The sequence below is a fragment of the Trichomycterus rosablanca genome, chromosome 25, assembly GCF_030014385.1.
Source record: "Trichomycterus rosablanca isolate fTriRos1 chromosome 25, fTriRos1.hap1, whole genome shotgun sequence".
Classification (NCBI taxonomy): Eukaryota; Metazoa; Chordata; class Actinopteri; order Siluriformes; family Trichomycteridae; genus Trichomycterus; species Trichomycterus rosablanca.
In genome coordinates, this window is record NC_086012.1 from 3217808 (window position 1) to 3289896 (window position 72089).

Below are 72089 nucleotides of genomic sequence, written 5' to 3' on the forward strand. Positions count from 1 at the left end.
TTCTCATAATGACTGCTGCTAATGAGGAAGCCTCTGTAACTACGCGGGCCACGGCATCCAAATTCGCCTAATTATTTGAGTGTTACAGTAAACCATGACACTTTATTGGCATACGATCACATGATGGCACCGATCGATAGAAACTGGGAGGATTGTGTAGGACACACTGCATAAAATCTTTGTAAAAAAAAAATGAGGAGGTAGATGAGCAGGAATGGAAAAAAAGCTTTAAAGCAACCCACCTGTTTTCAGCCTTTTACACTCCATTATAGTCCAGCCATCTGAAGCACTAAATCACGTGACGTCAGAGTTTCATAATAAGTTATTACACAATAATGGTGGTGGTCCCCAGTACAGTGAAAACTCAGTTTTAGTCACCAAGAATGCTGGATAGAGAGCCACCTTGCTGCTGCAAAAGTGACCCCTGCTGTTCTGGGGTCAGTATAAAGGAGGGTGGCATGAGTGGTGAAGGAATACAGAGAGCATAGCAAACGTAAAACAGGGTGGAATTAAAAATGACTGATTTGGAAGAAAAAGGGAAAATGGGGAAACATGCCTAAATAAAAATAAATAAATGAATGAATAAATAAATAAAGAAAAAAAGAAATACACATGGAAATAAATAAATAAACAAATATGGAAATAAATAAATATGAGGATTAAATATGGGCCTGAATAAATAAATATAAAATTAAATATGGAAATAAAGAAAGAAAGAAACAAACAAACAAATAAATACATAAATAAATTAATTAAATATAGAATTTAATATGAAAATAAATAAATATGGAAATAAATAAATATGAGGAATAAATATGGGCTTGAATATGGAAATAAATATATAAATATGGAATTTAATATGAAAATAAATAAACAAATAAATAAATTAATAAATAAATATGGAATTAAATATGGGATTAAATATAGAAATAAATGAATATATATGGAAGTAAATAAATATGGGATTAAATATGGAAATAAATAAAATAAATAAATAAATACATACATAAATATGGAAATAAAAAAAATATATGACATTTGCATACATTATATTGCCAAAAGTATATGGACACTCTTCTTATTAGTTGCTTTGGCCACATTCATTACTGGCAGGTGTAAAAAAAATCAATATAATAAAATAAATTCCTTTCTTAGAACTTTGTGGCAGCAGTTTGAGGATGGAACTTTCTAGTTCCAGCATGTGTCCTTATTTACAAAGCCAGGTCCATAAAGATGTGGTTTGATAAGTTTGGCATTGAGGAAAAGCATTCGCTTGCTTAGAGGCCTGATGTTCACCCTGTCAAACATATTTGGGATGAAGTTAGCTCAGAAATACTCTTCACTGAATGGGTTGTAATTACCCAGAAACACTCAAATCTCGTGCACACATTTAGAAATGAATCATCACATGCTTTTCCACATGTTGGAAGTTGTGACAAGATCTTCCCTGGTTGTTTAGGTCTACGATCGGTAGCATTTTGGTGGTCGGTAATGAACCAAAGGTTGGTCGGCTGTTATATGGTTAACAGGTCTGCATTTCACCTCAATAAATCATCATATATAAAACTCGGAAATGGCTTTTCACAACCATTCTTGTTCTAAAGCGCATCCTGCAGATGGAGCCCGGATCAGAAGCACCAAATCAGTTCATCCACAGGTTTATGGGAGACGCAGGTGATCCAATTACAGCGGCTATTTGGCTTAAGTGTCTCTCCACATGGGAACACGAGCAAATAATCTTCAGATATGACACTATCAACATCACACACACACTATTTCGCTTGCTCAGGATTTAGGATCATCATGTACAAATGCCCAGAAGAAGTGAACAGACCTTTAGAGCTGAGGCTCAAACCCTCCACCTCTAACACCCTCACACTCACATGCTTCTGTGTACTGCAGGATTTCAGTGTCGGAAAATAATGTAAAGCCCCGAGGTTAGGTACAAGAGATAAAGGCCACATCACTGTGATGATCTCTATCGATCTGCAACCTTGGGCACGTAGCAGGGATGCAGCATCTGTCAAAGGATGGTGTGGACCAGTGACTGATCCCTGCACTCTCTGATGGATGCGCTTGTGTTCCCAGCTTCTGTAATTGATGACGTCCTCGGTTTAGGTCAATTGCCGTCTTGAGTATGTTCATTAATTTTTCCTGCTTTCTTTCCTTCCTACTGCCTTTATTTGTTCCACCAATCCATACATACATACATACATATACATTTTATTTTCTCTTTCTTCCTTTCTTCCTCCCTCCAGTTCTTTCTTCATTCCCTCAATATATCCACCCACCCACCCATCCATCCATTCTTTCATTCATACTGCCTTAGTTTCATCCATCCATCCATCCATCAGTTTGTCCATTCGTTCGTCCATCCATCTTTTCATTCATACTTTCTTAGTTTCATCCATCCATCCATCCGTTCGTCCATCTGTTTGTTCGTCCGTCCATCCATCCATCCTTTCATTCATACTTCCTTGGTTTAATCCATCCATCCAACCAACCATCCAACCATCCATCCATCTTGTCATTCATACTTCCTTAGTTTCATACATCCATCTGTCCTTCCATCCATTTATAATGTCATCTATCCATCCATCCATCCATCCATCCTGTCCATTACTGCTTTCTTTATCCCCTGGGCATGAATGATTTAATGCTTAATGGGGGGTTACTTCAATGTACTCACAAGAGTATTAGTGAGATCAGATAGATCAGTTTTAAGACCTGGCTTCTAAAGTTGTTGAATGGTGGAAGGGATGGAGGTCTGGGCTTTGTGTGGGCCTTCAAAACCAAACTATTGCTAGTGCAGCTTAAATGGCAACATTCATTTATTCATTCATTTATTCACCATCAGTCATTTAATTTAATTTAGTCAGCATACGTTGATACATGCTGATGATCCATCGCTTTAGGTCCACTAGGAAGGTGTCCAACCAGGGAAAACATTGGAGTTGATATTTGTCATTGCCATCTGATGTCACGCAGCCCTCAGAAATCCTGTAAACAAGATTTAAGATGCAGGAAACAAAGAAAACATTTTGGAATAAGTATGATCTGTGTATTTGCTCCTCAGATTTATTTATCTGTCATGAGAGCTTCACTGTACGCTTGTGTAAACACGTCTTATTACAACCGGTGCATTTAACTGCTGGAGCACTGGTGAATGACCTTTAAATGACCTTAACATTTTAGATAAAATTGTATAAATGTTTATATATGATTGGGAAAACATACAGATGTGAATTTCATTAGTCTTGAAGGAACGAAATTGAAGAATGCAGTTGTGTGAAGGTATTCTGGATTAGCTGTATGGATTAATATGACTAGAAGTATTACAGATCCTGAAGTTCTGTTTGTTTGGATCCTAATATTTCCAGCTGCTAATTTAGAATAATGTGTAATCCGCTTTACAATGAATGTGAAATTTATATCCAAAACAAAAGATTCACCGGCTCTTTGATGGCAAATAAAGGTTTGACTTGGCTGAGAGGCCCTTCACGGTGCACTCGGGACAGAATTTGAGAAGGTAAAGCCTCTATAGTTCGTTTTCAGGAGATCTGGAGTGCATAACTTTGTCATCTCGAGGGCCGCGCTGAAAAATAACACTTAGAAAATCAGTCAAGCGGATGAGCAAGCAGCACAAAGACTGCAGAGAGAAATTCCAGCTTGAAGAGCGTTCAGAGCTCCCAGGAGAGAAACAAAACCCAGAGCACATTTGATCACATTTATAAGCATGTATACATACACTATACGGACAAAAGTATTGGGACACACCTTCTAATTATTGGATTCATATGTTTCAGCCACAAACGTACACGTAAACTTACAGGTGTAAAAAAATCAGTTATATAAAATATATATATATATATATGTATATATATATATATATATATATATATATATATATATATATATATATATATATATATATAGATAGATAGATATATTATGCTTCCAGCTTTGCAGCAACAGTTAAGGGAAGGCCCTTTCCTGTGTTTAGCACAATGCAAGTTCTATAAAGACATAGAGACATTTGACCAACATGAGTGCCATACAGCTGTTCGACTGTTTTGGCTGAATCGCAATCAAATTCCCACAGTAGAGTGAGAAGCCTTCTGAGAAGAGAGGCAATCATTCTATTTTAATATCTGTTGTCTTAGAAATGTGATGTCCAGCAAGCTCGTGGTCAGATAGACAGACAGCGGATAGATAGATAGATGGATAGACGGATAGACGGATAGACGGATAGATAGACAGATAGATAGATAGATAGATAGATAGATAGATAGATAGATAGATAGATAGATAGATAGATAGATAGATAGACGGACGGACGGACGGACGGACAGATAGACAGACAGATAGATAGATAGATAGATAGATAGATAGACAGACAGATAGATAGATAGATAGATAGATAGATGGATAGATGGATAGATGGATAGACGGATAGACGGATAGACGGATAGATAGACAGATAGATAGACAGATAGATAGACAGATAGATAGATAGATAGATAGATAGATAGATAGATAGACAGATAGACAGATAGATAGATAGATAGATAGATAGATAGATAGATAGATAGATAGATAGACGGACGGACGGACGGACGGACGGACGGACGGACGGATAGATAAACAGACAGATGGATAGATAGACAGACAGATGGATGGATAGACAGACAGACAGACAGATACATAGATTTCAATTACATTTTTTTTATAATGTAGTAAAAAAAAAAAAAAAAAAAAAAAAAAAAAAAAAGGTTTATCCAAATGTAGAAATAATAGCATGTACATAACTATGTTGACTAGCCTGAATTAATATTTTTAACGATCAGCTACTTAAAAAAAAATGACATTGTTTTGAACACACTTCCTAAATTACCGTGAGTGGACACCTGGAGCATCTTTTACATCAAGGCCAGGGTAAATCAGCAAATCAATGCTGCACTCACATGACAGCTCAGAAATGGCCTCATAAAAACAAAGGTGTGAAACAAAAAAAATATAAAGAAAAAAAAACAGCAAGCTATTTCAATTTAAAGCACCTATCTAAGATCCAAGAGCCTTGAGAATAGGATTGGATTACTGTCGGGCAGATTTACTCCAGCGACCCGCTGCCTCTGCATCATCGTAGGGCCCCCTGCTCCTCGATCAATGGGAATATTTATAGCGTCCGTTTCGGGCAGCCTTTCACCACGCATGAAGCACTAAACAAACAGAAGGCAGTGCTTTTCCCAATCACACATCCACCCCAAACATCAAGCACATCTCACTGGTCAGTGACAAAGTGGGCTGTTAGACATTTATTTGGCTCTAGTACTAGTAAAACGGGTTGGAAACGTCGCCATGATCTGGGTAAAGTTAGCAGTATTTTTTTATAAGGGGATCAAATTTGAATCATCTTTTTAAGTGTTAGGGATCATAAAATATTTATGCTTAATAAAACGCTTCTTAGTTTCATTTGTTTTGTATCATTTTTTTCTCTTTCTAAAGGTGTTTATCCAGGGCCCTTCTGGCACCAGCATGACACTGATACTGGTCCCACATTTCCACAGCTCCAGCATGTTTCATGTTTTAAAATATTGATGCATACAAATGATATTTATGAATTTGTGCTTTAAACATGGGAGGTGGGGAGACATTATCACAGATTGGTGGTGGTGGGGCTCGAAGCTTGTACCTTCTGATTACTATTTCTAACTAAACCCTATAGGAAAAGTTTCAAGTGATCTAGTTCTTTTATCTTTATCTATCTTTTATCTTCTTCTAATATTAGATTCAGACTATAAAGGTCCTTTGTCCCCAGAGCCATTAGGTTCAACAACTCCAGCATTCGGGGACAGGACTGAGGGTCCTACATTTAGCCATGTATGTATGTGTATATACATGTATATACTTGGGATGTCTACATACTTTTGGCCATAAAGTGTATCAGTTTACATCTAATGTTAAACACAAGTGATTCTTTTTGCTAGAGATTTCTTTCCCAGCCCTGCGTTTGACTTTTTATATAATTACTGATCAATTTTTGGCTCTTATTAAATTATCTAATTGCAGGATCTGCATCTGTGTCATAATCAGCTGAGAACAGCGAGATGGTTTTAAATGAAATGAATGTGTCGGTTGTAATGTCAGTAATTGTTGGCTCCTCGACACAATTGACCTCTTTCTTAATTTCACAACACACAACAGCACGTCCCGTACGAAACGTCTGAGAATGAGATTCCCATAATCAGGTTTGTTCTGGGGTACATACAAAATCTCTGTTATATTAGACACTGTGGTGCGAGAAAAACCAACAAGGCCTCCCAATATTATAAAATAAGACTGTGGATTCTACTGGGTGTGCTGCACAGTCCTGGGGAACTGGGTTCAGACTGTATTTTCTGGGTAGCTTTCCTCCAGGTACTCAAGCTTCTTTACACTTCCAGAAATGTTGATACATATAAAATATCTTCTAATACAAACTAATACAGTTCCATCACAGGAACAGTTTCCATATTAAAGTAGAAATTAAATTAAGTATTTATTTTTATTTATTAATTTTCTCCCAATTTATCGTTGTCAATTTGTCTTCAGCTGCTGGTGGATCCCTGATTGCAGTCGAGGTGGGTATATTGCTGCTCACACTTCCTCCGACCCATGCACAACCCTTAGCGGAACCCTTTTTGGCGCCTCTATCTGCTAACACAGCGTTTAAAGACCTCACCCACATAGTCCGGTCATCCCGCCCTAGCAAAGACATGTCTGCTGCAGGCACTGCCAATTCTGCCCGCTAGAAGGTGCCCAGTTGACCGGTGGCCACCCCGTGTTTTGAACCGAGGAGTTCAGAACTTCGGTGCTGGTGTGCTAGCGGAATATCCCGCTGCGCCACCTGGGCCCCTAAATTATTAAATGCATATTTTGGCTAAAATAAAAAAAAATAAAAAAATTAATATATATATATATATATACAGTATATACAGTATATATGTAATACTCATAAATATCATGGCTGCAACTATAAAATGTATTTCATTTATATGCAAATCATGTATACAATAATATTAAGTACATTTAATGTAGCTGTGCGGGTGTGTGTGTGTGTGTGTGTGTGTGTGTGTATAGGTGCCGTATGGTTTTACTGTAGACAAAAAACAGGTTGTTGGAAATCCCATTCCAAAACAATGTGGCCAGCTATAAAAGCCACTATGCTAGAGAGATTAGATTTTGGAGTGTGTCTGTGTGGATTTGTGTCTGTTTAGACTAAAAGTAAATTTCTCAGGTCTGAAACTGATGTTAAAAGAGAAGATCTTTTTCGCAATAGACAGTATAATTAATTCCAGAAGTGTAATGTGTTTAAGGTTTAGGCTCTGTGCAGATTTTTGGATGGAGTTCCACTGTATTATATATAGGGTAATATTATGTAATATAATGATATTATGTAATGTAATGTAATGTTTCTGGTTTCATTCTGTTTTTATAACAGACTCTTGAGGAACAAACCATTTCATTTGGTTGCATGTCAACCACCCTGCGAGTTCTCTGCTCTGGAAAATGATTATGTATGTTGAATTTTTAAACACTGGTGTTTAAGGACTGAATCCGGCCTGTGAGCAGTTAAAGGAACAAACAAGTGCATTTAAGGCGGCTACAGGAACTAAATTTGGAAGCAATTACAACAATGGTAACTGTGGTCGTTTTGAAAGAATCCATTTGCTTGTGATCAAATAGAAGTGAAACATGTGTGTGTGTCTCTGTGAGATAGAGCGCCGCTGGAACATCCCGACCATTTCCATTACACGTTTAAAACGTCATGTGACGTGTGCAGAAATAAACTCTCTAACTGGCATGAACGGATTATGATTTATCCCAAACAGACACTAATTTAGCACAGCCAGAATCTTGCAGCTGTTTTTAAATGTTGTGGATTTAAGTGCTTTATTTTGCAAAGGCTCAGTTTATTTCTTTTTGGAGCAGGGTGTTAGAGGTACGTTTCTGAGCAGTAGCAGATTAAGGATTGTATTTTATATGTGGTTGGTGTGAATGTGAATGTATCAGGGTACGTCAGTATTACACCATCAATGCTGGCTTGAAATGACTCCTGGTATAATGTTCATTTAAATCTATTGTAGAGTCTAACACTGATGAGAGACTGAAGGAGGATTAATACAAGCAGTGCATTATTGTTATTATCATTATTATTATTATCATTATTATTATTATTATTATTATTGTTATTATTGTTGTTATTATTATTATTATTATTATTAGTAGTAGTAGTAGTATCATAATGTATCTTACTGTATAGTTTCCAGAAAGCTCTGACATTATAAATCATTTTAATTTATTAATTATTAAAAAGAAACCATCACTTTTAGGTACTACTTAACTTTTGTGAATTAAATTATTCATTATTATTGTTATTAATTTGTCACATAATAATTATTATATGCACATCACATAATATTTTTACCTTTTTTTCTTTGTTTACTGTAGTACTACTGAGATCTTAAAGAAGAACACTTAATTTGTACTAGTGGCTTTAATTTTATGTTTATTTGTTAGATAAACATGCATATATTTATGATTATATTAATAATTATAATAATGAATTGTTACATTTATTGTTTCTTATTTGCAATAAGTATTATCTTGTTATCTATCTATTGATATATTTAGCATTTACTTATTTTAATTACATTTTATTAAATTAGGATTAAAGTTCTTGACCTAGTCACCCTAAATTGCTTATTGGGCAGCCCGGTGGCTCGGTGGGTAGCACTGTCGCCTCACAGCAAGGTCCTGGGTTCGATCCCCAGGTGGGGTGGTCCAGGTCCTTTCTGTGTGGAGTTTGCATGTTCTCCCTGTGTCTGTGTGGGTTTCCTCCAGGAGCCCCGGTTTCCTCCCACAGTCCAGAAACATGCAAGTGGGTTGAATTGGAGATACAAAATTGTCCATGACTGTGTTTGACACTAAACTTGTGAACTGATGAAACTTCTGTAACCAGTAACTACCTGTTCTGTCATGAATGTAACCAAAATGTGTAAAACAGGACATTAAAATCCTAATAAATAATAAAAAAAATGGCTTATTAGACACTTTTAGATTTCAATGTCCCTTGTAAGAAGTGCTGTATAAATAAATTAACCTTTGATGATGATGATGATGATGATTTTAATAATAATACTACTAATAATAGTTTATTTATATTGTCTGTAACAAATCAACTGAAATGACCAAAATCCATTTTTATGCACATTTTAAAATAATAACAAAAAAATATATACATGATAATGTCTGTTTATATTAATATTAGTAGCACCACTGAACTGTCAAAATTTGGACATTTCTTTATATATTTATTCCTTTATATATAATTATAACAACGCTTTGCTTGAAATGTTGCCTCCCCGATTCTCTGCCCCATCTGTCCCTAATTCATCCCGGCGGTCTGAAAAAAAGCAGCTGAAAATCATCAGACAGCAATCAGACAAAAGTCATCAAAGCAGACACGGTGCGTTCTCACAATTTTATTGTTTGATGCGACTGAGGGGGGTGAGGATTTCAGTATCTGTCCCACTCTCACCCAGTGTCTTTTTTTTTTCTTTTTTTTTTCCTTTTTCGGAAGTTTCTTGAGGACTCACGTTTAAAAGAACCCCACGGGCAAAACAGAAACAGACAGGTCGGATCAGTCAGGTCAGATGGTTAATGATAACTCACAGACGAGACCGTTCCTCTAAAAAGTGCATTCACAAACATGACAAATCTCAAATCAGGATATCCTTTTTTTTATGATACAAAATATGCATACCAGTTTAGCTTGAACTCTATACATAATAAGTTTCTGAATATCTCTGTCTCAGCTTTACAAAGGTTAAAATCGAGTCTGTAAAGGCAGCAGCTTTTTAATATCCAAGCCTTCTCTCTTCTTGTACCAGGTCCATGATTCCTGCATGTGCTGGATATCCAAATAAAACAACATCACGACGTATCAACATCGGCGAGGTGAGGAGACGTTTTGTCTGCGTTGAAAGTAACAGAAGTCAGAATAACAGAAGTCTGACATTTAGAAAAGAAAGATCAAGAATAAAACACTGGGGCCATTAAATATATCTTCTTATACCCGCTTTTGTGAATATTATAAATACTAAAGACACCGGACATTAATATAAGACAATGCCAAGAGACTAAATGCAAAGATTAAAATAGTTCAAACTTTTTTCCATCAAGTATCTAGTTCATGAGTGAAAAAAAAAAAACACACAGTACAAAGACGTTTGTCCCGTGTCTTGTACCTTTAAACGTACACCGTAATCAGGTAAACATTAGTCAGTCTATTCACATAGATCGCTCTTTATTTATTTATTTTTTCTTTTTTTCTTCTTTTTACCATTTACAGACTTACCCATTTCAACTGAGTAAAGATATTTTTCTTTTATTACTTAATCCTTAAAAGCAGTCAAATGTACTGATAAGAACCAATAAAGTACCATGCAAATCTTGCAAGACGACAGATTCTCAACTTTATTTATTTTTTTATCTTCATAGGTGAATGAAGGATGGGAAATACTTCTACTCAATACTGAATACTAGAGATCCAAAACCAAACAGAATATCAAACTTCAGCTGTACATAATATAGTACATAAGGAACCAAACTCAACACTCGAACCCAGTCATTACTGCAGTCTTTCCCAAAACAGGCGCCTTAATTGATTCCTATCTCCTTGTTGTCCTCCATGAACCTAGAAAAAGGGCGTCCGCTTCCCACCCCCAGGCTGGTCTTTTCCAGTCCGCTCATGGGAGGACTGCTTCCCGTGCGTGCCCTCTCCATCCCCCCCGACATGCCACCTAGCGACGGGATGCTGCCCCCTCCCAGACTAACAGGCAGTGGAGGGATGCCGCCATTCTGAATGACCGAGATCTCGTTATTCTTCATGGCCAGGCCGTTCGTGATGGCCGCGGCGTACTGGTTCCAAAAGCCCGGGTCCACGTTCATCGCTCGTACCGCCAGGTCTTTCTGGAACATTTCGCTAAATTTCATAGCGTCGCCGCCCAGCAAAGCCATGGGGTTCTCCACCGACAGTCGGCGCCCCCGCCTGGCCGGAGCGTTGTTCCACATATGGGTTCCCATGTGAACCTGGCACCAGAGAACGTAAGGGAGGTTAGTTCATGCATATATAAATATTTATTCATTAAATACACTTATTTTGGGTTAAATCATTCATTGGGCAGTTAGTTTACTAAACATTTTAATATTTTTATACCTACTAAGGTTTTGTGTGTGTTTTCTAAAAATGCTAGCCAAATGACCTAATGTAACCCTACAGCCTTTGCTTCTTTGTTAGTGATTGGTTGACCATAATTTCAAGAACTATTGATTCTCTGTGCCCATTTAAATAGGCCTTATTGACTGCACTTATTAAAAATACATCCAACAATGGTCACATGCTAAGGCCAGAAAGGAAGCCCAAACTCTATCCATATTAGTCTTAGATGGTCAGATATAATCCAAGTATCCAACCACCTAATAGGTCTACTAATTTCATCCTGTTCTTTTAATTGTTTAGATTTAAATAATTTTTAACAATATTCTATAAGAGAAAAAATAATAATAGTCACAGCTATAAAGCTAAAAATAATTATTTAACTATTGTACAGCTATAAATGCTAACCAGCTTTACATTTAGGTTTATTTGACAGACTAAAAAAGTTACAAAATTATATAAATAAAAAGCCATATTTAAATGTTTATAAAGTTACTATTTTTATACATTAAAATCATAACCTGTTTCATCAGTATTATATAATTACATTGATTATTATTTTTCTATATAATTATATTTATAATATGCTATACCTTCAGGTTGCCCTTTGTGGTGAAGGCTCTTCCACAGATGGAGCAGGCGAAAGGTTTCTCTCCTGTGTGTGTCCGCTCGTGGATCTGCAGGGCGCTGGCCGAGGAGAAGTTTTTTCCACAGCAATGGCAGTTGTGCTGCTTGGGGGTCCGGCGTGGCGGAGGTGGCGCCAGCATCGGGTTAAGACCGGGACTCATTGTCGTCTGAGGCGTAGCAGCAGGTACCTGAAGACTCATGGGAAAATGAGAACCCTCGCTTAGGGACAGTGGCTTGCTGTGGCCATTCATCTCTAGTTTGATCAGGCTTGGCGCTGAGGTCATCAAGTTTGGAGCACTTAGGACTAAACCAGAGAAAACAGGATGTATTATAAATGTTATGTTTCTTATCTTTTATTCTTATCATTGCTGTGGTGGCTTTAAAGAAATAATAATAAAAAAACGATGCCTACCTCGGTCTCTTCCCAGGAACAGCATGCTGAACTGATTCTCCTCTTTAAAATAAGGTCTGGGTGGCTGGCCAGCAGTCAGGTCTAGCACTCCAACATGCTCGGTTGGTACAGAGCCAGGAGATGGCGTTTCAGACTTTTCCGACTTCACAGTCGCTGGTGGTGCATTGGAGTCCTGGGCATCTTCAGCTGCAGTGCCATTGATGTTGTTGATCAGACCCTGAGACCTGGAGCAATGGATTTCAGGCTGACTAGGAGCAGGAGAGAGAGCCTGCATGGAGTCTGAAGATTCGGACAGACCTGGACTTCCAACACTCTGATTCTCTAAATCTTCCATAGCAGAGGAGGCGTCATTGGTAAACACGTCTACACTTTCTCCAATGAGTCCACTCCCATTCTCGGAGGGCTTCAAGCTGAAGACGCGGGTCATATTAATCGTCGAGTCTATCGACTTCATTTGGTTTTCTAAAGCAGCGATGCTGGAGATGACTGGGATAGGGGGAGACGTGCTTGGAGACATGCCTCCATACGAAAGCGGTGGTTTGGATGGATCCACATCATCTTTGATATCTGGTTCATCCTCAAGGGCCTTCTCCATCTCATCAATTAATTCATCATCATAGTTGCTCATGTTGTCTATGCTCTTACCATCGAAGGAAAAATCCGTGTCCATGTCTTGAAAACTTTCAGGCAGGGGCGTGTTCGGAATCTGACCCCCCATGTGCATGCGGATGTGCTGCTGCAACACCACAGCGTTAGTAAACTTCTTTTGACAAATAGGACACGAGTGCTGTACACGTAAAGGGGGCTTGGACCTGTGGACCCCAAAATGCGTTTTTAGGTTGCCTTTAGTGGTGAAAGCGCGGCCGCATATTTTACATTTGAAGGGTCTCTCGCCGGTGTGGATACGGTAGTGCATCTTGAGGGCGCTCTGGCAGCTGAGCACACGGTGGCAGATGACACACTGGTTGGGATCTGTCATTTTTTTGTCGATGTTCTCCACCAGTTGCTGCAATTTCGAGGTCTCTGATGTTTGCATAGAGTCCAGAAGGCCGCCGAAGGGAAACTTGGCCTTGAACTGATCTGAGATCATTGGGAGGGAAGATTGAGAGGCTGAGACTGGAGAGGTGATCGGGTCTGTTATCTGAGTATTGGTGGTGCTGGTGGTAGTGGTTGTGACGGACAATACAACCTGGTTCACATTAGTCGATGACATGCTGGTTTCCACAGGTCTTGTGGTGCAGTTGGGTGGCAAATGAATCTCCTCTGGCCTCAAAACTGGGGGAGCGTCACTCTGCATGGTGGGCTGTGGAGACGCTAAAGTGAGGGTTGTGCTTGATTCAGTACTGAAAACATTTGGTGAAAGAGATGCGCACTCACTTGAAGGCGGTGAGGGTCTCGGAGGCGACCTGCTTAAGGGGGTAAGACTAGGCGAATCTCCATACCCCCCTATCATGCTGGGTAGGGTCGGGGGAAGCTGCAGCCCCAAAGAGGTTGGGGTGGTCGATAGAACAGGCTTGCTGTCCAGCCATGTTGTGACCGGCTTCTCTGGAGGCAGCGACATGCCATAAGGAATACCGGAGGTGGTTGGCACGTTGTCCAGGTACTCAGGCACTGGGTAAGGGTTCATTGGAATGTGTGGATATTTTTCTTTATGTCTCTGAAAATGGACCTTCAGGTTTCCCTTTGTGGAGAATCGATTACCGCAAATGTTGCACTTGAAAGGCCTTTCGCCGGTATGTGAGCGGAGGTGTATTTGCAGGGCGCTGTCGCTCCCAAATACTTTAGCACAGAACCTGCATTTATGTTTGAAGAAGGGGTCTTCTGAGCTAGGCTTGGTGTCAAATACGGATACGTTTGGAGGCTTTCCTTTGTGGTGCTTCATCAGGGCTGATAGAGGATCAAGTGCGTTGGCTGTGGCTGCAATACTGGCCAGCGGGTTCGGAAAGATGACACTACTTGAACAACTAGGGGGCATTAAGGGAAGGTTGGAAGGTGAGCTCAAGAGGCTTCCGTGGGTCAGTGTCGGAGGACTTGAGGTGTTTCTCGTGAGGGAGATGCAGCTACTAACGGCAGTCCCACTGCCATTGCTGCTATTGTTGCTGCTACTGCTAGTGACCGAAGTCAGCGGTAACAAGGACGGAACTACACTACAGCTTGATAGCGGATATGAGGACTTTGTTGTGGTGTTGCTGCTCATTACAGAACTGGACAGGTGGCTACCTGTGTGTGAGGCGTGGGAGTGGCTCACCTTCAGAGCAGATGACAACGAGGTCGGGCCTTGACTGCTTAAAGTGGGTGGGACTCTGATAGGGAGCTGGTGGACGGGTGGTGTAATGAAACCGTGCAACTGGAGCTGGCTGGGGATTGTGGGAAGGCCGGAGGAGGATGTAGCCTGCGAGCCAGCGCTCGTACCGTGGTGGACATGATGGCTAAGAGCTGCCTGTGCAGGGTTCTGCCTGTTCATTAGTGCCACCTGGCTACGGATCTGTTCTATCAACTGGAGTTGGTGGATCTGTTGTTGCTGCAAAGCCATCAGCTGGTCCAGGATCATCGGAATAGCCATGGTGGACATGCTACCGGCTAGCGCGCCTCTGAAAGTTTGTGAAAACTGTGCAACTGCCACACGTGTTCCATGTAACGTTTCCAAAGTGACATTTGTGCTGGGCATCCTGTAGCCTGTCCCAGGCGGCTGGGGTGTGTCAAGCTGAGGTAGGGAAACATCCGGTTCTGGTGATACGTCTAAATCTTCAGGATCCATCGCTTTCTCAGGTGACATTTCCACTTCCATGGACTCATCGTCTTTGTCCAGGGCGGCTGCCTGCTCCAGGGTCATTTCGGCCCCATCGTCCGGGTCGGTCGGCGTCTGGCGCCCCTCGACCGCCTCCTCGCTGTCTTCGGGCTCGCTCAAACAGCTAGGTACGGGCGAAGGCTCAGTTGGGTACTCGTGTCCTGGGTCCGGTGTGACATCGTTTTCTCTGATAATGAGCACCAGCGGGTTCTTGGTGCAGCTCTTCAGATGCTCGCAGAAATCGAACCACTTGAAGAACTCGGCGCAGCACTTGTCACAAACGTGGGTCTCCTCGCTGCCACTGCGGCTCTCGTTGCCACTGTCGGCGTCATCCAGGATCTCACCCGAGACTGAAGAAAGGAGAGAGGGCAGAGAAGAGAATAAATGAATACATAATGTGCACAATTTTTCAGCACAACACCTCTACAAAGATTTAACCTTTATTTTTTTTTCCTCCACTCGCCATGAGTAAAATCAATATTCTTTTTTTTCCATTCTGAACAAATCATCCCAGCTCGCCAGGTTTTGTGCATTCTACTCCTCTCTATAGAGCCAGCTAATAATTTTCTTAAAGCAATCCATCAAATTATGAGAGCCTATCAATTGTGGATACTGCCGCTTAATGAAATTCCATACAAGCTATTGATTTCCGATATTTTCAGACAATTCACGGCTGCCTCGCTTGTTGAGTACAAATCAGGTCTTTGATGGTCCCATTAGGATTCCCCTCTGCTATCAAACCACCTCATTTCCACCTGAATTTCAAATGCCTGAGCCGGGTTCATTTAGCATTGCCGGGAGAACATGCAACCTCTGCTGAAGGTTGAATCTGTCAGCTGGATGAAATGCAAAAGTCCATCCACTCATCAGTGTAATAAATTCTGTCTGACAGAAGCTTTGGCTGTTTCTCCTCTTTAAGATTAAAGCATGTTCGAAAAATCTCCATATCATCATGAGCTCCATTGTAAAATAAATAAAAAAAACACTTTCTTTATTTAATTTATTTATAGATTATATTGTTTGCTCTGTGATGGACTGGTGACCTGTTTAGGGTGTTTTCTGCCATTCACCCAATGAATCGGACCCACCGCATACCTGACCAGGAAAGCTTTGGTAAAACAGACAATGAGTAAATGAATATATGAATGATTATATTGTAATACATTGTGGTTGTTGTTGAATGTGAGCCCATTTTATAACTGTTATTATTTATTTATTTATGCATTTATTTATTTATCTATTTATTTATTTATTGTAGCTCTTTGTAGTGGTACTTATGTTAGTAACATCTAACAAACTGTTTTTTCTTTATTTAATTTTTTTATTTGCTTTTTTATTTTCACTATTTATTGGTATTTTTATTCTTTATATTTTTTCTTTCCTTCTTTTGTATTTATTTATTTATTTATTTATTTATTTATTTATTTATTTATTTATTCTGTTAACCTGAGTAATTGTCACCAATGGCTGTCCTTCCCTACATCTTTTCTTTTTTTTCTTTTCTTTGTTTACTTTCACTTTTTATTGGTTTCGCTCCTTTTTTTCTTTCCCCCCCAAAAAAATCTTCCTTTCCCTTTTTTATTTTTTCTTCCCTTCTGTCCTGTTTTTATATATGTATTTATTGTAGTTCTTTGTAGTGGTACTTTTGTTTGTAACATATAACAAACTTTACTTCTTCTTTTTTTTTCTTCTTTTCTTTTTTTTTTTTTTTTTTTTTTGCTTTTTCATTTTCACTATTTATTGGTTTTGCTCATTTTTTCTTTTTTTCTTTTCATTTTGTTTTATTTATTTATTTATTTATTTATTTATTTATTTATTTATTTATTTATTTATTTATTTATTTTATTAATCTGAGTAATTGTCATCAATGGCTGTCCTTCCCTAAATCTCCCTTTTTTCTTTTCCTTTTTACTTTAACTTTTTATTGTGTTTGTTTCCTTCTCTTTTATTTAATTTATTTATATATTTATTTATTGTAGTTCTTTGTAGTGGTATTTTTGTTAATAACAGCTAACAAACTTTTTTTCTTAATTTTTTTTTCTTCTTTTCTTTTTTTGCTTTTTTATTTTCACTATTTATTGGTTTTGCCCTTTTTATCTTTCCTTCTTTTTATTTAATTTTATTTATTTATTCATTTATTCATTCACTCTGTTAATCAGAGTAATTCTCATCAATGGCTGTGCTTCCCGACATTTTTTATTTATTTTTTTGTTCCTCTCTCTGTCATGCCTTTCATCATGCGCCGTCTGCTCTGCTCCTCTGCTCTGTGAGAGTAAATTACACGGCTCTGGAGGAGCAGTTCTGCTTGTGATTAGTTACATATGTTCGGTTACAGTTGTTAAAAGCCATTTCCTCTTCATATAGCTGTCATGTGCAGCGGGAGCGGCGGTGGTGGCGGTGCAAGGTGAGCTCGCTCAACAATTCCTACATATGCTGAATCAAACCGCCAGTCCCGTCCTCCCTGATCATGATCATGTATCTGAATAAGATCAGGACCTGAGCGGTGCTGGTGTGTTGCTAGTGTGTTGCTGGTGTGTTGCTAGTGTGTTGTGATGATCGTTGTTTATCTGTTTCAGTGTCTCTGTACTGTGTTACATGGGAAACTGTATTGACTGCTTTTTTCTTTCATTACGCTGATCATTCGTTGACATTAAGCGTGTAGTGAGAAGATTAGTCTAACGAGAAAGTATGTGTAACAGTATGCCTTAATTATCTGTAACAATACATGTCACTTATGCAGCATCATCCTGAGGTAAATGACACTTTATTAAATAAATGCAGTAACTATATAAAATCTAAATGGGTAACTAGTTTAAATGCAGCATTATTAAGTAAAGCCCACCCACCTACATCAGAGAAATGTACAAGAATTCACAGAGTTACAAAAAATAAAAAAATAACTGGAGCAATCTGTCCATCCTGATCTTAAACTTTTAATCACATGGTGAATAATGAACAACCTTCACATTCTGATCACTGACCAACAGCATTAACAACAGTTGTTGTTTTTTTTTTATTAAAATTATATAAAGAAATATAAAGAAATAAAGAAGCTCACAAAGCCGCTGCATGATAATAAATTCTGAATCAGGAATATTGATCCCTGAATTTCGACACCAAGAGTGAGTGCAGCTTATTTCCATAATTAAAGGGTGAAAGGTCAGACTCTCTTCAAATATATATGTATATGGTATTTTTTATATATGTAGTTTTTCAGCTGTAACAACTGCCACTCTTTTGAGAAAGCCTCGCACAAGACTTTGACTAAATGGGCACAAATTCCCACAGAAGTATTTCAAACAGCATTTGTATTACTGGGTTTATTACAACAATGTATAGTGGGTCTGAGATTAGGTGCAGGACAGTGGAGTTTCTTTAAAAAGAGCTTTTCTGCATGTCTTTATCTAGCTTGCTTTATGCACATGGGCACAGTCATACAGGAACAGGAAAGGACCTTCCCTAAACTGTTGCTGCAGAGTTGGAAAAATATAATTTTCTTTATATACTTGATTTATTGCAAAACATATGAATTCAAAAGTTTATATAGTAAGCAGGAAATCGACCATCTAGATCACCATGGCAACCAACATAGCATCATTCTATTAAGTAGTGTTTGTGTGTGTGTGTGTGTGTGTGTGTGTGTATGTGTGTTTATTCCACCAAGGCACAAGAGAAGGCATTTGGAAACAATCCAAGGTCCTCTTATCCCCTTAAGAGTCTGACTTTCCTCAAATCTAAAGCTAAAGTGGGGTGGAATCAATAGGTTGATTGTAAGTTTGGGCTGGTTATCTCGGTGTGTGAGTTTTGGCCTGTTAAGTGAAACCACTAATCCGACATACAATATCAGATCGGCTCTTTGAGTTCTTTAGAAAAGGACGAAAAGTTCAAAGTGATTACATCACACTGCTTCTTTATCATCTTTAATACACACAACCCAGGACAGACCAGACTCATCTGTCTAACATTCACACACACTATATAAACACCATAAACATAAACCATATCCACTGCATCCTTATACACCATACACACTACATACAGTACATAAACATCACTTACACATAAATCACATCCACTACATCCCCATACAATATATACACATAAACCACGTCCACTGCATCCCAATACACCATACACACCACATCTACTACATACAGTAAATACACACACACCACATAAACCTAAACCACATCCACTACATACAGTACATACACACACACCACACAAACCTAAACCACATCCACTACATACAGTACATACACACACACCACACAAACCTAAACCACATCTACTACATACAGTAAATACACACACACCACATAAACCTAAACCACATCCACTACATACAGTACATACACACACACCACATAAACCTAAACCACATCCACTACATACAGTACATACACACACACCACATAAACCTAAACCACATCCACTACATACAGTACATACACACACACCACATAAACCTAAACCACATCCACTACATACAGTACATACACATACACCGCATACACATAAACCATATCTACTACATACAGTACATACACACACACCACATAAACCTAAACCACATCCACTACATACAGTACATACACACACACCACATAAACCTAAACCACATCCACTACATACAGTACATACACATACACCGCATACACATAAACCATATCTACTACATACAGTACATACACATACACCACATAAACCTAAACCACATCCACTACATACAGTACATACACACACACCACATAAACCTAAACCACATCCACTACATACAGTACATACACACACACCACATAAACCTAAACCACATCCACTACATACAGTACATACACACACACCACATAAACCTAAACCACATCCACTACATACAGTACATACACATACACCACATAAACCTAAACCACATCCACTACATACAGTACATACACATACACCACATAAACCTAAACCACATCCACTACATACAGTACATACACATACACCGCATACACATAAACCACATCCACTACATACAGTACATACACATACACCGCATACACATAAACCACATCCACTACATACAGTACATACACACACACCACATAAACCTAAACCACATCCACTACATACAGTACATACACACACACCACATAAACCTAAACCACATCCACTACATACAGTACATACACACACACAACATAAACCTAAACCACATCCACTACATACAGTACATACACACACACCACATAAACCTAAACCACATCCACTACATACAGTACATACACACACACCACATAAACCTAAACCACATCCACTACATACAGTACATACACATACACCGCATACACATAAACCACATCCACTACATACAGTACATACACACACACCACATAAACCTAAACCACATCCACTACATACAGTACATACACACACACCACATAAACCTGAACCACATCCACTACATACAGTACATACACACACACCACATAAACCTAAACCACATCCACTACATACAGTACATACACACACACCACATAAACCTAAACCACATCCACTTTATACAGTACATACACCGCATACACATAAACCACATCCACTACATACAGTACATACACACACACCACATAAACCTAAACCACATCCACTACATACAGTACATACACACACACCAAATAAACCTAAACCACATCCACTACATACAGTACATACACACACACCACATAAACCTAAACCACATCCACTACATACAGTACATACACATACACCACATAAACCTAAACCACATCCACTACATACAGTACATACACACACACCACATAAACCTAAACCACATCCACTACATACAGTACATACACACACACACCACATAAACCTAAACCACATCCACTACATACAGTACATACACATACACCGCATACACATAAACCACATCCACTACATACAGTACATACACATACACCACATAAACCTAAACCACATCCACTACATACAGTACATACACACACACCACATAAACCTAAACCACATCCACTACATACAGTACATACACACACACACCACATAAACCTAAACCACATCCACTACATACAGTACATACACACACACCACATAAACCTAAACCACATCCACTACATACAGTACGTACACACACACACCACATAAACCTAAACCACATCCACTACATACAGTACATACACACACACCACATAAACCTAAACCACATCCACTACATACAGTACATACACACACACAAACCTAAACCACATCCACTACATACAGTACATACACACACACCACATAAACCTAAACCACATCCACTACATACAGTACATAAACACACACCACATAAACCTAAACCACATCCACTACATACAGTACATACACACACACCACATAAACCTAAACCACATCCACTACATACACACACAAACCTAAACCACATCCACTACATACAGTACATACACACACACCACATAAACCTAAACCACATCCACTACATACAGTACGTACACACACACCACATAAACCTAAACCACATCCACTACATACAGTACATACACACACAAACCTAAACCACATCCACTACATACAGTACATACACAAACACCACATAAACCTAAACCACATCCACTACATACAGTACATACACAAACACCACATAAACCTAAACCACATCCACTACATACAGTACATACACACACACCACATAAACCTAAACCACATCCACTACATACAGTACATACACAAATACCACATAAACCTAAACCACATCCACTACATACAGTACATACACAAACACCACATAAACCTAAACCACATCCACTACATACAGTACGTACACACACACCACATAAACCTAAACCACATCCACTACATACAGTACATACACACACACCACATAAACCTAAACCACATCCACTACATACAGTACATACACACACACCACATAAATCTAAACCACATCCACTACATACAGTACATACACACACACCACATAAACCTAAACCACATCCACTACATACAGTACATACACACACCACATAAACCTAAACCACATCCACTACATACAGTACATACACACACACCACATAAACCTAAACCACATCCACTACATACAGTACATACACACACACCACATAAACCTAAACCACATCCACTACATACAGTACATACACACACCACATAAACCTAAACCACATCCACTACATACAGTACATACACACACCACATAAACCTAAACCACATCCACTACATACAGTACATACACACACACCACATAAACCTAAACCACATCCACTACATACAGTACATACACACACACCACATAAACCTAAACCACATCCACTACATACAGTACATACACACACCACATAAACCTAAACCACATCCACTACATACAGTACATACACATACACCGCATACACATAAACCACATCCACTACATACAGTACATACACACACACCACATAAACCTAAACCACATCCACTACATACAGTACATACACACACACCACATAAACCTAAACCACATCCACTACATACAGTACATACACACACCACATAAACCTAAACCACATCCACTACATACAGTACATACACATACACCGCATACACATAAACCACATCCACTACATACAGTACATACACAAACACCACATAAACCTAAACCACATCCACTACATACAGTACATACACACACACCACATAAACCTAAACCACATCCACTACATACAGTACATACACATACACCGCATACACATAAACCATATCTACTCCATAAAACACATAGACACACATCACATACACACCACATCCACCACATAAACTTAAACCACATACAGTACATATACTGTACATGCACCACACACATCCACCACATAAACTTAAACCACATCCACTACATCCAGTACATACACATACAGTACATACACATAAACCACATCTACTACATACAGTACATATACACACACCACACACACACACACACCACATACAGTACATACACTTAAACCTCATCCAGTACATACACCACATAAACTTCACATCCACATAAACCACATCCCCAAAAATGCACCCACTACATCGCCATACACCATATACACCACATCCACATAAGCCACATACATTACATATATACATAAACCACGTCCACATCCACCATATAGTACATACATATATTACATACAAATATACTACATACACCATATACACCACATTCACACACAGATATATTACATACACACACATCTGATACACTTCATAGACAAGCATCACACACATACAGCAATGACACCACACACACACAGCACTGACACCACACACACACAGCACTGACACCACACTCACACACACATATCACATACACTATATCACATACACCACATAGACTATATCACATACATCACATAGACTGTATCACATACACCACATAGACTATATCACATACACCACATACACACAGCTTTTTTGCTGTTTGTTTGCTTGTTTTGTTTATATCTCACGTTCACGTAAGAGTGACGGAGCAAGATCCAGGAATGCAACAAGGATGCCTGCTGCTCTTCAAAAATTCCTTACCAAACAACACTTTCTTTCCACTACGTCTTTATTCATTCTTTTTCTTTTTCTTTTTTTTTACTTTCAGGACTGTATTAACAAAACTCTCTCTCTCTTGACTGCTTAGCGTTTTTTCCTTGGTACTTATTTAAGTAAAATTCACTCAGAGTCAGCACTGCATCGTAAATGAACATCTAAAGTGTGTATGAGATACAATAAGAATAAAAAAAAGATGCAGAGTATTTTTTAGCTAAGCATCATCCACTAGAAGGATTTAAATGTTAGATACACTGTTAAAATAAGAAACAGAAAAATGCAGCTATTCATTTTTACATGATTCAATAAAAAAGGAAAACAGGTTTTCAAAGAAACTGCAAGCTAAGTGTGAGAGACACAAGGTGTTTTCAGTGTTTGGCTGCTTATCTTTAAAAAGTTACGATGACAACTAGATAGATAAAGTGTTAAAACAAAAAATCAGTTTTTACATTTTCCCTTTAGAGCCAGGGATCCTTTACTTCTTTAACATATATATACTGTATCTTGTGTTTGAAAAAATATTAAACTTACATTCTGACTCTGAGTAAATACTAAAGGCCCTAGTGTGTAAAAGAAAGAAACAAGACGACAGATAATGGAGAGAAAGAAGGAGATGGTTTTTCCAACCTCTGCCCTGGTGGTACAGTAGGCGCTCTGTACCCGTAGGAACAGAAGGCGCTTTGTGGTGGTACGCAGATGCGCCTCAGCCAAAACATGAACAATTAGTTTGTTCAGAGATACCAGCTTCACTGATGCTACTTTGTATGACTCCACTATGGTTGTCCTTAATTCAGGAATCACGTTTATCTGCACTCGGCTGTAATTAGGAGACGAGGGCAGTTAAAAACCGAGCAGACTGGAGAAGCAGGATTTTTTTCTTCTGGTGTGGGTGGTCAAGGTGCCATCATCAGTGAGAAAAACCTCAAAAACGAACAATTTGAAACACGATTTGCATGCGATTTACTTGCGTGTATGTATTTCTGTTCAAGACTAATACTACAATAATTACCACACAATACCAGAACTGAAAATTAAAATTTATTACACTTTTTTTTATAAAGCATCTAATGTAGCAACACTAAAAAACGAAACTAAATTCAGGAAAAAAGTTTTAAAATAATAATAAGAAGAAGAATAAAAAGAATAAGAATAATTAATAAATAAATATATATTTTAATTTTTTCTGTCCTGTCTCCAATATTTTATTGGTTAATGAGGTCTAACAAGGTCTTAGCAAAAAATTATAATCAATTAATTAATTAATACCAATAATAAAAAAAATCATTATTATAATAAATTAGGTATAAAAATAAAGGCATTAAAGTTGTTATAAATCTATACAAAATGTAAAAATCTTATAAAAATTTATAAATTAAATTATAATAATTTAAAATGAATTAATTTAATAAATTAAATTATTATAACTTAATTAAAATATAATAAAAAATAAATTATAATTCAATAAAAAAAAATGTATGCTGTTTAAAAATTATGTTGTTTAAAATTTAAACTAGGATTAATGAAGAGCAGTCAAATGTGTGTGTGTGTTTGTGTGTGTGTGTGTGTGTGTCTAAATGTGTGTTTGCATGCTTGAGAGTGTGTGCATGTGTGTGTTCCGAGGACCCTCAGGCCCCGTGGAAGAGGGAAGTGTGTGTGTGTGGGGGGGGGGGGGGGAAGGGGGGGGGGGGTGTCTGATCCCAGGCGGAAGCAGCGCTGGAGATGAAAGGACGTCACTGTTAACACTTTCGAGAAGGCCCACCAAGGTCAACGGCATACATGCACTAATTCTATTATGAGCCTGACATGCAGCGGGCGCCCCTGGCAGAGCCGCCCAGGCAAAGGTTAAATCAGCACATGCTATTAAAGCACCACCCTGGGTGGGGAGGGGGGGGGGGGTGTATGAGGGGGTGAGTTGTGATTCCTGGCTGGCACGGCATGAGCTTGCACTTTTTTTACAATGAGGGTCTTATTAGCTGAGGTTTGACAACAACGTCAAAAAGCCAGGCAAACAAAAGAGAGGTCAGCGGTGTTTAAATACCGCCGGGGGAATGTGGGCTTAGAGGGGGGCATTAAAGCTCGGGCAAACATACTGCTTTAATGATTTCCTTCTATATTTATATGTATATGTCATTACATTTAGCAGTACTACTAATAGAGTTGCAAATATGACAATTAGGAAGATATTAAATAGTTAAACTGTCTGTAACTATATAACACACTCTGTCACTGGGTCGCTGACACAGTTGAAAGCAGAGCCGGACGGAGATTTGGCAGCTTTACTTGCTTGTACATTTTTCTGTACAATATAAAAAACAAATAATGACATAAATTGCATTTGAAAATATGTTAGTATGTGCAATGCAAACTAACACTGTAAAAAAATATGTGTTTTATGTAAACAGCATATAAATAGGTTAAATATGGCCTTAAACTTCATAAAACGCTGATCCTGATTATTTGAAGAAAAAAAACGGCTACAAATATGCAGCTAAATAGGTAACAAATATATACAGTATATATATATATATATAATTAAAATAAAAGACTTCCATGCACTACACATTTTATTATTATTATTATTATTATTATTATTATTATTATTATTATTAATTATTATTATTATTATTATTATTATTATTATTATTATTATTATTATTACATTAACTGCTTCATCCTGGTCAGGCTGTGGGGATCAAAACAGGACAGGGTGCCAGTTCATCACAATGCAACTTCACACACACACTCTCTTCACACACACTTAGGGGCAGTTTGAAGAAGCCAATCGATCAGCTGCAAGGTTTATATTTTATGCCACTACATTACTACATTACTTAGGTAGGAGAAAACTGGAGCACCCTGATGAAGCCCATATGGACACAGTATGTAAAACTAAATCTGTAAAACTCCTAACAGACAGTCGTTTAAAGCAAGGTTTGAACCCTGGTCTCTGGAACCCATGTTGCTGCACTCTACACTAATGCGTATTAGAAACATCTTTTAAAAACAGATTTCTGATAGGTCAATCTACATCCAAGTGTTGTTATATTAAGTAAAAATGAGCCCAAATATCCAAAGCCGATTGGGTGACACAACGGTACAATTATGCTAGCCGCCTACCGCTGGAATCCAGGGTTTGAATCCCCAGCGGTGTTATGTGCTATTCAAGCATTTACATAAAGACATGATTGCCTATGTCTGGGTGGATCAAACGTCCAAACATCCTCAACAGGGAATTAAATAAAAAAAAGTCTGCAAATAAAATTCTGAACATTAAGATACACAAAGTTCTAAATGCCGAGATTTGAGTTTTTTTGACGCCAAAGGAATGCATTGTTTATATTAGCCACCTAGCATTTAGTTTGTAATTCCCCAAACCCGACATGCACCACCTAAAATAAAAAAAGAAATAAAAAAACAGTATGTTTCATCATCTCTCTCTCTCTCTCTCTCTCTCTCTCTCTCTCTCTCTCTCTCTCTCTCTGTATATATATATATATATATATATATATATATATATATATACACACACTCTATAGGCAAATTACTTCAGCACTAATCATGTCCTTATCTAATAACATATGATAAATACAAAATCTGAATATACAATTAATATCCAAAAACATGTGGACATCTAATCATGAGATTTTTGGACATCCATTCCAAAACTGTGGAGTCGACACCCTGTCCGTGGCTATAAAAGCCTCTACTTTTCTGGGAAAGCCTTCCAAGAAGATTTAAAACTCTAGATCTGGGAATTTGTACCTACTACAACAAAACAGCGTTTTTGGATGAGAACGCCAATTTGTTGTAGTGAATTAGTGAAGATTAGAGTTGAGGTCAGGTTTCTGTGCCGGCCACTGAAGGTTCTTCACACCAAACAATTCTTAATGGTGGGTGTGGCTAAAATACCTGAACACTTGGATAATTAGCAGATGTCTTAATACTTCTGGTCATTTTGGGTATGTATATAGGTTATACAGCATTTGTGATTCTTTTCGACCTGGATGAGATCAGTCATGTCTGTACAAAAAACATTCATGATCTTTATTGCAGTGGTGTAACATGTAATATTGTATAGTTATGATAAATTATTTGATATTATTCCATAAAGTGGAACTTTAATAAAAACTGACCCCACTGACCACTTTCTAAGCACAGGTCTCATCACAGCATTTCTATTGGTTTCAGTTTAGTCAAGCAAGCCAGGCTACCATGCAAAAAAAAAAAATTTAATAAATAAATAAATAAAAGTCTCAACATCATCAAGTACTTGCAGTCAAACCAGACCTACTTATATGAACACCTATTTATTAGTCACCTATAGTTATATATAATCACTATAAAGGTAATGCAGTGTATTGTTTTTCCTCATGACAAAAAGACAACTGTTCCATATATTGTATATGTAATAGAAGTAGTCAAACTAGACATGTTTCTATGGGCACAGAGAAGTCGGCAGCTGTACTTAATTGCAATCGCTGTATGTGAATCACACTTTACATTTCAAGTATGACAGCCAGTCATTCTTGCATTAAAAGCAACTGACCAGTTTTCTAAACATGAAGCTTGAGCAATAATATAAACATTATGCATAATGTGTAGCTTCACAAGTAACTCAAGTAAAGGAATCCAGTAAGTGTGATGTGATTACAAAAAAAATCTGTAATCCATTAGCTTACTTAGTTACAGGAAAAAGTCATCAGATTACGGTAAGTCATTAGTTTGTTTCGCGTTTCCCCCAGTACTGAGCAGGACTGTGTAAAAATGATGGAAATAGAGCATAGATCACAGACCCAGGATGCAGGCTTGTGATTTACATACACTAACAGTGAATTGGTTTAGAGCATATGTGTGTACATACATATTTAAACTGCTTTTATAAACCCACATTTAAACTGATTTTATATTATTAATGCAGTGTGTTATTGAGGTAACTGGTCCTGGTTTTGTGATCTATGTTCCGTAGATCTCTGTTTTTCATATAGTTCAGTACATCAGATTACGTGTACTTACTAAAATAATCAGAATCATAATACAAAATGATTTATAATCTAACGGAAAGTAGAAATTCTACTATTTAACTTCCTTCATTCATTATATAAACTGTGTTTCCACAAATTTCACAACGTGGGCCTATAGCACAGGTTCCAAACATGAACCACGGCACAAACATGGGACAATAAAGTACCTTAGATTCTCACTGCATAGTTACAATAAAGGCGAAGGAGAGGAAATAATAATAATTCATAACGTCTGGATGGAAAATATCATGCAAGCCTGTCTGAGAATGGCTCTATGTTTCCAACTTTTTGGAATCAGGGTCTTGATTCAAGCCTAAAATATTAGATGCTGACAAAAAACAACAATCTGAACATTCATTCCTTAAAATATCTGTGACTTAAAGGTACAGAAGAAGCAGAAACACAAATGTGACGACGGATTACACAACCAGGCCTCGGTTTCCTGACTCTAATGGCGGGTCTTAGCTCATTAACACACTGTGTCACTGGTTTAAAAAACCATTTTCATTTTCAGCATTTAGCAGACGCCTTTATCTAAAGAGACCTAAAGTAGTGTTACAGTACATTGTCTAAGCAATTGAGGGTTAAGAGCCTTGCTCAAGGGCCCAACAGGAGCAACCTGGCAGTGGTGGGGCTTAAACCAGTGAGTATCAGAAGTCCAGTACCTTAACCACTAGGCTACAACTTCTTCATAGTTATGAATCATGGATTATGGATCTGATATTAAATAATCTGTTTAAAAGTCTAATATTTTATTATGTATTTAGTATTAGTGTACATATGCACAAATAATCATATGAAATTAATTATAAATTAATTCTTTTAGTATAAAAAAAAACACCAATGATGGTTTTAGTAAGGAGCTTCTTTAGTACTGAACTTCACATCAAGTCTACCGTACTAAAACACCCAAAACAACCTGATTCATCTTCTTAATACATGTGGTTCTGTAGGATGTACATGTAATACATGTGTAATAATACATATTTGCATTGAAATATACACTGAGAGCTCTGTATCCTAAAGTCCTACACCATCTTCTTTAGGAATCTCGTTCACTGTGGTGTTTCAGTATCGTAGGAAATGCCCCGTGTCCTCTGTTGTATGCTCTCGTGTAGTGTAATGAGTAAACATGTAATGAAATGAAGGTTCTTCCTCAGTAATAATGCACAGTATTACTGGGTGTTCTTTTTAAACACAAATGACCACAGCTTGGACATGAAATCGTTGCAGTGACAAGAAAATCAGCTCTATACGGCCTGTAAGAGAAACAATATGAGAACGGCTGGACAGTTAGTCCTTAGTTGGGTCATCTAATGATGCTAAAAAGCTTTGCCACCTAGTGTATTAAAGGACCTTATGTAATGGAGAATTTGGCTTTGGGTTCTTGGCTTCCATGTTGCTTAATAGGAAAACATGCTGTATGTAATGTAATGTAAATGTTCTGTGGTAAGAATGCAAAAGCAGATGTGCACAGATGCTCAAACACCCTTCACAATCTGATTCACCTTCATAATGTATCCGGAATCGTGGAGTGATTTCTGTGTCGTGTCGGTACTGGACTAGTAACCCAAAGGTCGCTGGTTCAAGCCCCAACACTGCCAGGTTGCCACTGTTTGTCCCCTGAGCAAGGCCCTTAACCCTCAATTGCTTGGACAATATACTGTCACAGTTCTGTAAGTCGTTTTGGAGAAAAGCATCTGCTAAATGCCGAAAATGTAAATGTAGTGTAAATGATATGTACATTAATGCAGTATCAAACTGCATCACTGGTTTAATGATTCACTGGTCCTGAATGGTGTTTCAGGAGATGTTTACTGTAAACTGAACTGTTAACTAAACTAGTAAACATGCCTCTATGTTGCATTTCTATCCAATCCTATATGACGTTTTTCCATCACAAACCATGATCAACATATTTTGAGTTAACAAAGTAGAATCTTTAAAAAAGACGAGCTGTAGACGTTTCTGGAATTTGGTGCAACTGAAACGCAAGTACTCGCATTCGTGAAATTGACCGTGTCAGCTCCTTCGCACCAAAGGTCCGATTTTCTTAAGTTTTATCCTCAACTTACAGCAGATGGATCAGACCTTTAGCTCCCAGTGTGTGTAATACTACTAATAATACTGTGATGAATCCACTATATACATGTTACGCAACATGCTTCACAAATGTGCTTTCTTAAAGACATCAGCTTCTGTAAATGTAAAAACTAATTTCAACAAAGCTTTAAAGAAAAAGCGGCTCTGTTGGGACTGTATAAGTAACAGTACTGTGTCACACTGGTTTTTCAGTTAGGCCTCGGGTTCAGTATACTGTTCATACCCCAGCATGGAGCATTACAGGTTCCAAAAAAACCCTGGTTTAATACCCTCAGTAGGTGGCGTGCATGTCCAGTGTGTGTTGGATGTCCCACTATAATCCTATAATGCTATTATATGCTATATATTTACATATACACTATATGGCCATAAGTATATAGACACCTCTAGTAATTATTCTAACTATTAATAGTTCAGGTGCTTCATCATCACTCCTTGCTGATAGGTGCACAAAAATGATTGACAGACACACAGACAGACAGATAGACAAACACTTAATTTATCCCGAAGGAAGGACTTAATTTATCAGCTTAGTGCACAGGGCATGATCAGACTGGAAAAGAGGGCCTTCCTTAAACAGTCGGCACAAAGTAATATTAATAAAGACATGGCTTAATGAGTTTGATGTGAAAGGACCTGATCTCAGTGGCTTGACCTTAACTTTTAAAGCACATCAACTGTGGGGCATTAATGCCTGACCTCACGGATGCTCTCAACACATGGACACAAATTCCTACAGACACAATTCAAGAACAGAGTAGCCTGTGACCTCCGCAAAGTGGGTGTGTATAGCCAACACTATACTTGTGCCCATGGTTTTGGAATATGATGTTCGCCAAGCTTATTGTTACGTGTCCCAATACCTTTGTTCATATAGTGTATATAAAATATAAAACAGTTTAGTCTAATAATAGTCTAGTAATAATGAATCCATCTAAAATACTGAACAGAAACCAAAGTCCTGAATTGTTGCTTTGCTTGTTGATGGGGTGATACCCTCAAGACTCCATGATCTGCACCTCTTACATGATTGCACATTTTAGGTCTCGTGTTTCTGATCTGTGTATATTATACAGTCCTGATAAAACAGTTTTACCTGATCAGAAGAGCAAGACGGACTCTAGAACTATAAGTTTGTGGACAGTCTGGCTCTTTGTACAAATGTGCCGCTTCAAAAAACAGAATACATCTTCAAGTGTACGTCTTTCATACTTCTAGTAGTATCTATTCTTTATAGTTCACTGCTGTGTTCACTTTTTTATTCCTTCTGCAATACGACTGCAATATTTACTTAATTAAACATACATGCACCGAATGAAATCTGATATGCTGAATAAATTCCACTCGCTGGTATAATAAACAAACACTGCAGACTATTAACAGTGAAGGATGAGCGGCTGAATCGGGACTGTAGATGTAATTCGCTATTCATTTCCCACTAACACGTCATGATGAATTATAAATTACTGCCCGTGTATGATGTTACATATCACGATAGCCGGGCCTGTCACAGTCATGAAAAAATATGTCATTATTTAAAATGTAAATCTACAAATTTGTCATTTTAATTTTAATGCATTGGCAAACAGTAGGTCCATTATCAATGACTTCATTAGTGCAATGAAATAAGCCTGCACTGATATTTTAATTATACTCGTGCATCGATATATTTCTGTTCTTAACACAGTTATATGTGCTGGGGTTCTTATTAAACATTATTAGTAATATGTGTCATTTTTTATTCACTTTATTAACTTGTGGATCCAGGGCCACTCAGGAATGTTGGTCACATAGTACGAACGTACCCTGGACATCCAACACGGCATCACACATTCACTCACTTATTTACACCTGGGGCAATTTAGAGCAGCCACATTCAGCATGTTTTTGGGAGGTGGGAGAGAACATGTGAAACAAGGCTTGTCATGATTTTTGCGCCCAATGTGATGCCCTGCGATCCAGGGTGCACTCTTGCCTCATGTCTGGTATTCCCGGGTGCTGCTGGACCTACCGTGACACTGATCACACTATTGTTAGGCTGAATGGAATGTAAATAAGCCTATAGGCACGAGATTCTCAATTAGAAAGTCTGCTGATCATTCAGCAAATAAAAACAATAAAACTGTGGAAATATAATAAAGAAAAGAAAGAAAATAAAAGATTTCTGATCTAAACTAATAGGAGATTAAAAATATTGATTTTATAATACTGGAGCTTCATATAATTATGAAACCAAATGGACAAAAAGGGTGAAATAATAATAATAATAATAATAATAATAATAATAATAATAATAAACAGGTCAAATGGGTTTGAGCAAAAGTGTTGTGACAAATAATAATAATAATAATAATTGAAGCTATAGTTGAGGGCCCTACAACAAACAATATCTGCATGACCTCAGCAACAGCGCCATGCTGGTACGACCAGGCCTCGGCTCCACCACCGAACCCTGCTACGCTCTTGATAACTGAGTAACACACCACGTCATTAGGTTACTGACCTCAGTAAAATGAATCGATGCTTATGTATAGTGTTTCGGTACAATAGGTGACACTCTGTGCACTCTGTTTAACGCTGTGATGTGAACGACCCGCAGACCCGAGCCGGGTCAGGTTGTGACGCCGTGTGCCGATCACGACTGTCCTGCAGCAGCGGCTACAGTGCAGACGTACAAGCTAATAAGCAAACGTGTAGAGTGATATTACAGTGCTAATCTTATGTCCATGGGTTTAACATGTAGATTTAATATTTCAAGTGTTCATATGTGAAAAATCTGTGCATGTGTGTGTGTGTGTGCTATAGAATCTATTTGCATTTTCAATGAACTTATAAACATTTAGTAAGAATTTGGATCAATTAAATTTGTTGGACGGCCAGTGCTATAGGACCATCACATAGTTTGATTTCTTATTTATTTATGTGTTTTTATAAAGCAGACTGACTGCTACTAATCAATACTTTATTAAAATCTGATTCATTTTAAATCATTCTGTTTTATTTATTATAAATTATGAAAGTATCATAAATCTGATTATTTAGGAGGTCATACAAATCCAAATCAGTATAATTTTATATGGTGGCAGAATAAAGCAACAAGTTCTTTTTTAAAGAATTATTGGTCAATATATAATATAAATAATATATATAAATATATATAAATAATTTAATTGGAATTATCAAAGATCCACAGTAAGTCCAGCTTTGCAAGCGGATTTAAATCAGAATTAGAATCAATATACTGTATATTTTAAGACTTGCCGTGCTCAACAAGTGATCTGATTTACTGAGAGCAGAATCTGGAATCAATACTGAATCAAAATTAAAATGTGTTTGAATAGAAAAGTGTGAATCTATAAACATTTACAAAGTCAGAAAATGTAGAACAATGTGAATCTGTATAAATATAAATGATTAGGCTTCTTGTACTCGGCCCAAATAATAATTCAAATCAATAATCTATTAAAATTCAATGTTATGAGTGTCAATGTGCTGTATACTGTAGGACTAATACACACAGGGTTATAAACATGCTTTTTTAAGAATCAGAGTGATTAGTATAATTAGTGTGCAATAATTTATCAGAATCAGAATCATAATGAATGTGCTTTGACAGATTTTTTAGATTTAGAATTATTATTCATATTCAGTCAGTTTAAATGAATACTGTAGGACCTTCAGTGCCATGAGCAATAAAATGTGTTCTGATTATTTACAATGTATACTTTTGTATAGTATTGTATAGCATTGTAATGTAATTGTACTGTATTGTAATGCAGAATCAAGTGAATCAAATGAATAATAACAATGTATGACTTATATATGAACGTGTATTTAATACTCATTTTGTGAAATTAGAATAATAAAAATCGTATATAAAGAATTGTTATGCTTATAGAACTCATCATTTAGAACACAAGCATCTTGTAGGGCGTCTAATGCTGTGACTAGTGAGACAAAGCGTATCTGAATTTCTCGAGGATCAATAACACCACCGATAGCCCAGCACTGCCCACTGCAGTGGTCCGGACGGTCAGTGGACGACCTGAGAGTGTCAGTCTGTTAAGAGCTTCCCATATGATTTCTCTGTTCTGGTAACAACACGAGAAGTGAAACATTTCTCACATTCTGAACCTCTTTTCTCATGTTTTGTTCGAGGTTTGTTACTGAGAGGGCACTGAACATCTGAGGTGGCCAAACACTTCATAATCACACATATGTGTGTTGAAATTATTAATAATAATTAATGTGAATGTATGTAGTGATTAAAAATACCTAATAAGGGACATAATAAATACAAATACCTAATAAGTGGACTGTCTTATACACTCATACACACACACACTCTCTCCACACACACCGTGTAAAGTAAGAAAATATAAAATTAAATAATAAAATAAAGCAAATGACTTAAAATAAATGTTGACGTTAAATACTCACACAACAAAATAGAATAATAATTACATAATAATAAACGATAATTACAGTATAATAAACAAACAGTAATAACAATCAAATCTAAAGGACTGGAAAGCACAAACATCCACCACTGGGATCCAGAGACCAAAACCGCAGTGCTGTAGTCTCAGTTGTGTTAAACATATTGCCAGCAACATGTTTTTCTATGGTTTATTTATTATGTATGTTAATAATATGCAAACACACACAATATATATATATATATATATATATGTATATATATATATATATATATATATATATATATGCAAGCCACAAAGAGAAATCCAACCTAATCATCTAAAATTGTTCCAAAATTATGACTTTAATATCCTTCTTATGTCCAAACATATTTTATTAATATTCCAATTCCAATAATTCATCAAACTTTCTATCCATTATGATTAATATAGTATATTCAATAAAATAATACAGTATATTCAGCTCAGTTTTACACAGGACAGATCAGACTGGGTAGATAATACAAAGTCTTACAGCTAAAATGTGAAAGTAAATGTGGTATGTGAAGTAAAAGAAGAAAAACACACATTTCCATAACAAAAACAAGCATGGCTTTGGGCTTAATCAAGTCAGGAATATGCAATAGGCTACTTTACTCAGCAGCACAATGGACATCTGGGAGGAAACAAGGACTCGAGTGTGGAAGAATTTGGCACTTTGGGGTTCTATACTCGGCTTTCTGAACTTCACACTACATGAAGCTTAAAAATATATAATAAGTAAGATTTTAATGTATAGAAAGTTTAAAATAAAATGTGTTTCTGTGCTGCACTTTGTTAAATACACTATTTATAAATTACAGTGAATATATCAGAAATACGCATAAAGGAGATGTTTGTGTTTTTGTGTGAATGCATGAAATATGTGTTAAAATTTTATTACAAAGGAATTATTTTAATTCAAAATCAGACTTTTTGAAATTGTATTTGGGTGGAGAACTGCTGCAGTCGCCGTGCAGGAAACACGCAACTTTATAGCCAGTTTGCGCAACTACAAGTGGACACTTGCGATTTATAAGTAATACGTATGTAATAATAAAATGAAAATACATATTATATTTCTGACATATTAATTACGTGTAAATCTTTTGGGGACAGATATTTATAAACGCAGTTTAACTCCAAGCAAAGCAAAACGAACTTTATGAGCGTGTCTTGCATTTACGGAGTTGATAAAGTATGACCGTCTGAATTTTCTAACATCACATTTTTACATAAAAATACACATTGTTTACGTTTAGAGAGCTTGACTGTACTCAGTATATACTTAATGTATAAAGAATTACAAGTCAACATTATAATATTTTCATTTTATCATAAGAGCGTAATACAGGGAACAGTCATAACTCAGAGAAATGCGCAAACGCTGAATATGAGAGAATGCGACAAAACGTCAAGAAAAAATAATACAGAAAATAAACTAATAAATAAATCAATCAAAATGAAATGTAGAAATGATCTGGAAGGTAAGTTACGATTATAAGAATTATGTGTGCCCTGTTAAATTTAAAGACGCATTATTACATTAAATATGTACTTGTAATTAACTAAAAGCAAATCAAAAAGAAAATTAATAAAGCTTCTGCATCCAATTATGCATATAAACATTAACAAAATACTAATACAGACTCAATGCTGTCAGTCCGATTTGTTTTAAACGTGTACATCTTGTATGGCTTAGAATGTAATAATAAATGCACACACAAACAAGAGGCACTTGAATTCATACTGACCTAAGACCTGCGGTCAGTGCAGCTTAAGTCAAAAAATGCTCTTCCCTTCTCTCGTATTCAGCATCAAAAGTTATAATTCAGAAAAGTTTTAAATCTTGCTTTTAACTTTCAAGTTGCGTCTCAGTTTGCGCAACTTTTACACCATTCAAATCAAACTGAATTAAACCAGGAAGAAAAAGTCATGCATATTATCCACACTCACCATTTTCTGATTCCAGCCCGAGTGCTGCCGCCTCCTCGTCCGATTTGAGATGCTGCGGCTTGGCCTGTTTCCGTCGGGACATGATGAAGATGGGGAGGATGAGGATGATGCGCTGCCGCCCGCTCCCTCTTTTTGTACGCGCATCGGCTTCGGGGTAGAAATAGAAAATATGACAAACGCGTCCCCCCTTCTCCCAAAAAGTGTTCAGCGAACAGGCCTGGGAGGAAATATGACAAAAAATGAAGCGGCGTTGCGGGTGCGCGTCTTTGCGCGCAGGAGTCCGGTATATAATTATGATAGTGAATAATGCATCGCGATTAACGGCGCTGCGTGAGGGGGGATTGGCCGAGCTCCAGCCGGATATGGAAATGAGGGACGGACTGGGCAATTAGCCGCTTTACCCTCAAACTATCTGTCTCTCTGTCTTTCTCTCTCTATCTCTATCCTTCTATTTCCTCTCTTTTCTCTCTCTCTGGACTCTCTATCCTCCTGCTCCTCCTCCTGCTCCCTCACAAATCCAGTATTAACGCCCAGCAGTCCAGGGAGGGGGGGGGGGGGGGGGGGTATTCAGCACAGGAAGGTCAGCAGCTTGTTTTCCCTTTTTCTCCTGGAAAGTCTTGCAATTGATTTGCTTGCATTACAGTCCACGCATCGCGCCGCAAATTTGGCGTATTTTGTTCTAATCAAAATACGCGTTTTCATGATGCGCAAAACTTTTGCATCATGCACGAATGAAAGTCCCTTTAGTCTTCCGTTTTTTGTCCCTCCTGATAGTACGCTTGAAATGTACTTGTTTTTAGGAAGAGAATGAAAGTGAAAGGATGAAACAAAAGTTATTCCCAAGTCTTGAAAGTGATTCAAATTCAAGTGCACAAAGCGCACAAAGCGCGCAGTTTTTCAGCAGTTCAGTCGTTCTTGCGTTGCGCTTGTCAAGTCCGAAGTAAACATGAAGTCTGATGACTGACCAGAAATTAGTGCAAAAGTGATTCGATATGAAGTTGCACGAAACAGAAAAAAGATACAAGTTCAGTAAGTACGCGGAGTCGCTCCTGTCTTCTCTCCTGTCTGCGCCTCCTTTTCCAGTAACGCGTCCAGTTCAAGTGGCTCGTTTTTTTTTCCTCTGAAAGAGTCCAGTTTTCAGAAGTAGGTACAAAAACCAGCGAGTCTTCCAGACCTTTCTTGTTGTTAAATGTGGCTCCGATGTAGTTTGAATGAGCGCGGACAGCGCAAAAATCAGCGCTGGCGGGGCTGGTGGCCGTGGCTGCTGCGCCCCGTAGTTAAGCGTGTGGAGGCTGCGCGCACGGCAGAGGGAGTTTAAACCCCCTCCTCCCCTCCTCACCCGCCAGGGCTTTAAGTTCAGCCCATTGCGCTTAGCCACCGCTAGGATGTAGCCTACTTCACTTTGCCCCACTTTTTCGGAGAGACCTGACCCAGTGCGCGCTTTCAGGTTGGCGCTTTGCGTTTTATAAACAAAGTGGCGCTGCCAAAAGAGACGCACCGGTATCACGTTTACAGAAGCATCTTCATGTTGAAATGTTGAAAATTAAAATACATTGTAGTTTGAATTTGAAAAAATGCACGTGTTTGCATAAGAAAACAGAGTAGGATAGATCCAAAATGCAATTTATTTGTATGTGACCTGCTTAACACATTTATTTACAAATTGCGCTTCTGCCTATAATACAGCGCGTATTTATTATATAGAAATTATGGCTGGGAGTTGCCTGGAATAACATTGCATTAAAATATTGTTGTTTTAGATCATTCTGTAGAATACATACTCACCAAAGGAAATTTCCTCCACTTGATTCTTTAGGGGAAAAACGTTGAGTTGCGTTAATGTTAAAATGTTGACCTCCTGGGCAATCCGAACCCGGGGGAGGGATGTAGGGGTGTTAAATGTGACATTCTGAATTGTTCTCGCTGCTTCTTATCTTATCTTTCGGGTTTCTCTTTATTTTGTAAAATATAATTGCAATTTTTCTTTTCATTCAAAAAATAAATAAATAAATACAAAATAAAAAATCGAATTTACATCTTTAAAAAAGCTGATTCGCAAAGCTGGACATGGATAAATAGTAGATATTTTGTAAGTACGTTTTTCGGGAACTGTTATATGTTTTATATATTTACACACACACACACACACACACACACACACACACACACACACACTGACATAAAGATAAAATTCTATAGCTTTTATAAAAATGCGGGGACTAAAAAGCTCCATGCAGCTCCATGCATATGAATATTAAATAAATAAATGTTCAAATAAAAGCATTTAATGTACTTTTTAAATATAATAATAATGCATAATGCAAATGCATTATTATTATTATTATTATTATTATTATTATAAAAACTGTCGTCTTATTTAAGGTGTTATTTTGCCCTGCACCTAATGCGACCCTGATAAGGATGAATTCAACAAAATAATAACAATAATAATAATAATTATAATAATAATAATAATAATAATAATAATACAGAAATAGATTTTGCGCCACTATACGTTTATTTCTTTTCATTTCGAGGTTTCATTACAAGTCGGGCTCGTAAAAATGTCGTTGAAAGAAGAAAATCTGTAGTGCAAATGTTGCATCTCAGCCCTTCCTTCCCATTGCGAAAAAACTGCGTTTGCACCACGCATAAAGCAGCTCTGTGTCCTTTTTACTACAACGTGGGAAAAAATGGCCAGCAAGGTCATCGTGTGTGTAAACTTTACTCCAGCTCATCCTCCACCTCCATCCCATCATCTATAACCAAACGCTTGTTATTATCTGGTATTAATAGATGCTGCCCCGGGAAGGACAAAAAAAATCAGCTATTGATAATTGCAAGCAGTAGATACCCCAGCTACTGTATCGATCGCCTTGTCCCTCCACCTCCCTGCTATAGAGAGATAAGGAGGCTCTCTCTTTAGTGCAATATCATTTCTTTTGACCTATCTGCTTGCTACAGGCTTATGATGAATAGCTGGAGTGGCTAAAGTCCTTTATCACGAAACTTACCCCTTGATATAATATTGATTTTTTATAACGAGGTCGAGTTAGCAAAAAAAAGGAAAAAAATCAAGCTGTCCATTCGGTCATCATCATCATCAATATCATCACAAAAGGAGCCGGAATGAGGAGCTTCTGTAATCTTTCTCTCATCTGGATGTGCTGATGATGAAAGGGAAAGCAGACTGAGCAAAAAAAGTGTCTGTCCACTAATCCCACACAGAGAATTTTTAGGAATTAGAAAGGGGAGAGTTTACACAGCACAAAAGAAAGCTAAGAAGCTTAACAGCAAATTGAAAATGCTTTCTTGATTGATATGAGACCCCCTCCACTTTTATTCTATTAGAACTGTCAGATATTCAATTCATAAACTTGCAAATTAAGTCCAAATATGATCATTCTGAAATCTGTGCTATGTTCTTTACATGTTCAGTCATGTGCTTCATGTGGAGTCTTATAGGTTGTAGAAAGGGAAATATTTTCCCAAACAGTTAATATTATGTTTTGTGTGGCTGAATCTTATTTGTGAAAGATTTGATAATAATAATTTAACCTTTCAATTGGAGTGTTTAGTAAAACTGGAGCTCCTCTCAAGGTCACAAAAAATCTGAATCTACTGAACCTTTACATACTTTGGTTGTGGTGGGGTCTCGAACATTTTAAGCCCATTTTAGTTTTAAAAATAAAGACACTGTTTGTTCTTGATCATTAATTAAAAATATTCAACCCATATCTCACAGTCCTGGATATCTAACAATCCGGAATATCCCACAATCCGGAATATCTCACAGTCCTGGATATCTCACAGTCCAGGATATCTCACAGTCCTGGATATCTAACAATCTGGAATATCTCACAATCCGGAATATCTCACAGTCCTGGATATCTCACAGTCCAGGATATCTCACAGTCCTGGATATCTCACAGTCCTGGATATCTCACAGTCCTGGATATCTCACAGTCCGGGATGTCTCACAGTCCTGGATATCTCACAGTCCTGGATATCTCACAGTCCGGTATGTCTCACAGTCCAGGATATCTAACAGTCTGGGATATATCACAGTCCGGGATGTCTCACAGTCCTGAATATCTCACAGTCCGGGATGTCTCACAGTCCGGAATATGTCACAGTCCAGGATATCTCACAGTCCGGGATGTCTCACAGTCCGGAATATCTCACAGTCCAGGATATCTCACAATCTGGGATATCTCACAGTCCAGGACATCTCACAGTCCGAAATATCTCACACTCCGGGATATCTCACAGTCCAGGATATCTCACAGTCCAGGACATCTCACAATTCAGGATATCCCACAATTCAGGATATCTCACAGTCCAGGATATCTCACAGTCCGGAATATCTCACAGTCCAGGGTGTCTCACAGTTCAGGATGTTTCACAGTCCAGGACATCTCACAATTCAGGATATCCCACAATTCAGGATATCTCACAGTCCGAAATATCTCACAGTCCAGGATATCTCACAGTCCGGGATATCTCACAGTCCAGGACATCTCACAATTCAGGATATCCCACAATTCAGGATATCTCACAGTCCAGGATATCTCACAGTCCGGAATATCTCACAGTCCAGGATATCTCACAATCTGGGATATCTCACAGTTCGGGATATCTCACAGTCCAGGATATCTCACAGTCCAGGTTATCTCACAGTCCGGAATATCTCACAGTCCAGGATGTCTCACAGTCCAGGATATCTCACAGTCCAGAATATCTCACAGTCCTAAATATCTCACAGTCCGGGATGTCTCACAGTCCGGGATATCTCACAGTCCAGGATATCTCACAGTCCGGGATGTCTCACAGTCCAGGATATCTTACAGTCCAGGATATTTCACAAGTCCGGGATATCTCACAGTCCAGGATATCTTACAGTCCAGGATATCTCACAAGTCCGGGATGTCTCACAGTCCAGGATATCTCACAGTCCAGGATATCTCACAGTCCAGGATATCTCACAGTCCAGGATATCTCACAGTCCAGGATGTCTCACAGTCCGGGATATCTCACAGTCCAGGATATCTCACAGTCCAGGATATCTCACAGTCCAGGATGTCTCACAGTCCGGGATATCTCACAGTCCGGGATATTTCTCATATCAAGAGATGCTATAGATTTCATACTAAATGATGCATTCAGGAACAACACATATCGTGTCATATTGGGTTAAGCAGTGTTACATTGAGTGTTCAATGCAAGAGTGACACCTGTCCATCACGCTGTATGTTTTTTTTTATGTCTAGTCACAGTGCAGGATGTTGGGGTTAGCCCAGAGCTAATCTGTCCCCCTCACATCTGAGAGTAAAGTAAAATGTTTTAGCTAACAATACCCATCGCTCTTCTTTTTCATTTGAGAGCGTGTTTCTAAAACCAGATCCTATCTTCAGAAATATTTGAAATAAACTCCAAAGAAGCTGGTATAGTTACTTAGTGTTGGCTCAAGGTAGCTAGTTAGCTTGCTCACTGTAAGAGTCACACAAGTTTAAAATAAATAAATAAATTCACCAGCTAGCTTTTATTTATTCTTCTTTTTGCTTTTGAAAACCTGATTACAGAAGAACTGTAGGATCTATTGTAAAAGTAAAATTAGAGTAAATGTAGAGCAGCGAGTATTATAATATTTTTACAGAACATTGCCGATGTTGTTGTCTGTTTATGCAAAGATCTTTATGTACTTCCAAAACGTAAAAGAAAAAGAAAAAATCCAGATGTTTAATATCTGTCATGTCAAGGAGCCTGTTGAATTAATAATAAATTAGATGTAACAATATGCTAACTGCATGGCACTACATCTTTGAGCTTTTATGGTGCTTTTAGGACAAAGGAATGCAGCCTAACACACACTGTGGAACTGGAAGACATCTTTAACACATCTGTTCTGAGAGCGAAAGCCGCTGGCACTGCAGCGTTTTGCTTTTATCAACGTTCGAATTAAGAAATGGGGACTTTCATTTTAAAGCCATTATTCGCCTGCAAGTAGACTCACTTAAACAGCTGGATGAGGAGTTTGGGAACGTTTTGCTGGTACGAGTTCTGGCATCTGAGCTCACAGACGATCTCACTTAATGTCAGATTGAAAATGAGATGAAAATATACATCTGTACATACGTACATACATATAGTGTAAACATACAACTGTATTGTTTACACTATATATTATTTTACAGAAGAACGTTTGGTAAGTTGTGATGTTTAAACTCTATCTGATGTACAGCAGTACACATCTGAGTACACACTTGGAGATTCATACTGCCTGTATTGATGTATACATTAGTAAATAAAGATGCCCACATCTGCCCATAATGTTCATGTGGCGTAATAAATCTAAAAAAACTGGTAACTAATGCTAGATTTTCTTGGACATTTTGATATAGGAGAGACTTGTTTGTTGTACTTGGTCTGAAATGATAATGGACTCATTTATAGCACATATGGATTCAACAATACAGTAAACTGTGTGTCCTACATGAACATTTACATTTATAAACAGTCGTCTATATTACAGTTAATTCAGGTCGTTATATTAATTAAACACTTTGTATTAAACACAAACAGTTTGCTTTTACAGTCCTGGTACTGTATATACAGTAGCTGAAAACTACAATAATTCAGTATGAGACAAGTGTATTAGACTAGTTTATGTGATTACATTATTATTTGACCTTAAGTTACATTTAATGCAAATATGCACTTGTGAGTACAATATTCTTCCTTTCCCATTACATACATTTGTAAAAATAATACCATAATAATGTATTTTTTGCTATTCATATCTTATGTAAATATGTTAACTAGTTTAGTAGTTATAAACAGCTTGTGCAGAGTCCTGGTGACCCCAGAATTCCATTCTATTCTTTTATCTGCTCATATACACGTATTAAATCACTTTATTTTAAACGTGCCAATGTAGTTAACAATGTAATAAACTTCCTATACTGATGTATACATTATTTAATTTTGACAAGGAATTATTAGCTATGAAAATGACATTCACAACAGTTGTGCTTTTATGCTCCTGGTGTCTAAAAGTAACATAATTTGTGACCATAGAAAATAAATTAAAACGTGTGTATCCTGAAACAATTACTTAAACATGATTTAACCTAATAAGAATCTTATATGTTAGCTTGGTCAGGTCATTTTAATTTACAAATAAATAAATTGGTCATTTAAACTCAAATATGCACGTATGTACACTTATATGACAGTAATAAGATGTGATTTACGCTATACTGATGTATACAGTACACTAATACATGCAGATGTCCTTATTCATCTAGAATTACATCCTGAGCGGACGACCTTAAATACATCTGGAACTGTACACGTATACAGTATTACTGTACAGTATTTACCTGTCTCAGTGTAAATATCTCTAAATTGTGCTGTTTATACTACTTTTAGTTCAATGTAAGCTATCAAAAAGATTCAGGTACATATGTTTGACGACTTACTTTTATAATTGATAATATAGATTGAAAGCCGAGCAGTTTGTAACAGTAGTGTTTGTCTCTTGTTAATGACTGTTGTTGATAATAAACATTATAAAATATATTCATTACATACTGTAATACAAAAGCTCTGAGTTGTCCATAATAACCTTACCATGTAAATTGTGTAAAAGTAATAGTATTAATATCCCTATTTTTATATGCATTTATCGATGTATGTATTTTATTTACTTCACTTGACCCACTGGTCATCACTCATTTACAACAGAGCATATTATTCCAAACATGCATTTGCAATATTGACATATACATTATAAACAGTGAGAAATGCTCTGTATTTCTTTATTATTAACATGTCAATGTGTAAACGAATGTGAAAACTCTAAACTCAGCATGTACAAACCTTGTAAATACATTTTAAACATAAAACATGATCTTTAAAAGCTGGGTCATTTATCATCAAGTTGCAGCATTTTTTGTCTAAAATGAATTTAAAAAGTATTTTAAAATGAAACTTTTTACATTACTAAAATATTTGATATAAAAATATGAGATATAAGACTTTAAAATATCATACTTGATCAAAATGATCATTGTATTGTCATAATTTATTTTTAATTTACTTTAATACTGTGCAGCATGTCAACATATACAATTGTTAAGGGGGGGGGGGTGTTCAGATGTTACCATACATAATGTAAATAAGAGTATTTTTATATAACAACACTCTTTATGTACTACTTTTTAATTGATGTATAAGCATTACAGTATTACATATTGATGTATAATAGTACATACACAAATTAAGTAAAGTTAATGCAGTGCCCTTACTTGTGTATAATTAAATACAAATGAATTATGAATTAATGAAATGTTGGTACATATATAAATATGCTATTAAATATTAACATTTTGCTTTGCCCTAGTGATTAAAAGATTGATTTATAGACTCTTTTTAATCCTTTTTGATTATACTGTGTGTATGTGTGTGTGTGTGTGTGTTTTGTTGTAGAGCTTACATTACTGTGGACAGGGTCACCTGGTCCAACAGCTTCTGTATAATAACAGACAGTAAATCGAATAAATTTGAAAAGCATAAATATTTATTTGGCACTGTTTTGCATGTCAAAGTGTCCAAACAGCTAAAATATTTGGTTTAACTACTTACAAAAAGGAACTTTGGTTTAATCTGCTTGCTTTTACAAGTGAAAATGTATAAAGCTTAAATATGTGTGATGTCATAATTGGTCTGTAATTAACATGAACATAAATAAAACCTAAACGTTTCTCTTTTTTGAATAGGAAACTGAAGGTTAAGGAAATACTGTAGTCTTCTCTCTCTCTCTCTCTCTCTCTCTCTCTCTCTCTCTCTCTCTCTCTCTCTCTCTTTCTCTCCTTAGCCTTAGTGTGTAAGTAATTAACCCACTTCCTCTGAATGGAAATGGAAAGCTTTCCTGCCGCTTGGTAACAGCAAGGGCACTAGAGTCAGGGACATGTCCCAAATCCCAACCTAACACATTACAAAGCCACACTAACTAGTGTGCTACATTTATTAGACAACAGTGTAAATCACCAGAAACTGCAGTGTAATAATAATAATAATAATAATAATAATAATAATAATAATAATAATGTCTGGTGTAATTACTTGTAATACCAGTGTAATTAATGTGGTTTTATTAACTGTGTGTTACCTGGTGATGGACCGGCAGTTCAGTTGATGATAATATTTGTTCATTCACTTCTGTTCTATTTAGTTCAGCAAAGCCTCAGACACACACACACACACACACACACACACACACACACACACACACACACTGACTCAGACCGGATGCGTGCAGTGTCGTGAGTGCAGTGTGCAGGCATTTTTCCAGCTCTGTCGAAGCATGCTGGATTAAAGAAGGTGCAACTGCGAAATGAGTTCGGTTGCAAATGCAATAGTGTTTTATGTCTTAATGAGCAATTCAAAAATAATCATACATAATAATAATAACACTCTCTCTATGCACTTGTAAAAGCAGATCTGCTGCACATAAATATTAGAAAGCTTTAACTATTTTCTGACATTTTTTAGATGTTATTTTTTAGGTTATGCTTTTTGAATGGCAGGCTAATGTCAGATCATTTTATAAAGCTATTTTTCCTCTTAAATGTATGTATTTATTTATTTAATTCTTTATTTATTTAGTTTTATTAAATTTATTTATTTATACATTTTTTTCTTGGTTAGGGTGGGCAAAACTTATGAGTACCCATCACAGGGCTTCAGCCATCCTCCATGAGTCAGAGATTGTGGTTGCAGTTTGGCAGGGTAAAACTTTGAGTCCTTAAAATATGATCACTAGCAAAAAGAGGTCAAGAAACTCTGACATACAGACTTGTTTATAACCTAGAACAGCATGCATAAATAATATGGCTTGTAGCCGAGACGCCACTTAGTAACAGCTGACTGTGTTTATCAGCGTGTAGCGCTCGTAATGAACGCAGCTTCATGTTATTACTCCAGAACATGCAAAAAAAATGTCTGTGATCTGTTCAGTTAGCCAGGCATCATTTTCATCATCATTAATGCACATAACACATTTACATTAACTGGATTTACAAATCCAAGCAAATGACAAGAGCCAGACATGATGAGAGGAATAAAATGAGATCGGACCGGATGAACCGGACGCAACCGAGACGGATTGAATTGACCGATTTAATCTGTTACTGTAATTTAATTAGCAGTTCGGCTGTAATTAGAATTTGTGCTCAGAGCCTCGTGCTGATAGCAGCTCATCGCTCTCTGTAAACGTGTCAAACTCCTGTTATAGGTCAAGAGTCAAACTCATGGGTAGGATTATGCCATGCTGGGTAGAAACAGGGTTTAAGTTTACACGCCGGCAGCTCTGAGGACGGCACGTGAGTCTGCATGCGTTCATGTGCGCCGGTCGGATCAGCTCAGGTTTTCCATGAGCTTTATCACGGATTGGAGACGTGGTGCGAACATAATGCCTTTTTCTAGGAAGTCAAGTGGTGGCAGGTGGATCTGGGACTGCTTAAGCTGACTGAAATTCGCTGAGCTGGATGCTGTAGATGTAACGAGCTCTGATCTACTGTATCAAGTAATAACATGAAATCAAACCAGAGAGGGAGACGGCGGAGATGGATTTGATGGGCCACGCCTTCAGAACAGTTTAGGTTAGATATCTAAAGGGAAAAGGGGACCAAGAGAAGAGTTAAAGGCCCTCAAAAGCGGAATTTCCAAACTTAAAACTAGGACCCTACTAAACTCACTAAACTCACGGTAAAATGTGCTTAATTTCATGGACTTTGTCCAGATTTCACAGATTTGTTAAAGAAAGGTGCCACATTTCACGGCACTCCCAAAACTCAGTTATCATTACCCGAGTCGTGTTTTTAGCTGCTTTACACTTTAACATCTTGGACATTTTGACTTACCGCTAACTTAATTGCTTTAGGATTTCTTGGACCGCCTCATAGTGTAAAGTACTGCTAAAATCTGGGGATCCAGGGTTCGAATCTCAATGGTGCTGTTGGCCTGTTGGGCATCGACATAAACATGATTGGCTAATGTCAGAGGGGGTGGTGGGCAAAACAGCCTAGCCATTGGGCGGCGCGCCTGTCGGGGTGCTCTCAGTGCCCGTCCCATGTCCAGATGGACAGAGGGTCGCGTCAGGAAAGCATCAGGTGTAAAACTGTTGTGGCGACTTCTAAATACATGACAACTAGGGACCCCAAATACATGACAACTAGGGACCCTAAGTACATGACAACTAGGGACCCCAAATACATGACAACTAGGGACCCTAAGTACATGACAACTAGGGACCCCAAATACATGACAACTAGGGACCCTAAGTACATGACAACTAGGGACCCTAAGTACATGACAACTAGGGACCCTAAGTACATGACAACTAGGGATCCTAAATACATGACAACTAGGGACCCTAAGTACATGACAACTAGGGACCCTAAGTACATGACAACTAGGGACCCTAAATACATGACAACTAGGGACCCTAAATACATGACAACTAGGGACCCTAAGTACATGACAACTATGCATCAGGAGCAATTAAAAGGCATTTACACACACACCAAACACCCAACACCCAACACACACACACACACACTGTTTTATGTCATATGTCATTCAGATTGTTGCTGGAACATTCAGATACCTGTTGCCACATAAGTGGTAAATCTGTCCGACTGAAGGGCGCAGTTGTTCTACAGATCTGTGTGTGTGTGTGTGTGCCATGAAGACACCACACAGGACTCATCTGTGTGCTGATATGTAGAGCACACAGAGCCGCACAATGGTGGCCTTTACATTTTTAAACAGCATCGGTTACCTCACGCCCGCATTGTTCAGTGTGTTTGAGTTTAATCTGTCTGAGTGCATCTGTGGGTCCTTGTCACCGGGTGAATCATTTGTGTCCAATTTCATGATTTTCCATTAATAATTAAACAAATGAATACAGCCATGAGCCAAAACATTATGACCACAACGTCCAGTCCTGATGCTTGTCCGCTGTAGGAACTAGCATGTGGGTTCCTCGTACGGTGTGTCACGAAACATTCCGTTCATCACCAGTATTTCCATTTTGTGCAATCTGAGCCACAATGGCTCTTCTGTTGGTCCATGTCAGATATGATATCCTTCGTCGTCCGCTGGCCTCAATGAGTCTTGGCCACCCAGTAAGACTTCAGGTTCTACCCACATACATTCCTCTCACAGGTTCAACAACTTTCATGTCACCCAAAAGAACGTTCTTGTTTCTTCTGGAACTCATCTCACAGGTTCTAGATTTCTTCTTCTTAAATTATGCCGATCCGTAAGTCGTCATTTAAGGCAACTGATGCTGTGTGTGTCTGTGTGTGAGTGTGTGTGTGTGTGTGCGATTCTGGCCCCATGCCAGGGTGTCGAGGTAAAGCACCTCTTTCACTACGAGGTAATTGCAGCCCGGTAGCTTCTGATTGCCAGGATGTTACTGTTGGGAAAGCATCCCAGCATTCTCTGCTCTCTAGACCCTGATTACACATCAACTTATTGATTTGATGAGGCCAAGATGTTTGCTAATAACCACTCTCATAGCGTCGCTTAATCTTTGTTGTGATTAAAGAGGCAATACGAACAGCTATTCTTCTCAGACGTTGATCTTTTGGCTGCTTTTGAATGTAGAAACGTAGAAATGTTTGTTAGCGGTTTCCTCGTCGACTCTGCCGGGTCACGAAGCAGTCTGTGTTAGCAGACAGCAGGATGATAGTTACGAAGAAACCTGTATACAAATTCTCTAACAGTTAGTCAGTTAGTTTTGACTTAACATTTTAGCTATTGTTGCTGTTACTAGCTAAATAAACAACAACAAGAAGTTAGGGTGTATGGGATTGTGTCAAATGTAAAAAAAAATGGACTATGGGCATCGCCCAAGTGGCACAGCAAGATATTTTGCTAGTGCACCAGCGCTGGGATTCTGAACTCCATTAGTTCGAATCTCAGCTCTGCTACTTGTTGGCTGGGCACTCCCTAACGGGCACAATTGGCCATCAGTCTGCTGGGTGAGAAAGACCAGACTAATAATTGAATGGGGTCTTCAACGGAGGTGAAGGAACATGGAGATCGGTGCGTGACTCTCCATGCACGAGACTGGCCTCAAGGGTGAATCTACCAAAGTATGGACGAACTGGCTATGCTAAAATTGGGAGAAAAAAAATAATAGCACACCAGCACTGGGTTTCTAAACACCCCGGTTCAAATCTTGGTTTTGCTCTGGTCGGCCGGGCACCATCTAGATGGCACAATTGGCAGTGCCTGCAGTGGACTAAATTGGCCACTAGGTCTGCTGGGTGGAAAAAGGCTGGACTAATAAGTCGGCGGGGTCTTCAAAGCTGTGGATTCAAGCGTAAGGCCAGTCTTGCGCATGGACTCCCCGGGCTGCCAACCAAAGTATGGGCAAACAAGAAGGGGTCGAAAGGGGGCGTGGGGCAGGCAAATATACCCTCCTCGGATGTGATCGAGATCCCAAGCAGTGGAAGACTAACTGGCTTTGCTAAATCGGGAGAAAAATAATAATAAGCATTCTAAACACCCCGGTTCGAATCTTGGCTCTGCTACCAGCTGGTTGGGCGCCATCTAGCGAGCACAATTGGCAGTGCCTGCAGCAGATAGAAATTGGCCACCGTGTCTGCTGGATGGGGAAATGACCGGACTAAGAGGGTGTGTAAGGTGTAAGGATGCTGTGTAAGGACCTTGGTTAGCAGCTGAGCGAGAAAGCTCGGTAACTTTTACAACTCTCTCATAGTGTTATGCGCTCAGCATACAATGCTTAGGATTAGTGCACTGGCTTCTAGCAGTACCCATAATGCCATGCAGCAGATCTGCAATCTCTTCTGTTGGTGTGAAGGATCACTCCCTCTACAAGCTGATACACCACAACAACAAAAAAAGAATTACAGCCCTCGCTAAAAGCCCATTACCTGCTATAATCAGATGAAATGATTTTTCTTAAATATGATCATAAATCATTGGACGGATCAATAGGGCGCAGACCACCTGCCCGGCGCTGATAACGTATCAATCAATATTTAGTATTTAGATCGGGATTGATGCTCGGCCAGGGGACGGAAGGGTCACTTTAACCAAGAAGAAATATTAGTGCTGATAAAAGTGGACGGCGGCAAATAAATAAAGGGATAAAAAGGAGCGTTAGCATGCTTAAGCTGCTCCTCATATCTGTCAGCGATCAGTCCGCGGTCGGGGGTGATTAAACACGGTCGAGATTCACTGTGTTTGTGTGTGTGCATGCATGCTCGCTTGAGTGTGTGTGTGATACAGATAGAAGTATGTAGACACCCTTTCTAATTATCGAGATCAGGGGCTAGGATTTTAACGTCATGTTTTACACTTTGGTTACATTCATGACAGAACAGGTAACTCATTACACAGGATTCATCAGTTCAAGTTTTTTATATTAAACATAGTCATGGACAATTTTGTATCTCCAGTTCACCTCCCTTTATACTGCCGGAGGAAACCCACGCAGACACAGGAAGGTGAATCGAACCCAGGACCTAGTTGCTGTGAGGCTGCTCGCACAAATTAAATACTTCCAACACTGTAGGAACCATCTGGGTAAAACTCTGTCCTGTTCCAACATGACATGGTTCATAAACACATGCTTTGTGGACTGATCAGCCATAACATTAAAACCACCTCCTTGTTTCTACACTCACTGTCCATTTTATCAGCTCCACTTACCATATAGAAGCACTTTGTAGTTCTACAATTACTGACTGTAGTCCATCAAGTCAGAGACGATCGCTCATCTATTGCTGCTGTTTGAGTCGGTCATCTTCTAGACCTTCATCAGTGGTCACAGGACGCCGCCCACGGGGCGCTGTTGGCTGGATGTTTTTGGTTGGTGGACTATTCCCAGTCCAGCAGTAACAGTGAGGTGTTAAAAACTCCATCAGCGCTGCTGTGTCTGATCCACTCATACCAGCACAACACACACTAAGACACCACCACCATGTCAGTGTCACTGCAGTGCTGAGAATGATCCACCACCCAAATAATACCTGCTCTGTGGTGGTCCTGTGGGGGTCCTGACCATTGAAGAACAGGGTGAAAGCAGGTTAAAAAGGTATGTAGAGAAACAGATGGACTACAGTCAGTAATTGTAGAATCACAAAGTGCTTCTATATGGTAAGTGGAGCTGATAAAATTGACAGAGTGTAGAAACAAGGAGGTGGTTAAATATATATAAATAAATAAATAAAAAGCGATGGCTCCACACATGTGAAAGCAGCTCGTCACTATCATATTGCGTTCTATCGATCAGCAGTTTGCGTTATTATAGATCGCATATTTAGTGTCATCCCCGGCCATTTAGAGGATCAATCGAGACCATTTAAACAGAAAATATTGGTGTTTCTCTCTTTCTCTTTCTCATCTCTGTTTTCCTTTGTGGTGAACGGAGGTGTGGGAATGAAAAGTCAATGTAAAGTGTTGAGACCGTTGGGGCTCTCCGTTTCCCTCTGTCCCTCTCCATGTCTGACATCCAAATCTCTGGCTTTGTCTACGTCTCTACGTCTCTACGTCTAGCGTTAGGTCCTGTCGTCTGATAACTACTCCCGTTGACCAGTGCTCTTAAAACCAGTGTAATACTGGGAAAACCTCAACCAAACTGAGAATGGTTGGGTTGAATTTGGATTATGACCGCATTCGGACGTTTGAATGTAAGATTATTGGAGATCCCATTTCAAAAACAGACAAATCTATAAAGCCACATTTACATTTTCTGCATTTAAGAGACTATGATTATTCAAACCGACTTACAGTATACAGTCTAGGCAACTGACCATTAAGGGCCTTGCTCAAGGGCCCAATCATGGCAACCTGGCAGAATAGAACGCCTTTATTTGCCATATATACATATTCACGTGTACAAAATTCTTTCTTGCTCAAGGGCCCAACAGTGGCTGCATGGCCAGAGGTTGGATTCGAACTCTCAACCTTTCAGTTGAACCTTTCAGCCCAAAGCCCTACCCACTAGGCTTCCACTGTCCTATAAAAATCTTGAGGGGGCACCCAGACCCAGACGTGAGACTGATGGCATTGGAAAAAGTCGACTCATCTGTGAAGCCAACCATCACAAAGCAATGATGACATATTGACAAGACAGAAAAAAGTGAAGAAAAGTGGTGTTGTGGGTGGGATAGATTTTGACAAGGGCCAAATTGTGATGGCTAGACGACTGGGTCAGAGCATCTCCAAAACTGCAGCTCTTGTGGGGTGTTCCTGGTCTGCAATGGTCAGTATCTATCAAAAGTGGTTCAGGAAAGGAACAGTGTCGGGGCGGCCCAGGCTCATTAATGCACGTGTAGGCAAAGACTGGCCCGTGTGGTCCGATACAACAGACAACCTACTGTAGCTACTGATCTGCTGCTGACATGTTGGTGCCAGATACCACAGCACACCTTCAGGGGTCTAGTGGAGTTCATGCCTCGACGGGTCAGGGCTGTTTCAGCAGCAAAAAGGGGACTAACACAATATTAGGAAGTCTGCCCGATCTGTATATATCTATACATTAATTGTGCATGATACAGACACACTGATGTCACTGGTCCATCTTTCTGGCTTCTCAAACGTCGTACAGTTGAACTGGTGTTTCTATACGTGTCACGTGAGATGTTAATCTGGATGGAAACGTCAGCTGTGTGTAATCCTACCTCAGACAGGAAGTAATCTCATTACACAATCCGTATGCTAATCCCTGCTAAGTGATATGAGGAGTGGATGCCAGGCGGCCTTGCATGGCACGACGGTGAGTCAGCGGTCTGCTGCGGTACCTCGTATGTTACATATTTTAAGAAGAATACAATATTTTAAATATAAAACACATACAGGTTATTTAATAAATGCGACCCTTCTGATTGGCCGATGTTTTTACAATTGAGATGTTCAACAAGCTTCTGGTCAGGTGTCCATGTACTGTTAACTGTTTACTGTTTACTGTTTACACAAAATAATGAGGAGGGGTATCAGGCCTTCTTACCCTATTTACCACACTTAATTTAACTTAAATAGAAACAAATTCCCACAGACACACTCCAAAATGTTGTGGAAAGCCTAACAAGAAGATTTAAGGCTGTTAGAGCTTCAAATATGAGGTAGATCAGACTATTTCATATTATTGCCCATGATTTAAAAATAGGACGTGTAAAAAGCTCAGGATGAGGAGGGGTGTCAGGACTTCCTCACAAATGCTTTTCACTGGAATGAGGTGAGAATTCCCACAGACACACTCCAAAATCTTGAGGAAAGCCTTCCAAAATATCAGAGCTGCAAAGATGAGGGAGATCATAGCACTTTATATTATTGCCCATGGTCTAAAAATAGGACGTGTAAAAAACTGAGGATGAGGAGGAGTGTCAGGCCTTCTCGTTTATTATAAGTGCCCAACCTCAATGGGAGCACTAATGGGGGGTAAATTCCCACAGTCACACTACAAAATATTCCCAGCAGAGTGAAAGCTGTACTGCAACCCCATATTACTGCCTATTATTTCAAAAATGGATGTAAAACTTTTTATACTTTTTCACTGTTTTTGTCCGACCCCGTGTGTTTAACAGTCCGAGTCGAGGCTAAACGCTCCATGTTAAACAAATAAAATTAGCGGCCACTTGGAACACAAAGAAGTTATCAAACGAAAGTGATGCATCTGAAGAAAAGCAGGCAATTGAGGTGTAGAGAAGAGAAGATTGAAATCGAGAGAGAGAGAAAGGCCGAGAGCGAGAGAGAGGATGACGGGCAGTTGTGGAGACAGCCTTGTTAGTTTATGTAGGCTGTAGGCCGAATCGACTGGAAAATTTTGATCACTTTAATTTACTATATCCAGAGCGGCCGCTCTCGCTGTCCGCTGCTTTTATCAAGCCCCGCGAGCCCGTATTGATTTTTTTATTTTCTGCCTGGGATAAGAAGACAGAGAGTTGGGCTGGAGAACTTTTCTCCAGATTGGTGCTATTCTCCAGCTTATTGCATCCTGTCGCGTGTGGTTTCACATGATGTCCAGTACGGCAGGTCTGCTCCGGCCAGTAAACGAGGTGACTAACAATGGAGAGGGGTGAGGGGTGGAGGAGGGGGGCATGAGGGAGCTAAGCCCTTCAGCCAAACCGGAGAGAGACGGACGCGAGGTGAAATATAAGAAATGATACAACTGGTAAAAATGGTTTAAAAAATACATAATAATAAAATAATAATAAAATACATAGAAATTAAAACACATAATAATAAAATAATAATAAAACATATAAATTAAAATACATAAAAATAAAATAATAATAAAAATACATTGAAATAAAAATACATAATAATAAAATACATAGGCATTAAAATACATAATAATTAAATAATAAAATATATATAAATTAAAATACATAATAAAATAATAAAATAACAAAATACATATAAATTAAAATACATGATAATAAAATAATAATAAAATAATAAAATACATATAAATTAAAATACATAATAATAAAATAATAATAAATAATAATAAAATAACAAAATACATATAAATTAAAATACATGATAATAAAATAATAATAAAATACATATAAATTGAAATACATAATAATAAAATAGTAATATAATAATAAAATACATAATAAAATACATAGAAAATAATAATTGTTGGAGCCTATCCCAGCTTTTCAATGGGCGCAAGGCACACAGTAACACCCTGGACGGAACGCCAGTCCATCGCAAGGCAGACACACATACACACACCCATTTACCTATAGGGCAATTCAGTGTCTCCAATTAACCTGACTGCATATTTTTGGACTGTGGGAGGAAACCGGAGCTCCTGGAGGAAACCCACACAGATTTGGGGAGAACATGCAAACTCCACACAGAAAGGACCCGGACCGCCCCGCCTGGGGATCGAACCCAGGACCTTCTTGCTGTGAGGCGACAGTGCTACCCACTGAGCCAATGTGCCGCCAAAAGTACAAACTTTTTTACAGAGTGAAGCGTATTTTATTTATTTATTTATTTATTTTTACTCCGGTCCATGTGTACGATCCATCACCGCGTGTCTCTGATTGAGAAAGTAGCACCGGAGCATTTTTGACTGAATGAATGCAGTCTGAGAGGTTAGATTTGAGGTTTCATATAAAAACAACTTTAAAAAAGCCGGTGTGGAAAACACAATGGAGCGGGAGAGCACTCCAGAGCTCTAAAGCACGGCCGATTAAAAATAAGGGTTCGTGCCGCGGCGGCGGCTCTAAACGAATTACCTGGAGATTGCACGTTGTGTCTCTTTTGCGGGGGTATTCAGTTTTAATTAGTGTTTTGGAGACATCTTTTATCAGACTGTCACTAACCCTCTCTCGCCCTCGCTCTCACTGCCGCTCTCATTTTCTCTCTTAGAGAGAAACACAGCAACGCCACTCCACTTCTCTCCTCTGTTTTGACATCACAATGCCCTTTTTTTCTTTCACAGCCTGAAATCTCTCCTGATAATCTTTATTTATTTATTTATTTATTTTTAAACATGAAGAATATAAGTGAGTCTGATGGGTTTGTAAGTGCTTTTCCATTAGGTACATTTAAATTAAAATAAGTCTGTTATTTATTAAATAAAAAGTCAAATGTACAAATTGCTCAAATTGCTCATTTTATATTTGGCACATGATAACTAATATCATGACCAAAAAACCCACATAATTTACTTTTGAAAGAATTCGTCAGACCACTCGCCCTTTCTCCATTGCTTCAATACTGAGTTTCTGGTGCCTGCGTGCCCATTGTAGATGCTTTCAGTGGTGGACAGCAGTGCATGGACACTCTGACTGGCCTGTTGTGACACATTCACCTCATCACCAGGATTAAATGATCTCCAAATTAAGCCACAGTAGCTCTTCTGTTGGTCCGTTCCAGACACCAAACCTTTGTGTCTTCAACCATCAATGAGTCCTGGCCGCCCAACAACCTGTCGGCAGATTGTGAGTTTGTGAGTTCATACAAATATAACCACATGGTTCACAGTTGGCCAATAGAGTGAATTTATTATTGTTTTATGTTTGTGTCTTTTACTATTTATATGTGCTTAGCTAAGCAACCAACAGAGTGACAAACAAATGTGATTTATTATTATTATTATTATTATTATTATTATTATTATTATTATTATTATTACTATTATTATTAATAATATTATTACTATAACTGTTATTATTATTATTACTGTTATTATTTTTTTATTATTATTATTATTACTGTTATTATTTTTTATTATTTTAATAATTATTATTACTGTTATTATTATTTTATTTTTTATTAATATTATTTCTATTATTATTATTATTAATATTATTATTATTATTTATTATTTTTATTATTAATATTATTATTATTATTTATTATTATTAATATTATTATTATTATTAATATTATTATTTTTATAAGTGTTCACTTCAATCCAAAATCCACTTACAACTGACTGAACACAATTTGAGCGCTTGAGGGTTAAGGGCCCTGCTCAGGGGCCCAACAGTGACAACTTGACAGTGGTAAGGCTTGAACCAAAAACCTTCTGATTGCTAGTCCAGTACCTTAACCGTAATTTGATGAACTGTGCTGGTACATCACCACTGAGGGGGACCAATAAACATTCCTCCAACTATCTACCTCACAGAGATGAACGGTGAGGGACTGTTAGATCCGCTCCCAGTGCGTGAGACTTAAAGGTATGTGTTTTTCCTCTTCAGCTAAACCAGCACAGATGGTGATGGAGGGGTTAAGTCAGGCCGCGCTGGCATGCGCTAACACACTGCTAGGTTGCTTCAGGCCACAGCGCCACACACTTGTTTTGTGCTGGGAGTGTGATCACTCACTCGGCACACTGGGAGGGAAGATGATGCCAACTTCCGCACCAAGTGTGGTGCATATTTCAGGCTCGGCGTTTCCACATGTTAATCAGGGATCAGTGCAGTTAGGTTGTGTAGAGTAGCGTGAGTGGTCTGGTAGAGGCGATGTACATTTAGGTCCAATTATCTCAATCTCACACTAAATATAAGAAAAAAATCTAATTTGAACTAAACAATGTGCATTCAGTACACTAGATCTTCTAGTATAATGTCCAAGGTAACTGAGTGCACTTCTTAATCCTAAATCCTAAATTACTGTAGTTTAAAGTCTGTTTTCCATGGCAAATGTTTAAATCCAATCATCAAATAGTTTTAGCTTCCTGACCGAGCCTCCTGGTAATTTATGGACTCCATGATGTCTTATATTCCAATAAGTGATCTAAAACCTTTGGAAATACTTCATCAACTAGTGGTGACTTCACCCAGGTAAATAAGAATCCCATAATAGACAATGTCATTAGCCATTGCATAGGTCAGTATTCAGTCTTTACAATCCACAAAAATCCAAAATGCTAAAATACACCAGACGGGGATAATAAGAGTATCAAGAGGACAGCCAGAACTAAACAAGAATGATCCTCAAACCTTAACGTTCTTCATGACAGATCAAGAGTTAATACTTTTATAGGTGTCCATTAAAAATAGGTCAGCAAGGATATGCTTAGTTCAGCCATGAGTTATAATAGGATCTCTGAGTCAGGTCAGCCATTGGTAGGTCAGAATGAAAGTAGACAGAAGATAGTTTAGGACCATCAAGAGACGGGTGTCTCTAAAAGGCAGAACTCACATAATCATATCTCTTACTTTCATTTTTTGTGGCATTCTCGAGCATTTCTCTCTTGTCCAAGTGTTTTGTGTAACAAAACAAAGTCAGCTGTTGTACTGTGTGCAAAAAACGATCTATTTGATTACGATCTGGTGACTGGGAAGGTCATTGAAGAATGCTGAACACTTTGTGGGGTTGAGGAGGGGGTTTCTCCCAATTTAGCCTAGCCAGTCAGTCTTCCACCGCTGGGGACCCTGCTGATGTCTAAGGAGGGTGTATTCGCCTGACACACTCCCTCCGTCCACAAATCCCGTCTTATTCTCCCATACTTCATGCATGAAGAACCCCACGTGCCGATCTCCGCGCTTATCCATCCCCCCCCTCCTGCTGTCTGCTGATTGTGCCTGCTAAGAGGTGCCCAGCTGACCGGTAGCAAAGCTGAGATTCGAACTCAGGGACTAACAGGAACAGGTTTCTCAGAAGAAACCCACACAGACGTGGAGAGAACCTACCGTTTAAAACCTCTGACAGACAGCGAGCAGAACAACCACAAGGCTCCAGCTCAGGTCTCCAGGATCCATGTTACTACACCGCACCAACTTTACCAGCTGTGAGAAGGTGGGTTGGCTAACCTAAATTCTAGGTCTGTACCCACTATCGCTGGGTGGTTCCGGATCCCACGTTGGTTTGACCGAGTTGAAGCGTTCGTTGAAGATGAATAGATCAGCGTTACCACCCAACCCGGGCAAAAACCCACACAGTGAAGCATGGCGCAATTCATGTGGCATAGCTGTAGCCTCGCTCACTGTTAGTCATCCAGTCTCGGATGTCCGAATCTCACCATTTTGCCCTTGTTTGGTAGGAAACCCCTAACCCAGTGCTGACTCACTTTAGCAGCACATGCGTCTGAAAGTGTAAATCATCTCCGACATTAAAAGATAAGCTTAATCACTTACAGTAACTCCTGAATGTTTTTAGCATTTTAGCGACTTCGCTTGTCTTCCTCTCCTGAAGATTACCACTAATTCGCTGTTTACTCCCAGTCTTCCAGACATGTGATTATGATATAAATAGTCACAACGGTTCCCACAATGCAACTTTTCCTGTTATGATTATGGCTGCTTGTGGTTGTGGGCCAATTTATTACCTGCTTCAGTGAAGCACTGGCTCGGCTAATACCCCAAGCGCCGGGCCTCCCAAGAGTTTCAAACAAGCTCTCCGACTTCTCCACGCCTGAAGGATCATTAGTTATGATTATAATTTTCATGTGAAGGCTTAAATGGGACGTTTAGATGGACGGCTGAACTGTTGTGTGTGTGGCAATGTTTTGCCTTGAAAAGAGCATATTAAATACAACAAAAAAAAAATCAAAGTACATCGGCCAAAAGTATGTGGACACCTGACCACAAACCATTCCAAAACCATGGGCGTTATTATGGACTTTTCCAGCCAGTTTATTCTACAGGATGTTTCTGTGAACATGTGTCTGTTCTGTTAAAAGTACATTTGTTTCTTATTACTCTGTTTTTGACTGTCCCTTTTTTTTGGGGGGGGGGGGGGGGGGGGGGGAGTATACTCAATTTACTTTTTCTAGCTAGCACACACCTCTTCTGATTGTGGATTCTGCAGTGGATTCTTTACCATTTACGAAGGATCACACTACTCCCTCACAACTCCTGCCAGTGCCTCAACCAGGCAGTAGGAGTCGCTGTTGCAGCAGCAAGAATGTTATACCCCACCCCACCTTCCCTCCCTCAGACATGTCTAATAGTGTCTGTTGAACAACTAGTGACAGAGAGGTGGTTAGCTCGCGTATTAGACTGCTGTTTCAATGTTGGATGAGAGGCCCTGGCTTGCAGATAACATGAAAAATTAATTAATTAAATTAATTAATTAATTAAAAAATAATAATCAAAAACCCACCAAAACATGAGTGACTGTCAAATAAATTAATAAATAATAAAAATAGATAAATAAATAAATAAATAATACAAATAGATAAATAATACAAATAGATAAATAGATAAATAAATAATAAAATAGATCAATAATAAAAAATAGATAAATAGATAAATAAATAAAAATAGATAAATAAATAAATAATACAAATAGATAGATAGATGAATAAATAAATAAATAAATAAATAAATAAATAAATAAATAAATAAATAAATAAATAAATAATCCAAAACCCACCAAAACATGACTGACTCTATCCAGGATCAAGCAAGCTTTTTTGGGTTTCTGGGTGGTGCTGGACCCACCATAACCCTGACGAAGAGGACAAGGTTAAATAAAATGAATAAATAAATATATTTTTTGAATGAATTATTTGGGTAATTACATCCACAAACTATACTGAAAACAAAATAAGACAAACACAAGAAGAGAAAAATGCTTTAAAATGACTTATTTAATCAATAAATGCTGCTCTAGTTTTGCAAATATTAGGAAGCTATGGCTAACAAGGTACATCCAACCAGCTACGAACTGCTGTAGTGACCAGGAAAAAAAAAGGCAATTATGCAGCTTTGGGGAAAAATCAGGATAAAAAAGAAAGAAATTCGGAGTGTGAGGTGAAAAATGAATAAAATCTGAATGTATTATAAATGTTAAACAGAGCCGCTTCATTCTGCTATTATAAAGCCTCTAAACCAATAAGCCATGAAACACAGCGCGGAGGCCATTTATAAAAGCTTCTATAATCAAACGCTCCACACTGTGTTTAGATTTGTCTCCGAGGTAGGCCTTGTCAGAGACACCTGTCTGATTTCCAGCTCACAGTCACATCCCCCCCCCCCCCCCCCCCCACCACCTGCCCCCCAAAAAACGAATTTGGAGGAACAAATTGGTACAGAACATGCTTCTTTTGTTGGCAGCCACACACGTTAATACACTGCACATACACACCATATGGACGACGGGACGTCCATATATACACCTCGATGGCCGCGTGGACGGGTGTGCCCATGATTTGAATAGCTCTCAGTCAACAGCCGAGTTCTGTCATCCGGCTGACCTTTGAAGTCCACCAGGAAGAGAGGAGGAGGAGGAGGAGGAGGAGGTGACCGAAGGAGAAAAGAAAACTCGGGCCAAGGTCAAGAAAGCTAATTTATTTCCTTCATCCGCTGCCGTCCCTGAGAGGCGGACCACACACTGCCCATACAAGTGGCTCTTTTAATGGAGGGAGAGGGTACATGGCAAAGGGCTGGCGTCATCCTCTCTCTGTTGCTTTAGCTCGTGTGTGTGTGTGTGTGTGTGTGTGTGTGTGTGTGTGTAGAAGACAGATGTCAGATCCAGACACCATCAGCCACAACTTATACAGTTCTCATTGTCCTACTGGCAAATTGTATAATTGTATTACATCATTACTGGCTAATTATCCTCACACCAGTGTCATTGGGGGCATTTATACCAACCTGGCACATAATAGTGAGAAAATGCAATTTAATGCCGTTTATTATTAATTTATTAATTTATTTGTTTTAATTCATTATTTGGGTAAACATATTTTTCTCATAAGGTTCAATACAAGATAAAAAACTAATTAATTCATTCATTAAAAAATAATAATCAAAAACCCACCAAAACATGAGTGACATAAATAAATAATTAAATAATAATAATAGATAAATAGATAAATAAATAAATAAATAAATAAATAATTATAGATAAATAAATAAATAATAAAATAGATAAATACATAAGTAAATAAATAAATAATAATAAGATAAATAAATAATAAAAATAGATAAATACATAAGTAAATAAATAAATAATAAAAAAGATAAAAAGATAAATAAATAAATAAATAATAAAAAAGATAAATAGATAAATACATAAGTAAATAAATTAATAAATAATAAAATAGATAAATAGATCAACATATAAATACATAAATAAATAATCTAAAACTCACCAAAACATGAGTTACTCATTATATAATTATAATGATATTATTTATTATATTTACTATAATAATATTATAATACTATTTATTATATATTTAATTACTCTCTGTCAGAGTTGTGGTGGGTCAAACAAATTATGAAAATATGGGGTAGCACAAAAAAGCGTGTCTGTGTGCGTGTGTGTGTGTGTGTGTGTGTGTGTGCATGTGTGTGTGTGTGTGTGTGTATCTGCAGACTTCCATTACTCATTTCCCGTCGGCTCACATCTTTTTTTGAAGCTGATAAATGTTCAGAACTCTGGGCTGTTGAACACGATTGTGATTTATTCCCAGACGATTGTGGACCGCAGTCTGTGAACCCACACGCACTACGTCACTCACAACCGCGCGGTGATCAAACAAACGTTTATCTGTTTCCGTTTCCATCACGGGCGGGACTGGATATGAACTCCACTCGTATAATAAACCGCACAACTCAATATCATGTTTTTATAAAGTACGGCAGCAGTAGTATCAGTCAGAAGTATGTAGACACTTGACTGTGAGCTCCACGGCTACGATACATTCCATAACTAATACGTTTTTGGAATTTGTCATTCTCAATCCCATTGGCGTCCCTCTTTACCAAACTCTTTTTTAAGTGGTGTCCATATATTTTGGCCACATTGGGAAGCTTAGGCTTTAATATATGATGTTCAATTACGTCAAGATTGTTTGAAGGTTATTAAAACACTGCAGATATTACATTTCAAAATCAATCCGCCATCAAACCTCCTAAGCCCCTTGGCGTTCTTTTTTGCAGCTATAACAGCCTTCACTCATCTGGAAAGGCTTACCAAGAACTGCTTCTGAAGCTAAAAACAAAGAACGTGGTGGAATAAGTACCCACCCTTTCTGACGTGCTCCTTTAAACCAGTCAGCTTTGAAAGCTGTACTGCATATGGAGGATCACACTATGCACCATGTGTTCCCTCCACTACTCGTGTCGGTGCCTCAACCATACAGCAGGAGTCGCTGTTACAGCACCGCATTGAAGGGACTTGAACATAGAAACTTGGACTCCCTTGGCTGGTGCGTTTGCTTTATTAGGGTTATATTACGTATATGTTTTCAACACTGATTATTATTATTATTATTATTATTATTATTATTGATATTATTATTATTATTATTATTATTACTGTCACTTTTATTATTTTTATAGTTGTTATTATAATTATTGATATTATTATTATTATTATTATTATTATTGTCACTATTATTATTATTATATATTTTTTTTAAAGTTAAAAACCAGGACTTATGTCTGATGTTTAGACAGATTAAAACACAGCCACTCCAGAGAAAATTCTTTCATCTAGTTTTCTCATTCACCTTCTTTTCTTCTTTTAATTTGCAGCAGAGTCGTCTCTATTAACACTCCATCTTACCCCAAATATGGGGGTGGAAATATAGAAGCCGGAGCCGTATAGACTTCATAAGTTCACCCCACATAAAATAGGTGGCCCGCGTTCCTCGTTTCCCTTTTTAATTAGCACCTGCGAGCGTTTTTTTCCATTATCACTGCACACATTAAAAATCCTCCTGCTTTCCTAATTAAGAAAAGTGGAAACAGATCAGATGGGCCCTTTGAACGAGGGGTAAAAATTGCTCGCTGCTGTTTGTTTGTTGGGCTGGCACCGGGAAACTGTTGCCATGCTTTCGCCGGGTGTCACTAAAGAAACGCTGTTTGTTTCCAAAAAGGAGGAGGAAGGTGTGAATTCAGAAATGATCCCATCTTACAAAAAATAAATCAAGTGACCAGAAGAATCAGAAGTTGCTGGACATTATATCATTATATCAGCATCCAGTTCCACGTCCTTTGCAGCTGTTTTGGTGGTATTTTGAAGTGTCTGTGGACACTGAAGCTCATTCAGTCAAAATGAGATTTGAAAGTTTAGGCACTGAGGTTGAACGAGAAGGCCTGGCTCACAGTGGACGTTTTAATTCCTCCTAAAGATGTTCATACAGGTTAAAGTCAGGGTTCTGTACCGGTCACTGGAATCCTCCAGACCAAACTGACCAAACTATGTTTGTATGGACCTGTTTTTGTGCACAGAGGCACAGTCACGCACAAACTTGTGAAATGCAGTCATATTATATAGTTGATTTTATACACCTGTGAGTAAGGGGTGTGACCAAAGCACCTGAACTGCACAATTAGAAGCAGTGTGCACATACTTATGGCCATTATACTTATGCTATTATTTGCAAAAGTGTCAAACTATATATAAACTATATAAGTCAGAAGAAAGCATGAATTCCCATGGACACACTCCAAGATCTCTAAAAGGCTTTCCAAGTCACGTGGAGGCTGTTATACATCCAACAAGCTCATAGTCAAGTTTCCAAATATTCGTGGCCAAACAAACAAATAAATGAATAAATATGTTAATTAATATACAAGTAATTTAATAAATAAGTAATTAAATACAAATAAATAATGTAATAAATGAATAAATTAAGTAATTTAAGTAATTAATAATCATGGATAAGTAATTAAATAAATAAATAAATAAGTTAATAAATAATTAAATAAATGGGTAATTTTTTATGCATTTTCTTATAAATGGGTAAATTATAAAATAAAAAGTAATTAAATAAATAAATACATTGATGAACAAATAAATAAGTAATTAAATAAATAAACAAATACATTGATGAACAAATAAATAAGTAATTTAATAAATAAGTAAATAGTACATAAATAAGTTATTTATTTAAAAATTAATTAAATTAATAAGTAATTAAATACAAATATCAATAAATAAGTAATTAATTAATTAAATAAATAAATATATTGATGAACAAATAAAAAAGGGAAGGTCCCAAGGGAGAAAAAAAACAGACATTGGTTGGTCAGTTGAAGATGGACAGCAGAAAAGAGAACTGTCATTCCCTCACTTCACCTCGTCCACCCAGCCATTGATTGGCCTTTCATAAGCATCAGTCGTGCTTTGTGAAGTCTTCTGACCATCGATGTGATTTAAGACCTCACCGCTTCCTCCCCAATGACTGATTAAAGACATGGACGGGTGGAAGTGGTGCAACAAACTTCAGATAGACGCGCTTCAATCAAGGGTTACGTTTCAATCAGTCTCTCATTTTCATTCACAACATGATGACATTTGTAATGCAGGCGGTGGACAGAATAATGGAAAAAATGTACAAAGATTACAAAGGTGTACACATAGCTGTACATACACACCATGTGGGGTGTTGGGGTCTGTCCCAGCTCTGGAAAGGGCGCCAGTCCATCGCAGGGTGGATAAAAGTATAGGACTCTTCTTCCTTCATTATTGCAGCTATAACAACCTCCATCATTTTAAAGGGTCTTTTGATGCATTTTGGAGTGTGTTTGTGGGTATTTATGCCCATTCGTGGCTGACAGGTGAGGCAGTGATGTTGGACTAGAAAACGTTGGACTAGAAGGTGTTCAAAAGGGTCAATTGTTGGTATAACTGATTAAATACACCTATAGACAATAGGTGTATCTGAAACAACTGAACTTGAGAATTTGAAGGAGTGTCCTCAAACTTTTGGCCTCCTACTGTATTCTAACCCCACAGCTCCTAACTCCTGTCATATTTTAGCTTGTTCTTCTTGAAACATACAATGCAAAACCCCTGCCCCGTACGAGCGAGCCCTTATGTACGGGCGCTACTTCCTCGCCCCGAAATAATGGCCCAACATTCCTGGAGCACAAAGATCCAGGAGGCACGCATGAGGAGGAATTTACAAAAGGAGCCAGACGGTGAGCAAAGAGCGACAGAATTTAATAAAGCTCAACAAGGCAGAAAGGATTGTGCACTCCATGAATGGAGATTCACTTTCTCCTCCTGTCTTTTACAGCTTCTGCCTACTTAAACACTTTACGCCCCAACCTTTTATCCCCGGCTGCCTCCGCTGAGTCAAAGAAAGAGTCAGAGAGACGGTCCGAGGGGGAAGGAGGGTGTGTGGGGGGTGGGTTGGATTGGTTCGGGATTTTATTTGAATGTTGACTGAGGGTGGTCACCATCTGTGCAAACTGTCGGGTTCTCTGACTTTTTTCCTGCGGCTTGTAAAAAGTCAGAGGAAGCCTGTTGATTTTTTGAATCTACGTGGTTTGCTGTAATTCGCAGCCAAAATCGACTTGTACTTATTTTTCGTCCACAATACTTGATGCTTGATTTATCCCCACTGTCTCTGTCTGGTTGGCATCTGTTGCTTTCATTTTCTTGTTGGGCGTCATAAATTGCTTCTCTTTCGAAGGTTGGAAAGCCTACACTTACTAACAACAGTTCAAACACTTAGTACAACCACTAGAACAAAAAACACACAAAGTAAAAATAAATAATATAATGTAAAAAACAACAAGAACAAGAACGAGGCCTGCCAGCGTCGTGTCGTCTAATGGAAGTTTTCCAAGCACAAAAAAAATCTTTTATCATGTCAATAACCACAAACCCCCTCCTACCGTATGAAATAAGTGAAATAAGTTAATCATTTCCCGTCTGTAATACATTTATGAATAGCGCAGTGTCTTCTTAATCGCAGTAGGGATGGCAATTAAAAGCCGGCCCGAGGGAAATAATTGCGATTCTGCCATAAAAATCCGCCGGAGAATGGGGTCCCCGCTGAGGAATTGTAGCGAGAGCTGTAATCTTTCAGTAAAAAACTGACACCGACGCTCGCTCGCATTGTCTCTTTCGAACCGAAATGTGTTTACGACCCCAAACAATAGCACTCTCATCCGCATCCTGAGCAAAGCCATTATTGGACATCAAAATCAGAAATAAGCACTTGCCTACAAAAAGATTCTGACATACAGTTAAAAAAAAACACTACACTTAGAAACTGGCCTAGAATTTGTCATCTTCAGTTTTTCAACCGCTGGTCAAGGTTGCAGTGGGTTTCGTGCCAGACAGAAACACTGGGCGTACGGCAGCAATGCCTGGAAAGAACCAGTCACCCAGATCTAAACCCATGTCTCCAAGTCCCATGTAGCTGTGCAGCACCCATTCTGCCAGCTGTGCCAGCCTGATACAGGTGTTGAACAGCCTTTATTTTATTATTTATTTATTAGGATTTTAATGTCATGTTTTACACTTTGGTTACATTCATGACAGGAACGGTAGTTACTCATTACACAAGATTCATCAGTTCACAAGTGTAACGTCAAACACACTCATGGACAATTTTGTTTCTCCAATTCATCTCACTTGCACGTTTTTGGACTGTGGGAAAAAACCGGAGCTCCCAGAGGAAACCCACACAGAAAGGACCCAGACCGCTCCACCTGGGGATCGAACCCAGGACCTTCTTGCTGTGAGGCAACAGTGCTATCCACTGAGCCAGTGTGTCGCCCGAACAGTGATTCCGCCCGAATCAGTTGACTGGTCAACTGATTTATTGTGGTCAGGGTCACAGTGGGTCTGGTTTTCCCCAGAATCACAGAGGAAAGAACGCCAATCCATTGTAGGACCAATCATACTGTATCTGTATGTTGATGCTTGACTGGTCAATAGCACTGCTTGGGATTCGAACCCTGGATCATGGCAGTAGTGGGCTGGCATAATCGACCACTGCGCCACCAGAGCACCCTTGCTACTTTATTATGTGTCTATATATGAGCAGAAATGCTGTTATGTTATGTTATAAAAATCTTATTAATTGTGAACCCACCAGCAGCTGGATCTAAGTGGATCTTACAAGGCTGAAAGATTTCATTAATGCTTTCCAAGAAATCCATCCACACAGTGAATTAATTAATCATTAATCATTCAATGGGGTGTCCATATACTTTTGGAAACATAGCGTATTAAATCTAGCTCATGTGTTTTTAGGACAGTTGTTAAACTTTGCCTGGAAAGTAAGAAAATGGGAGAATCGAAGAGCAGGACGGATTGAGAGAGATGGATGGACGGACATTTGTGTCCTGCCTCTGTAATAAAACGTCTAGACGCCAATTAACATCAATTTTCCTGAAGAATTCGTGTCATCGGCGTGCAGCGGCTCTCTCCGCACTCCAGGGTCCGTATCAAAGCGACCCGGTATAAATCAATGGCTTCCTCTTCCTCCGTCCCCTTTTCTTTAATTGAACTTTGTTTTCTTTTGTCGAGCCCGTCCATCAGGGGACGCGTCTCGCTGTCCTCACTGTAAAAGCACGGCCGGATCAATCCAGCGCCACGTCCTCACCCTCCTCCTACCCAGCGGAAAACAAATGAAGAGGATTTTGAAGTGCGGCATCATCTGTCTCTCCTCAGCTGCGTACACATGAAGGAAACCTCCAGGGACCCGTACTCGGCGACGACGATGCGTAACGCTTCTCCGTGTGTCCCACGGCCCATGGAAATAAACACTGATTATTTACCAGAGCTTTGATGTCGTGTTCTTAGTGTGAGCCATTCATGCAGCCTCAGATTAAATGTAACATGATTTGATCCTCTTTGGTCACTTTATTCTGTCAACAGGGGTGGCACGGTGGCTGTGTGGGTAGCACTGTCGCCTCCCAGTAAGAAGGTCCTGGGTTCGATTCCCAGGCGGAGCGGTCCGGGTCCTTTCTGTGTGGAGTCTGTGTGGGTTTCCTCCAGGAGCTCCGGTTTCCTCTTACAGTCCAAGGACGTGCAAGTGAGGTGAACTGAAGACATAAAATCATCTTTCTTCTTCCGCTTTGAACACCTTTGCAGATCTAGTTGAATTATGGGATAGATTATCTGACCGATTACTGGATCAAGGCTGCCCATGCAGTAGGTCATCTGGGTACTTTTCACGTACTGTTTAATGAATACTACCTGCTCTTGCGTACTGTTCAGTATGGAAACTATAGTTTGACAAGTTTGCTGTGGACAAACTCCGATGGTCTGCAGTTGGGTTTTGACCTCAACCCCACCAAAAACCAAAGAGCCTGAACTCACAACTACTCTGTTTAAATGGCCACAAGTTCCTCTGAGCACACACTAAATCCCTGCCACGTTTTAGAATAGGCTCACACTCTGGTATAACTGCTATAAAACGGCTTTATTTGCACTTTGTATATATTGATATATAATAGGCTCACACTCTGGTGTCCACCTATTTTTTAGACATTTGAATGCAGCTTGGACAAACGTCCAGTGCCAACATAACATCTGTCTTGTCCGATACATGGTATGGTCCGATCCAACAGACGAGCTACTGTAGCTCAAATTGCTGAAGAAGTTAATGCTGGTTCTGATAGAAAGGTGTCAGAATACACAGAGCATCACAGTTACAGGGCTGTTTTGGTAGCAAAAGGGGGACCAACACAATATTAGGAAGGTGGTCATAATGTTATGCCTTATCGGTGTATATAACTGCTATAAAACGGCTTTATTTGCACTTTGTATATATGTATATATAAGAGGCTCACACTCTGGTGTCCACCTATTTTTTTGGAAATAATAATGCAGCTTGGACAAACCTCCAGTGCCAACATAACATCTGTCTAGTCATTTTACTTACTGAAATATTACATGATTTTGAGCAAATTTCTTTTGAAAACGTGTTTATAGTATACAGTAGTATAAATTAAATTATAAATACCCCTAATATCGTATCCACCTAAGTTCAACAGTGAAGTATTTCTACTTTATTTCTGGACAGTGAAGTCACTGGTTCTTACAAAACATTAAAGCCTCGTGCCACAGTGGTGACTAATTCCTGTGGTTGTAAGTATAAGAATGTAAATTGAAGCCCCAGAAGGGTCTCATTTACTCAAAAAGCTGAGGAGCAACCGGAACATTCCAGATCCTGTTCAGACCTTGTTTTCCGCTCTCAGCTCGAGGGAAGCACGCTCAGGTACTTTATACCTCATAATGCCTGGTCCTGAATGCCCACTTTGGGAGACAGTAACTGCACTGAGAAGGAAGGAGAAAAAGGGACGAGGGCAGAGGTGTCCTGATAAGACGAGCGGCTATGAAAGTGTAGAAGCATGAGAAAGCAGATGGCCGAGCTGGCTGACTCTCTCTTTTGTACCTGTTGCGGACTGTAATGGAGATGTGTTCTTTACAACACTTGGTTTGTCTTTGTTACAGCTGGCAAAAAGGAGTCCAGGAAGCCATAGACGTCACACAATGGGGATTTAAATTTGGCAGATTTGGTTGGATGACTGAGAAAGAAGGTTTGACCATGTAAATTGTGAGTACCAATAATTTAGCATTGTTGTATTCTAAATAAAATGACAAATAATAATAATAATAATAGTAATATATGCAGAAAAACAATTAAAGAAGATTCTTAGGAACAAATTGCAAATAAAGCAGTTTTTTAGCATACAATAAAATAGATATTATATTATATTATATTATATTATATTATATTATATTAATTATATTATTTTATATTATATTATATTATATTATATTATATTACATAATATTATATAGGGCCAAATTGTGATGGCTAGACGACTGGGTCAGAGCATCTCCAAAACTGCAGCTCTTGTGGGGTATTCCCAGTCTGCAGCCAAGGCTCATTGATGCACGTGGGGAGCGAAGGCTGGCCCGCGTGGTCCGATCCAACAGACGAGCTACTGTAGCTCCAACTGCTGGAGAAGTTAATGCTGGTTCTGATAGAAAGGTGTTGAAATATACAGTGCATCACAGTTACAGGGCTGTTTTGGCAGCAAAATGGGGACCAACACAATATTAGGAAGGTGGTCATATTTTTATGTCTAATCGGTGTATATAACTGCTACAAAACGACTTTGTTTGCACTTTGTATATATACATATAAATATGTATATACTGTATATCATACCTGTCAAGTTTTGGATTTAAAAATAAGGGAAATTTTCCGCCGCGCGCTTCGAGCCGTCCCACCAGCCCAACTGAGGTTCAGTATCCCTTACATTTTAAGACAGGTTTACAAGAAATCTAAAATAACCACCTGTGAACTACTTACAAACTACAATTAGATGATCAGAATCTGATAGGCCTACCTTTGTTGACACTGAAATGCTGTGGACATTCCTACATACAGTGTATCACAAAAGTGAGTACACCCCTCACATTTCTGCAGATATTTAAGTATATCTTTTCATGGGACAACACTGACAAAATGACACTTTGACACAATGAAAAGTAGTCTGTGTGCAGCTTATATAACAGTGTAAATTTATTCTTCCCTCAAAATAACTCAATATACAGCCATTAATGTCTAAACCACCGGCAACAAAAGTGAGTACACCCCTAAGAGACTACACCCCTAAATGTCCAAATTGAGCACTGCTTGTCATTTTCCCTCCAA

The 72089-nt window shown here is 38.3% G+C and overlaps 1 protein-coding gene across 1 annotated transcript; it reads right to left on the minus strand.

Annotated features, from left to right (window-relative positions):
• Positions 1-10517: 10517 nt before the first annotated feature.
• sall3a (spalt-like transcription factor 3a) lies at positions 10518-37338 on the minus strand. The gene is made up of 4 exons (XM_062987961.1): positions 37199-37338; positions 12300-15437; positions 11854-12191; positions 10518-11133 (listed from the first exon to the last, which is right to left on the minus strand). The coding sequence occupies exons 1-4, from the start codon at positions 37278-37280 to the stop codon at positions 10702-10704; spliced, it is 3990 nt and encodes a 1329-aa protein (XP_062844031.1). The 5' UTR covers positions 37281-37338; the 3' UTR covers positions 10518-10701.
• Positions 37339-72089: the final 34751 nt, after the last annotated feature.

Excerpts from the sequence above, each read along its gene's own strand:
- sall3a (XM_062987961.1), bottom strand. The coding sequence starts at position 37,280 with ATGTCCCGACGGAAACAGGCCAAGCCGCAGCATCTCAAATCGGACGAG. Across the intron at positions 12,192-12,299 it reads GTTCCTGGGAAGAGACCGAG|TCCTAAGTGCTCCAAACTTG; the intron begins GTAGGCATCGTT and ends TCTCTGGTTTAG. Across the intron at positions 11,134-11,853 it reads CCACAAAGGGCAACCTGAAG|GTTCACATGGGAACCCATAT; the intron begins GTATAGCATATT and ends CTCTGGTGCCAG.